Source organism: Oreochromis aureus, linkage group 20, assembly GCF_013358895.1.
Source record: "Oreochromis aureus strain Israel breed Guangdong linkage group 20, ZZ_aureus, whole genome shotgun sequence".
NCBI classification, from domain to species: Eukaryota; Metazoa; Chordata; class Actinopteri; order Cichliformes; family Cichlidae; genus Oreochromis; species Oreochromis aureus.
In genome coordinates this window covers 35,359,720-35,431,808 of record NC_052961.1, presented here as the reverse complement: position 1 = coordinate 35,431,808, position 72,089 = coordinate 35,359,720, and the positions used below count along the sequence as shown (strand labels likewise).

The following is a 72,089-nucleotide window of genomic DNA, read 5'->3' as shown; positions in this document are numbered from 1 at the left end:
TAATGTGATCCGTGCAGCTAATGGAAATAACGTTTGTGGGGAGAGAAACATGAAGCAAATAACAGAAGTGATATACTCATAAATGCACAAAACTCTTAGAGATTTTTTTTATCTATTTTGAGATGTTACCTCATCCTAGACCACCATAAATGCTTTTTCCTCTTTACTTACAGTAGACCTAATTCCCCTACATCTGCTCTAACTCATGAAAATATCTTCAGCAGCCCGATTCTTCACTATTCTTCTGTCTGTGCTCATCTCTTGGTGTGGTGTCTGTTAAGAAACATGCCAGCCACTATACCGTAGTTAATAGTTCTCATAAGCTTTTTTATGCACTCATAATCAGAATCCAAACACTTTGTTATGTACCCCACCTTGTGTGGAGTCACTTGTAGTTCACACTTATTTTGATGGCACTTGACTGACTTGACTAGCTTTAATATTTGTTTGGGTAAAAGACAAATTTTATCCACTGTGAGTTTATTGTTTGTGAACATATTTTGTGTAAATGTCTTTAAATGCATTCATTATTTATTTCACAATGAGCACGTAACTATAATAAATACTAAGCCTTATTTCATCTTTGGTGCTCTGTTATGCTTTACATTGTTTGGCTGTAAAAGTGACTTCAGGTTTGACTACAGAGTATTTTCAAATCTCACAACATTTTATGTTCATATAAATCTAAACAGAACTTGACACAACCTCCAGTTTCAATGTAATCTTAAGCTGCTGGCTCATTTTACTTTGACATAACTACAGTCATCACCAAAAGCCCTGAAGGTCATCTCTGGCCTCTGTGGATAAATAAAGAGCTGCAAGTCTTACTGATAGATTTGTGATTAAACAAAGTGTGCTCTTTGAAGCCACGCTGAAGTTGTGACCAGGTGTTCTATCTGCACGGGAGTGTCAGGTGCTATAACTCTAAAGAGTGCCTCCTACAGATTCCAGGAACAACATCGGAGCTCTGTGCCCAGAAGAGTGCAGAACCCTCAACTACACATGCCATAATACTCCCACTACTATTTATGATAGTTGATGTTTGTGCTTCAGATTAGGAGCCATTTTGTTTCCTTGTCAATACTCATCTCCCCAGTATTTTGGTATGAGTCATCCTTGGTTTCATCTCTCTCCAGAGGCTCTTTCCTCGTACTGAGTGTAATCAGCGGTTTGCACCTTGTTGTCAGCATTCATTAAGCCTGTCTTCATTCTACAGGGTGGGCCATTTATATGGATACACCGTAATAACATGGGAATGGTTGGTGATATTAAAGTCCTGTTTGTGGCACATTAGTATATGTGAGGGGGCAAACTCCTCAAGATGGGTGGTGACCATGGTGGCCATTTAGAAGTCGGCCATCTTGGATACAACTTTTGTTTTTTCAATAGGAAGAGGGCCATGTGACACATCAAACCTATTGGTAATGTCACAAGAAAAACAATGGTGTGCTCGGTTTCAACGTAACTTTATTCTTTCATGAGTTATTTACAAGTTTCTCTTTGTTCACAGCCATTGACATGTCGAGGAGGTTAACATGTGAGGAGCGGATCGAAATTGTGTTGATATCTGGTGAATACAGTAACCGGGTCATTGCAGCAGATTTCAATGCAAGACACCCTACGAGACCACCCATCTCCCATGCTACAGTTAGCAAACTGCTTGCTAAGTTTCGTGAAACTGGTTCAGTGTTGGATTTGCCAAAATGTGGACGCAAGAAAACTGTCACTAATGAAGAAACATCAGTGGCTGTCCTAGCTTCATTCAGCAAGAGCCCACAGCGTAGCACTCACCGCATGTCACTGGAGAGTGGCATTAGTCGAACATCCCTTCGGCGGATAGTAGCTACTCACAAATGGCACCCTTACAAACTCCAGCTACTGCAGCATCTCAACGAGGATGACCCAGATCAGCGCACAGAATTTGCAGAATGGGCAAAACAAAAATTGGAACAGGACCCTCAGTTCACGCAGAAGATTTTGTTCAGTGATGAGGCAAACTTTTATGTGAATGGTGAAGTTAACAAACAAAACCACCGCTATTGGTCTGACACTAACCCACATTGGATGGATCCTCCAAGACTGTTGGAACAACAAAAGTGATGGTTTGGTGTGGTATATGGGGTACAACGATAGTGGGTCCATTCTTCATCAATGGAAACCTCAAGGCCACTGGATATTTGAAATTGCTACATGATGATGTGTTTCCCTCTTTATGCACTGAAGCTGGCACGTTCCCTGAGTTTTTCCAGCAAGATGGTGCACCACCACATTATGGGTGCCAGGTCCCAGCATTCCAAGATGAACAGTTTCCTGGAAAGTGGATTGGTCGTCGTCGGCCAGTTGAATGGCCCAAGGTCTCCCGATCTGACCCCTTAGACTTTTATCTTTGGGGTCATCTGAAGGCAATTGTCTATGGTGTGAAGATACGAGATGTGCAGCACCTCAAACTACGGATACTGGATGCCTGTGCTGGCATTTCTCCTGCGGTGTTGCTATCAGTGTGTGAAGAGTGGGAGAAGAGGGTTGCATTGACAATCCAACACAATGGGCAGCACATTGAACACATTTTATAAGTGGTCAGAAACTTGCAAATAACTCATGAAAGAATAAAGTTACGTTGAAACCAAGCACACCATTGTTTTTCTTGTGACATTACCAATAAGTTTGATGTGTCACATGGCCCTCTTCCTATTGAAAAAACAAAGTTGTATCCAAGATGGCCGACTTCTAAATGGCCACCATGGTCACCACCATCTTGAGAGTTTGCCCCCTCACATATACTAATGTGCCACAAACAGGACTTTAATATCACCAACCATTCCCATTTTATTACGGTGTATCCATATAAATGGCCCACCCTGTAGACTGACAATGATGTGCCTGCCTCCATCAGACTGTCGACAGGTTATTTTTTTTCTCAAACAAGGAACAATTTTTGTAATACTGCACATTTCAGGGCTTCACTTTAATTCAGTTTGATTCAATTCAAATTCTTAATATCTCTAATGCACACCAACATGGAACTTTAGAGTAAAGACACTACAATACTGGGAAAACCAGGGAGGGGCAGCCATCTGCTGGGGATGAGAGCAGAAATAGGACAAATTAAACACTATGGGACCCCATCAGCCTAAGCCTGTTGTAGCTTAGCCAATAGATGGGTCACTTGATCCAGCCTCGACTGTAAGGTTTATCAAGAAGGAAAGCCTTAAGCTTAATCTTGTGTAATACTGGGATATTAATCATATAAGCTATTTGTATCTTTTTTTAAATTTAAGTTTAAATAATGCAATATATTATAATTTAGTTCAGTTAGCTACTGCTTTTACTGTCTTGGAGCAACTGTGACCACATCATTTCCTCAGGGATTAATAAAGTATTGTGATGATTCTGAAGCTAATAAGCCAGTCTCCACACTTTGTCGGATGCCAGAGATTCTTGAAAGAGTAGTTGTCAAACAGCTAACAGATCATCTGCAGAGGAATGGCTTATTTGAAGACCTCCAAAAGTTGAATCTGTTCATCTGGACGTAGGAGGATTGCCAGGATTTATACATCGGGGAAACCAAACAACCTCTAGCGAAGCGGATGGCACAACACAGAAGAGCCACCTCATCAGGCCAGGACTCTGCAGTTTATTTACACCTACAGGCCAGTGGACACTCTTTCAACGATGAGGATGTACACATCCTGGACAGGGAGGAACGCTGGTTTGAGCGCGGAGTCAAGGAGGCCATTTACGTGAAGAGGGAAAGACCATCTCTGAATCGAGGAGGGGGCCTAAGGGCACATCTGTCACCATCTTACAACGCTGTGATTGCAGCCATTCCCCAACTCTCTGTGAATGGGACTCATGGACATTGATCAGTGTTCTTTGATCAGTGGGTTTTGGTCAGTGATTGTTGATCAATGGTCATGGGAATTTGCATAATTATGATTAAGGAACTGACCTCACAGCCCATTGTTCCTTCAGTGGGCTGGTTTCAGTCATTATGCAAATGTACTGTTTATAAGGTTTGGGGAAACCTGCAGTCAGCTGAGACTGAAGAAGTCACTTGGATGAGTGACGAAACGTTTCTCCCACCAAACGCTACGTCCAGATGAACAGAATCAACCTTTGGAGATTTACTTTCCTGGATGATTGAGAATGCATCAAGAGGCTTATTTGAAGAGTTTCAGTCAGGTTTCAGAGCTCATCACAGCACAGAAACAGCTTTAGTGAAGGTTACAAATGATCTTCTTATGGCCTCTGACAGTGGACTCATCTCTGTGCTTGTGTTACGGTTCGATCAAAATGGAAAACCTTCCATAACAGGAAGAGCAGTGGGCGGGTCGGAGGGTGGGGGGTTGTGTTGTGCTGTGCCAAGGTAGGTATCCCCAACAGAATTGTTTCCCCTGCGTTGGGAGTTGACTCCGCCTCTATTACAGCCAAATATAGTGAAGTTTTAGTTTTGTGAAAAAGTGAAAAATGAATGTTGTTACATTGCCGTTCAATTTGTGGGTTACAAACAGAAAATGATACATTTATTCTTCTCATGCGTTATTGGACGGGATTATTTCAACAAATCGACAACATTTTGCTCGTTAATTATTTGTATCCTCCTGTAACTTTACTATATAAAGGGCTAAAACATCCAAAGTTTCAGGAGTCATTATAAGTCATTATAAGAAGTGTTTGTGAACTAAAAATCAAGAATGTCGGATACTGTTTGGAGAGCCCAGTGCGTGCTCCTGACACAGGGGAACCACATTCTGTTGGGGATACCTACCTTGGCACGACACCGGAAACAAGTCAAACAAACGTCACAATACAAGCATGCTATAAAACTGTAAGAATAAAACACTTAACATTATTTAAAGATTAAAAATAATAAAACACAACAACACATGCAAAACAAGCAAACTCCTAAAAACCATACCTTCACCGAATCACACTTGGCCTGCTAGACCTTAATGCAGCATTTAATACTGCTGACCACAGTGTTTTATTATCACATCTGTGTAACATGCTTTAATTCGTTCATGCAAATACTCCCCATTTACATGATACAAACGTTAATTATGGAGTTCCACAGGGTTCAGTGCTAGCCTCCAGCAACACTGTGAATGCAGAAACCAAATTGAGGAAGTCTGTCCATCCCCCTTTATACACTTACGCCCTCTTATGTTGTCCCCCTTATAAGACACAACATAAGGAATCCTTTCCCCATATAAGGAGTTGTTTAAAGAGAGAAAGTAGTGGTGGTGAATGTGCGTATGACAGGTGTGTGTGTGTGCTGTGTTTAGCTGGTTAATCATATGTGGTATGGGACAACAAACTTACAGAATTCAACTGCTGCATAACACTTCTAGCATGTTTCCATCAATCTCTAAAATTAGAAACATCCTGTCTGTGATGTGAGTGATGCTAAAAACTAGTTCATGCATTTATTACTTCCAGGCTGGACGACTGTAATTCATTATTATCAGGATGTCCTAAAAACTCCCTGAAAAGCCTTCAGTTAATCCAAAATGAAGCAGGGACTGTCAGTACTGACAGGGACTAGAGAGAGATATTTCTCTGATATTGGTTTCTGTTCATTGGCTTCCTGTTAAATTTAAAATCCTTTCTTCAAATGTAAGGTCTTGAATAATCAGGCTCCATCTTATCTTGAAGACATCATACTAGCATATCACTCATTTCACTGTCAGACCACAGGCTTACTTGTTGTTCATAGGAGATTTAAATAGATTGGTTGGGAGAGCCTTTGGCTTTCAGGTCCCTCCTCCAGCTCCCAGTTTAAGAGACGGACATCCTCTGTACTTTCAAAATTAGGCTTCAAACTTTCCTTTTTGAGAAAGTGTATAGGTGACCCTTAATCGACCCTGAATTAATTATGATTAATCTCTGGGTCTCTTCTACAGTTTGTCTTTTATCCCGTCTTCCTCCCATCATCCCCAACAAGTCCCGACAGAAGGCTGCACTTCTAGAACCTCCTTTCTGGATTCCCACCCTTTGTTACTACTACCCGAGCGTTGAATTACCCATGTTAGTGAAACCAGCTCGTCACGTAGAAACTCTGATCCTGTTAGTGTTGGCCAAATGAAGCTTTCTGTAGCACTGAAAGGTTCATTACTTGAAGCTTTTTAACACTGTGCTCTTTGGTGATATCTAGTGACCAAAATATGAAGTGCAGTTTGACTCTGCAACTTGAAATGAACGGCTTCGTTATGGTTATTCACTCTGCAGAGCTGAACTGACAGCTTCTGTTTAATGTCATGTGACAGTTCTGTGTGATATCGGGCTACACTTGTGGTGCTTTGAACATGTTTTTCTTTTGTAAAAATGTTATATCTATTTGCTTTATACGTAATTTACATGAATAAACTTTCCTTGTTTAAACATGGTCTGGTCTCTCTTTATTTGTGACTTCTTGATTAAAAGTTGTAATATATTCATATTCCAGGTATTCCTCATAAAATATGTTTGTAACATGAGGCCATTTACATTTTTATTTATTTTTTCATTCATTTAAAAAAAATGCAGTTTTTGTATCACTACCCCACTCTTCCACAAGTGGGGTCAAAAATGACCCCAAGCAGTTCCTGTGGAATCTTCTATGAAACTTTCATTCTTAGCAACTCTGACTGTCCCACTTACACTTCTGATGGATCAAGAATTAATTTTTACACAGTAACATACATGATTTATAGTCAGGGCTGCACATAAGTGGTCCGCAGGTGCGCATTCGCTGTCAAAATAAAAGTATGACCAGAAATTCAGAGAATACTCGCTTCTTTTGCAGTGGAGGAACACCAAAGTAATTGCTTATGGAGCTTGGTTCTACGACATCTATAAGAGTTCTGAACAAATGTCTGTCCTCCTCCAGAACATCTTTTGTACGCAAACGCACGTTCCAACTTCTTATCTGGTACGCGTCTTTTATTTTGACAGCAAATGCGCACCTGCTGACCATTTATGTGCAGCTCTGTTTATAGTTTCCTGTGCATTTCAAACATTGTCCTTTCTGATGTTTTTTTTAAATACCTAAAGTAACATGGCTGCTATGAGACCAGCCAGGATCCCTGTGGACCTTGCCCTACAAATGATCCAGGACGGATGGGATGACAAGCCCTTTGGAGGCATAGACTCAAAATCTGACATCTCAGACATAGAGGACCCAAACTTTTGTCCCCCCACTGAACAAGGCCAGTCAGTTACAGAGGAGTCCTCTGATGAGTCCTCTGAAGAGGAGATGGATATTGAGTCTAACAGAATGAGTCCCTCTTACTGCTTTAGCCACAATATTCTGAATTAGTCGGCCAGGGCCTGCACCTGGGTTTAGTACTGTCTTCCCAATAGATGCATGGAAGCTGTTCATGTCTGATAATATAATGGAAGAGGTGCTGACATGCACAAAGATGGAGGCATGAAGAGTAGCCACAGACAGGGGAAAAGAGTGGAAAAATGTAATCAAACATAAGCTCCTGGCCTTCATTTGATTGGCCATTCTTGCAGGAAGGTAGAAGAACTGGGATGTACCAGTCGGTGTGTTTTTTGGGAGTCCTCTGCATAACCCATTGTACCAGGCCACTATGTTAATTCAAAGATTTGAAGATATTCGCCATTTCTTGCACTTTGATGACAAGAGGACCAGAGCCTACCGACTGAAAACAAACCACATGGCAGCTTTCCGCCACATATGGGGCCTGTTCCTGGTCAACTGCAGGCAGAAATTCATCCAGTGATTGTGTTACAGTGGATGAACAACTTGTGCGTTTCAGAGGGAAGGCCCAGCTTCTGCAGTATATATATATACACACAAAATCAAAGTACAAATCCTGCAAACAGTTCAGTCCCTTAGAAACCATTGAATCAGGTATTGAAACAGTGATAAACCGAATGAAGCTTCAGACGTCACTGATCACGTGACTCTAGCCAGACAAACAAAGCCTCAACACAGCACTTCCAAAGCACCGTGTTAAAGCTTCAGCTTCAAATGGACCACCACTAGATCCTGTTTTTCTCAGTGCCTGCAACCTACTTGTTCTCTGCTCTTCCTAGAAGTTCTGGTGTTTTCCCTAAAAGAGAATTATCCCAGAGAGAATCTGTGGAGGAAATATCTGACCTGGTCCTGCACCAACTGGGCCATCACCAACTGAAGGTGCTTTAGTTTACGATGAATAAACTCATGTTTGAGTCAGCCTACACATTGTTGCCAGGGGTTGTTTGATTGTTAGAGCTTTCTCTCTCTTATTTTAGGGTCTTTACAATATAAAGGGCCTTGAGGTAACTGCTGTTATGATTTGGCACTATGTGAATACAACTGACTTGAGTATTTATTTCATTTATGTATTACAGCACATCTGGTTTGAGCACACAGCTATTCCTTTATGTTGGTAAATGGACAGGTTTATTTTCCTCATCTATCTGAGCACTCAAAGTGCTTTATACAACTAATTCACCCCTCTTCTACATAAGTGCTTACTACCACTAACACATAATGAGAGAGCAACTCCAGGATTAGTATCCTGCCCAAAGATATTTGGTAAGCCTGGAACAGCCAGGAATCGAACCAACAATCTTCTGACTTACTCCTGAGCTACAGCCACCCCATGTTGGATAGCTTTTGTCTTGGACTAAGATCACCATAGAAAAGTTTCATTTTGGAGGAAATTTGCTGATTGGACTATTTATTCAGGAAATTTGGCATAAATGTAGCTGTTGTGTTGCTCAGTGAACAAAGATGAATGCACTTATTTGCTGATGGTGTGCTCTCAGCTCTAACCCTGTATTTGATACAAGTGATTCAGTTTGGCACTGCCTTCTTAGAAACATGTTTCAGTGCCTGTGTGAGAAAAGGCTACAGAATAGATAATTAAATAGAATTTTTACTGTGTTCTATTATAGAATAAATAAATAGTTAAAAAGATCTGAATAGGTGGGTTTAAACCTCTGAGTGGATTCACTGTAGTAGAAGTAACACTGAAGATGATGTTAAAGTTTGTTCAAATGAGTTACCATGGAGCAGGGACATGAACATGTTTTTCTTTTTTAAAAATGTTGACAGCATATTTATTGTCTCTAATAATAAATAAACCTTAGTTATGCAACATTTAGCTAGAAAATGTATCATGGTATGTGGTGGAGTGGCTATAGTTTTTAATTCAGTGCTCACAATCTATTAAATATTATTAAAATCAGAGAACTGTATTGTTATTACAGCAGGTGCTAGCAAGTAAGCTTCTTTTTAAGATAGGAGGGTGTTTTTGACCTTTTGACTTCATAACACAGTAACAGCTGTTCACAGTCGGCCTGATAAGACACGGAGGGAGCGCATTCTCCTTGTAACCTGCGTCACTGACAGATAACGATATTTGGTCCCATCTCTTCCCAGGCCGCCTGTTTGATTTGATTCTCATGGTCATGAGGGAGCTGTTTTTGTGAGTGGAAGACGATTTATGTTTGTGACATTTTACACAGTGGACACGTGTGTGGCCAACAGACATCTCACACATCTGAAGCAGTAAGAAGTGGTCACATAAACAGTTGCTGTGCTATACTTGAAGAGCACAAGAAAAGTTTTTTTTTCAGTGTTTCATTGAGCAAAATATTTTTTAAAGGGTTTCAGATTTTGCTCTCTCTCTCTCTAGCTATATTTATTTAATCAAAATATTTATTGTTGTATTATGTTTTTGTCTAAACTTCTTAAAATCACACCATAATAAAGAATCACTGAAAAACCAAACTCAAATTAAATCTTTAGAAACAAACAGACATGGGGTCTGGTTTAGCTCACTGCGATGAGCCATGTGGCTGAGAGCGACTGACCCGCGACCTCTCTCTCTTTCCCTCTGCTCTCTTGCCAGCTCTTGTTATTTTACTCTTTAAGTTATCTATTGTCTTCTGAAGTACTTTCATGTGCTGCAGCGTTAAAGTGATTAATGGCAATAAAATGTGTGTAATAAGGCTTATTTCAACTGAAATCACCACATCAATCAAAGGCCAAAAAAACTGAAATGAGAAAAATTAACATGGAAATTTCAAACCCAAGTCTGCTGTGTGAAATGTAGATAAACACCACTATATTACAGCATCATACACATTTTTGTAAATATTTTATCATATCTGTTCATGTGACATCACTGAAGCTATGACATTGTGTCCAATTTGCCATTTTCCCTCTCCAGTGTCATGTGACTCGTTATATTATATTTCCTTTTTTATTAGAAAAGGGATAATACATATTAATGAAGATTTTAACAAATGTAAATATGCCAGATTATAGCCTTAGCCCAGCGCATCGCCGGAGCACCACTTCCTGCCATAAAGGACATCTACAGGAAGCGGTGTCTGAAAAGGGCTGGGAAAATCATCAGAGACCCCAGTCACCCATCACATGGACTCTTCACCCTCCTGCCCTCTGGGAGGCGCTACAGGAGCCTCCGGACTAAGACCACCAGGTACCGGAACAGCTTCTTCCCCACAGCTGTCAGACTCCTGAACTCTGCCTCCTGACATCTGACCCACGTTAAACTCATGGACTGAACATACACACACCCACAACCACTAGCACTTTATCACTATCACAATTATCCACATATCTCACTTATCCTAACTGCACTACTGTATAGTTCTGTGTAGATAATCATTCTGTACATACGATAATTTTTAATCCTACAACTGTTTATAACTTGCATAGTTCACATTTCTGTATAACTGTATATCTCATATTTCTGTATAGTTTTTCATATTTATATCTTGTTCATAGCCTGTACATAGCTTGTACTTACTACAGCCTGTACATACTTATAGTTATAGAATAATCATAGCATACTTCACACCGTGTACATGATAACATACCATAATAGACCCATTTCTGTAATATACTTACATATCTATATTATTGCTAATATATATTGTAATATATCTATATCACGACTAAAGCACTTCTGGATGGATGCAAACTGCATTTCGTTGCCCTGTACCTGTGCATGTGCAATGACAATAAAGTTGAATTCTATTCTATTCTATTCTATTCTTAGGCTAATTTCCACCTGTAGACCCTCTGGCAGGTTGATCTTACACACAAGTTAATAGCAACATACAGAGACACTATTTATAGACCATATATATGGAGACAAGGACAAAAACAGTGCTCACATCATATTAGAACAAACAATGACAAAAAGAATGGACAACAGTGGACAATATAGAAAACAATAACGCGTTAGCATAACAAGATCTCAGGTGTTAATGGGGAGCAGGTGTGTTAAATTTGGTGTTAAATTCAGTGTTATTGCTCTCACAGTCTCTCATACTAACATGGCACATCATGGTAAAGATTTCTCTGAGGATCTGAAAAAAACTGTCCAATTTGTTGTTGTTACATAAAGATGGCCTAGGCTAAAAGAAGATTCCCAACACCCTGAAACTGAGCTGCAGCACGGTGGCCAACACCATAAAGCAGTTTAACAGGACAGATCCACTCAGGACAGGCCTCGACCAGAGAAGCTGAGTGCATGTGCTCAGCGTCATATCCAGAGGTTGTCTTTTGAAAATACATGTATGAGTGCTGCCAGCATTGCTACAGAGGTTGAAGGGTAGGGTTTCAGCCTGTCAGTGCTCAGACCATATACCCCACACTGCATCACATGGCTGTCGTCCCAGAAGGAAGCCTCTTCTAAAGATGATGAACAATAAAGCCTGCAAACAGTTTGCTGAAGACAAGCAGACTAAAGACATGAAGACATGGATCACTGGAACTTTTTTGGTTCAATATTTACATTTTGATTTCCATATATGACTTTCAATTTAAATCAGATTTGTTACATCTGTTTTTGTTTTTGTTTTTGTTTTGTTTTTTATTATTGCTAAAAAATGTATTGTGCAATTTTATTTCATTTTTTTCTGGGGTGTTACAGCTCTGGTCACATTTTAAATAAGTGTGTGAGTATGTCTCCACAGTGTTCTGTACCTTAAAGAGCAGGGGTGTAATTTCCAGGGGGGTTAGGGGGTAATGACCCCCCCCCCCCCCCAATAATCAGACCCAACCAATATAACTCCCCCAATAAAATTATGAATTATCTTCCATAAATAGGCTGTTGATTTTCTTTACTTATTTCAGTTATTACCAGCAAAATAGTTGCATGTTTAATCATCTGGGAATTTATTCAGATTTATTTATTTATTTAGACAGAGATCTTGACCCCCCCAATGTTCAGCAAAAAGTTACGCCGATGTTTAAGAGTCTCTACAGGTCCTCCTTCTGATTGGGGAGCTGTTTTGGGCTGTTTTTGTTGGTGTTGTAAGTAGTCTTGTCAACCCCTTCTGAAGAAAAAGGTATTAATTTTCTGTACATTTTCTCTTGCTAATTCAATTCGGTGGGTGTAGTTAGTGATGGTGTGATGAAGCCCCATGAATGTGTCAAATCTTTCCGGTTAAATACTTCATTAAAAGGCAGATCACACAAAGATCAGCTCTTTTGGAAGTACTGACATCTGCTGGTCATTCGATGTACAGCAGCCACATGTGGGCTACATACCAGTGGATACGTAAACGTAATGATGTCAGTAGCAGATTACCCACATGAGGTCCTGGATAATATAACTATACATACACACACCCCTAACTACCATTCTTCTGCAAGACTGATATAAGACTTGTGTTATTATTTGGCAATAGCATGTCCAAATGCTCCTTAACTCCTGATACTTTTTGGTGGCTCCATAATGTGATTACAATCTGGTCGTTATAATCCTCAGAATCACCTCAGATCCACTTCACATAATCCCCCCCAAAATGTCTGCATCTTTTCAACAGTACAACAAAAACATCACATAAAGAAGCAGCTACGTCATTTCAGAAAAACGGGGCCTCGTTGATCTTTGGTCACATGATATTCTGAAGAACGATGCGGGCCTGGACACGGGCTTCATTTGGACTCGACACAGACCTCAGGTGATCAGTGTCAGAGGTAACATCACCAGGCATAGTGCCTGTCTTTTGGTTTTTGTTTCACGCAGGGCTTAGGTAGCACTTCTTTGGAGTAGCTTTTTTTTAAATTTATTTATTTTTTAACCTTTGTTCACCCTGCACTTTATGATTTCAGTTTTGGTGTTAATGGTAGTAATAAACCTCACCTTTAACAGTATTTTGGCTACTGGGACCTGGGGAGGGACACCCTTTCTAACCATTGTGTTGCCCTCCTGTGCCCTAGACCGGGACATATCATGGGGGAAAGAAATCATACTGACGCATTAGAAGTCTCACAAACTCTCAAAAAACTGTATGTATCAAATATGATACAGTCAGTGTTAAGGGTTAAGCATTTTACATTGAGTCAAGCTAGTGATTTCTCAGATGGTAATCTGAAAGCGCTGTCTGAGCCTGCACCTGGGTCTGGTCCTGTTTTCTTGAACCAGTCATGGTCCGAGCCTCTCTGTCATAGTTTTTATTACTAGAAATTTTTTCCGGACAAGTGAAAAATACCAACACTTTTGTCCTACAGGATTAATAATAATGTTTAGTAATGTTTTGCCAACCAGAGTAGTGAGTTAGTTATGACTGCAGCCACAAGATGGCAGTAATGTAAAGGATGGAAACAGACGAGGAGTTTTATGACAGCACTGACTGAGAAGAAAGGAGAGAGAGCACTTTACTTTAAATGTTTGAATTTATCTCTATTATTAGATTTGACAAGACAAGCACTGCTTTCACTGTTTGTCCTAACAGAAGGCTACTGGATAACGGTATGTTTCTATTAGTTTTCATAATGAACAGTCACTGACATTGACATTAAGCATCACCCTTCATTTCCGTCAGTGGATGTTGTATATAAACCACAGGAATCATTATGATGGGTAATCTAGTTAATTCAGATGTCAGTTCAGATCCAAGAGAACATATCTGGGCTTCATGTTTCAATTAAATTCCTAAATCCTTGTTTTACATTACATTTCTCTGACTCCTTTGTCCTGTAATGAAACCAGATGCATCAGGTTCAGTTCAGTTTTAACTAAGGGAAGATGCTGGTCACACACTGATGGGATACAGTCAGGTTATCCTAATACCAGGTCTCATTTGTTTATGATTACCATTGTCTTATTATAAAACTGAATGTGTGTTTCATACACTTGACTTGGATAACAGCCTCACATTTTGCACTCATTTTTTTCAGCTCAACACAGTACAGCAGGAGGATTTTCAATAAAGGATCATTTCCCTACGAACCAGTGTGATATGGACACTGTGAGGTATACATACACGATGTGAGTGAAGTTGGCCCCCCCACCTTCTTCAAATCCAACAAAAGTGGTATCAAACGTTTGTGCTACGTTTGTGCTGCAAAATTTTTTGTTTGTGCTGCTATCATTTTAAAGATATTAATAAAAATTTCTACAGGCCATCAAAGGTCAACCAGCCCCCCCACATTAATGGAATCAAACAAAATTGGTGTCAATCAGTTGTGCTATGTTTGTGCTGGTTAGTGCTGCTAAAATTGTCATTTGTGCTGCTTCTGTTTTAAAGATATTAATGAAAATGTAAAGGTCAACCAGCCCCCCCACATTACCCAAATCCAACATAAGTGGTATCAAACGTTTGTGCTGGTTTGTGCTGCAAAATTTTTTGTTTGTGCCGCTATCATTTTAAAGATATTAACAAAAATTTCTAGAGGTCAACAGAGGTCAACCAGCCCCCCCACATTAATGGAATCAAACAAAATTGGTGTCAAACGTTTGTGCTGGTTTGTGCTGTAAAAATTTTCGTTTGTGCTGCTATCATTTTAAAAATTTTAATAAAATAACGTCTTGATGCGTGCTTAATCATCCAGGTAAGTAAATCCCAAAAGGTTGATTCTGTTCATCTGGACATTTTCAGTTGGAGAAACGTTTCGTCACTCATCCAAGTGACTTCTTCAGTCTCAGCTGACTGCAGGTTTCCAACCTTATAAACAGTACATTTGCATAGTGAAGGAAACTAGCACCACTGAATGAACAATGTGCTGGGGGGTTAGTTCCATGATTGTTAGTATGCAAATTCTTATGACCATTGATCAATGACAACTAATCAAAGCCTACTGATCAATGGCCATGAGTACCATTCACAGAAAGTGGGGAATGGCTACAATCACAGCATTGTAGGATGGCGAAAGATGTACCCTTGGGCCCCCCTTCTCGATTCAGAGATGGTCAGCATCCTGACAACCCGATGGACGAAGCTGTCTCTCAGTCTGCGTGTTCTGGCCCGGAGGCTCTTCAGTATCCTTCCTGATGGCAGCAAACTGAAGACGCTGCTGAAGGGATGAGTGGAGTCACCTGTAATGGAGAGGACCTTCCAGATGAGGCAGGTGCAGCTGCTCTCACTACCCGTTGTCATTTTTCCTGCAGAACCCAGTGCAGGAGTCATACCACACAGTGATGCAGCTGGTGAGGATACTCTCAACTGTGCCTCTGTAGAAGGTGCTCATAATGGGGGTTGAATCTCTTGTGCTTCTCAGTTTGCAGAGGAAGTAGAGTCGCTGTTGGTCTTCTCCACATTCAGGGACAGGTTGTTGTTGCTGTACCACTCTGCCAGATGGTTAACTTCACCCTTGTAGTAGATCTCATCGTGGGTCAGCAGAGTGAAGAGAAGGGGGCTCAACACACATCCTTGGGGAGCCCCCGTATTCAGTGTTCTTGGGCTGGAGGTGTTGCTGTCGAGCGTACTATCTGCTGTCTTCCTGTCAAGAAATCTGGCAGCCAGTTATACAGCAAGGTGCTGATCCCCAGCAGATCCAGTTTGTGAATGAGTTGCTGGGGAATGATGATGCTGAAGGCTGAACTGAAGTCTATGAACAGCACTCTGACATATGAGTCTCTAGTGTTCAGATGTGTGAGGGTTGAGTAAGGGGCAGTTGAAATTCCATCATCGGTTGAGCGTTTTGACCGGTATGCGAACTCAAATGGATCCAGGTTGGGGGAAAGCGATAATTTGATTTGACGCATGACTAACCGTTCAAAGCACTTCATAATGATGGAGGTGAGTTTGACAGGACGGTAGTCCTTAAAGCAGGAGGTAGATGACTTCTTGGGTTCAGTAATGATGGTGGAGGCTTTGAGGCATGTGGGAACGGCGGCCTGACCCTAGTGATGTGTTAAAGATGTCTGTGAAAACATTTGTGAGTTCCACAGCATAGTCCGTCAGTGCTCGTCCAAGGATGTCATCAGTACCTGGAGCTTTGCGTGTACTGATTTTGGCAAGGGATCTCCACACACTGTCTGGGGATTTGTTCCCCACGGTCTGCAGAGTGGGCTTGTAGTCTGTGATGGTTTGTATTCCTCCACTGCCTCCAAGTATCTCTGCTGTCGCTGAAGCTTTGCTGTAGCTGATGCCACGTGACAGGTTTGCCCTTGCTGTTCTTAGGCTCACCTAATTCCCGGCTCTGAAGGCTTGCATTTTTCAACCTTAGGAGCATTTAAACCTGACCTGTGAGCCATGGTTTCTGATTGGCCCGGACAGTGATAGTCCTGATGTCACGACCTGCAGGATTGGCAAGGTGCTGATCAGAATCTCTCCACTCCTAGCCCTCCTTCTCTTCTCTTTTTCCCTCTCTCCCCCCGCCTCTCTCCTTCTCTCCCCTGTTTTGCCGGAACTCATGGCGGCTTCACGCCCTCGGTCCACGCCTTCCTGGATTGGGAACACCTGGGCCTCATCAGACCAGCTGGTATATTAGAAGGAGGAGATCAGCTGTTCAACGCTGGATTGTTGTGAAGGCTCTAGTCAGTACACGTCTAGCTCAAGTTTCCTGCGCCTCCGTCTCAGAGACTTAACGAGTGTTTCTTTGTTCCTAGATTCCCCGGACCCGTCCCCGTGTTTCCCCGTGTGGAGTGTGGAAGGAGTGACTGGTCGCTAGCGGAGAAGAGAGAGGTTGAACTGAGCGCGTGCGTGATTTCCCCGTTTTCCCTGGAGCCCTGGACCCCTGCCCCTCACGTCTTGTATATAGCACTAACCCCGCACTGTCTGTACATACACTTGGTGAAGATCTGTAAATAAACCGTCTCTGTTTAAACGCTACTCAGGAGTCCTGCGAGTGGATCCTCCTAGCAACCCGTGACACCTGGTCTCTGTGACATCATCGATGCATTTTGGGATGTAGGCAATGACAGTTTCTGTATATTCCTGAAAGTCTGTGGTGTTGTCGTGTGTGGCAGCCTGTGGTGGAAAAGCAGTCTTGCAGTGCCTCTGAGGACCCTTCTGGCCACACCTGTACCTGCTTACGAACTGGTTTGGTGACTTTGACCAGGGGCCTGTGGGAACCCATGGCACACCTAGGTTTCTGCCTGTAGTACTGACCCTTATGCAAAATAGGTGGAATTAAGACACAGTTCCAAAAGCAAACACAACTGATCAGTGCTGAGAGCGGTCCTGTTGCTGAGGTTGGGGTGATCCTGTAATCTCTTATGAACTACCTCCAACGCTTCTATGACTGGGATGCAAGTGAAGACAGATGTAACATCTCTCTCTCACTGTACATGTACTGTTTATAAGATTAGGGAAACATAATCTGCACAAACAAAATAATTTGCAGGACAAATGTTTGACATCAATTTTGTTCGATTTGAAGAAGGTAGGGGGGCCAACTTCACTCACATGTGTTTATAAGATCTGGGAAACCTGCAGTCAGCTGAGACTGAAGAAGTCACTTGGATGAGTGACGAAACGTTTCTCCAACTGAAAATGTCCAGATGAACAGAATCAACCTTTTGGGATTTACTTACCTGGATGATTAAGCACGCATCAAGACGTTATTTTATTAAAATTTTTAAAATGATAGCAGCACAAACAAAAATTTTTGCAGTACAAACCAGCACAAACGTTTGACATCAATTTTGTTTGATTCTATTAATGTGGGGGGGCTGGTTGACCTCTGTTGACCTCTAGAAATTTTTGTTAATATCTTTAAAATGATAGCGGCACAAACAAAATTTTTGCAGCACAAACCAGCACAAACGTAGCACAAACGTTTGATACCACTTTTGTTGGATTTGAAGAAGGTGGGGGGGCCAACTTCACTCACATCAAAAATGTTACATGGGCCCATCCTACAGCAGGCTCACCACCGACAGGAGGAACGGTAGGGGTCCAGTGCATTGTATGCCGGGCTGCGGCTGGCAGTGGAGGCCCTGGCAGACCGATCCTTGGCTACCAAGACTAGCAAATGGGACATGGAATGTCACCTCTCTGGTGGGGAAGGAGCCTGAGTTAGTGCATGAGAGGCGGTGGGCTGGGGTGGGGGTCCTTGTATCCCCTCTGCTTGCTGCCTGTATGTTGGGGTTTCTCCCAGTTGACGAGAGGGTTTGTTCCCTTCGCCTTCGGGTTGGTGAACGGGTCCTGACTGTCATCTGCGCTTATGTGCCAAGGGGTGGTTCAAAATACCCAGCCTTTCTGGAGTCCCTGAGCAGGGTGCTTGAGGGTGCTCCCCGTGGGGACTCTGTTTTCCTACTGGGAGACTTCAGTGCTCATGTGGGCATTCCAAGGAAGACTGGGGACATTGAGCCGAATGGACCATGCTCAGCACCTCCATTGCCGAAGCCGCTGCACTGAGCTGCGGCCGCAAGGTGGTTGGTGCCAGTCGTGATGGTAACCCGCGAACAAAATGGTGGACACCAGAGGTGAAGGGAGCCACCAAGCTGAAGAGGGACGCATATCAGACTTAGGTAGCCTATGGGACTTCGGAGGCAGCTGATGGGTACCAACAGGCCAAGTGGAACACAGCTTGGGCATTGGCTGAAGCAAAAACACAGGTGTAGGAGGAGTTCAGAGAGACCATGGAAAAAAGATTTTCAAACTGCCTCGAAGAGATTCTGGCAAACCATCAGGCGACTCGGGAGGGGGTAGCGGGTGCTGTACCTGCACTGTGTCTAGTGCGGGTGGAGCGCTGCTGACTTCAAATGATAAAATTGTCGGTCGGTGGAAGGAATACTGTGAGGACCTCCTTAATCCCACTGGCACATCTTCTGTGGAGGAAGCAGAGTCTGGGAATGAGGGGGATGACTCGCCAATCTCCGGGGGTGAGGTCACTGAGACAGTTTAACAACTCCTTGGTGGCAGAGCCCCTGGTGTGGATGAGGTCTGCCCCAAGTTCCGGAAGGTTCTGGATGTTGCAGGACTGTCCTGGTTGACACGACTTTACAACGTTACGTGGAGATGAGGGGCAGTACCTCTGAACTGGCAGACTGGGCTGGTGGTCCCCATCTTTAAGAAATGGGACCAACTATGGGGGATCACACTCCACAGCCTTCCTGGGAAAATCTATGCCGGAAAGGAGAGTCCGTCCGTTAGTTGAACCTCGGATACAGGAGGAACAATGTGGTTTTCGTCCTGGTCGCGGAACACTGAACCAGCTCTTTATCCTCTCGTGGATGCTTGAGGGTGCATAGGAGTTTGCCCAACCAAGTCCACATGTGTTTTGTGGACTTGGAGAAGGCATTCAACCGTGTCCCTCAGGGGGGCCTGTGGGAAGTGCTCCGGGAGTATGGGGTGTTTGCCCCATTGCTACCAGCCATTCGATCCTTATAGAACTGTTGCAAGAGCTTGGTCCACATAGTCCTGCCCCACGTGGAGGAGTTTAAGTATCTCAGGATCGTGTTCACGAGTGGAAAAGGGAGCGGGAGATCGACAGACGGATTGGTGCTGCGGCTGCAGTGATGTCATGGTGAAGAGAGAGCTGAGTGTAAAAGCGAAGCTCTCAGTCTACATCCCTACCCTCCCCTATGGTCACGAGCTGTGGGTAGTGATTGAAACAACGAGATTGTGGATACAAGCGGCGGAAATGAGCTTCCTCAGAAGGGTGGCTGGCCTCTCCCTTAGAAATAGGATGAGAAGTTTGGCCAGCTGGGAGGGGTGCAGAGTAGAGCCGCTGCTCTTCCACATCAGGAAAGGATGCCTCCTGGCTGAGATGATCCTGGAGGAGGCCCCAGGGAAGACCCAAGACACGCTGGAGAGATTAATTTTCTTGGCTGGCCTGGGAACGCCTTGGTGTTCTTCTCCTGTTGTTGCTTAGTATGTATAAGTCAACCTCAGAATCCAGAATCAGCCAAGATGGTGCACCTGAGCAGCAGACAGGAGGACACAAATCCATGTCAACAAAGCCAGTTTTTCCTGCCATGGATTTCAACGCCTCGCCAAAGTTGGCTTTAACTTTCTCCTCCATTTTCAATCTCAAACTCCTCAGACAGTTCTCCATCAACTGTCAACTGTCAGTGAGCTGAGAATAGGTAAATTGCCCTAGTTCTTCTGGAATATTCTCCTTGTATCCTAGCAGCCTTACTGCAGCAGAATTTCAATTTCTCAAGCACCATCTGATTTGTTTTTTATTGGCTTCCATTTTGACTTTCCACATTGCTTCCACCATCAGCGCAGGTAGTGACTTTCTACTTACCACAGCTGAATCATCACTGGCAGAAGTGGCATTTATTCTGATCAGATCCATGTTTATAGGTTCAGCATAAACCTGTCCACTTACACTTACCATCCGACAGCCTCTGCACAGGATATTTTCTTTTCTTTTCAAATTCTTTCAATATTCTCTGCTTTGACATAGTTAGGCCATCGTCTGAAAGAAGCCCGATGTTCACCTTCAAAATTGCAACACTTCACTGGCTCTTTATAGTCTTACCCATCATGATCCTTGCCACATCTCCTGTACCCGAGTGTTCCTCCACATACAGCTGCTACATGTCCATACCTCTGACATCTTAATGGGTATTAGGAGTTGGTGGGGTTTCTCTGGTGTGGTGTCATGGGTTTGCTTCCTTTTTCAGCACAGGGAGGTGGGGCGGTGTGTCACGGGATGCTGCCACACCGGCGGTACATCAGACGTCATTTGATGGAGCATTATTTAGGAGCAGCGTGACAGACGTCTGGTGCCTGGAGTATTGTCGCCTCCCTGAGTGGTAACGTGTTTGTTAATCTCCGCGGTGTGCACTACAGCCAACCCATGTTTTGGATTTTGTCTGCTTACCTGTTGTCCTGTATCCTTAGCAAGATCCATCACCCTCTTGCCTGTCAGCTGCTGGTGAAGCCATATTTCCGGGATCACTACAGAGATTAGTCTCATCTTTACCTTCGCATCCCGGAGATTCTCGCCCGAGCCTGTACTGCCAGTGTGACAAGTGAGCTCTCCAACTCTCCCCATGTTTATTGCCGTTTTTTACCGATCGTTTGTTATCTTCCCATTAAAATTTTGTTTTCCTTTTTCTCGTAGATCCACCCTGCGTGCGCCGATTACCCCTTTCCCTCCAAGTGCGTGTCAGCCCCCTTCCCTGGTTTCCCTCCATTTATTTATCACTGTACACAATCTCTCACCCTGTGTGAATAATCCAGACATTGTAAATAAAGAGAACTTTCTGCCTTCCCTGCATTTCTGTGTTCTGCCATAGAGTCTGTTCGTTCAGCCTAACAACTGGGACGCTCTCATACTCTTTCACAGTGCATCTTCTGTATCCCAGCATTATTTTCCTTTGTAGAAAACCATCTTTAAAGGTGAGGAGTACTGGGGTAGACCCTTTACCATTCTCTCTTTTACCCATACACTTAAATGCTATCACAGTCCTCTCTTTCATGCCAGCTAACACTTCTTGCTCAGATAAGTGAAGTGACACATTATATGTTACTCCTTTAACCACTAACTGCAATTGTAGTTTTCACCCTTCGAAACTTGTGCCCCACAAATGGTTAATCTTTAATGCTTTAGCTTGCCTTGCAACTGACTTGCATATTATAGACAATGTCCCACTTCTTGTGCCACAGACATGCAACACATCACCCAGCTCCTTTTTCAGTTCCTTTGCCAGCTTCAAAGGATTGGCAGAAGAGAACTCGCCACCTTCTCTTACTTTAACAAACACTTTAAATCCCTCCTCCTTGTTTTGAGGTAGAGTCTCACTATCTGGAGAAGTATCTCCACACTCTTTCCTTTTGCTTTTACTTTTGCCTCTGCTCCACCCTCCGACATTCCACTCACCAGCTGAAGGCACGGGGCTGGCTCTGATAGTACACTCTAACACGATGATGGCAGCGGTTGTTTCTTGTTTTCGGTTTCTTAATACTTCCCGGACGATACCCGAGGCCAAGAGGTAGGCCACGAGTTTATGGTTTACCAGGCCTGTACAGGCCTTTGGCTGAAACCTGCACATGTCCTCTTGTCCTCCTGCACAGTTTATCAAATCCATTATCCATTATCCAAAATCATGTTCAATTTGTTATAGTTAATCAAACCGAAAAAACTTCACACCACACACTTCCAACACTTCCAGCATCTCTCCTCCCACCAGTTTCAATCAACAAAGATTTAAGGCAAACTGTGGGCTTAAATACAGATGGAAATCAGGGAGACGGGAAACACCAAGGTAACAAGACAGATCTGAAAGAGATCAAAGGCGATGAGACAGAGGAAGCTAAATGTCATGTACACATGACACATGAGAAAACCCAACAGAGACAGTCTTAACCATGAGAACAGCGGGGAGACAAGAAAACAACTTAAACTTAAGGAATAATATTAATAATAATAATAAAACTACTGAAAACTAAGAAAACCAGAGAATGATATTGTCAAAAGAGACAAAAACTAAAACTGATGAGAGGAAAGATGTTCAATGTTCTATCACAGACAGGATCAAAAGGCCTGTGAGGATCTGAAATGGGAGTGCTGGGCTGCACTGTACAGAACACTACCTACATAAACAAGAAGATCATTGTTTAGCGTATCCAGGAGAGTGTTACATTACAAACATTCGGAACCATTTTGTCTCCGACTTCTGTTTTATCTACTGTTTAATCATCTGTGACACAATGTTTTTCCATGTCACACAGCAAACAAAACAGATACTGGTCACAGCAACACGTTTGTGTTTTGCTGGACTAAAACCAGAAGAAGGAGAGTAAATCTAAACCAGTTAATTTTACTGCTTTTCTGTGGCTGATTTTATTTTTTTCTCTTGTCAGTAGTGTATGCAGGCAGCAGCTTCAGTAGCTGAAAAACATAGCCATTAGCAAAGTGCCAAAAATGGTACTTCAAACAGAGTCAGTGATTTCAGGTACATAAAAGGAAGACAAAGTGTGTGAAAGCAACAGCATGTCAGCATGAACTGTGGGATTTGTTTCAATGCAGTTTAAAAGACAGTAGGAAAAACAGTAGGTCCTCTGAGAAGCTATATTGTTAATCTGATATTGTGAATATACAGGTAGATTAATTAAACATAACAATCAAATTACACAAATCTGTGCAATCAAACACTGTGAACAATGGTCTGCTGCTTTTCCTTGGTCAGAGTGAAGTATTTGCACTGGGTCCAACTCCTGCGAACAAAAGCCTTCTGTATCCATCTTGGATTGATTAGCAAATAGTACTCCTTACCATCATCTGATCTGAATTGGAATAGAACAGAATGAGCTCATACATCACTACGGTGGTTGACCATCAGCCAAAACCTTGGCTGATGGTCAACATGTGATAGGTGAGTGCAATTAAGGGCAAACTCCAAAGCCAATCAAAGGTGAGAAAAGGAAACAAGGTGAATCTGGTGAAGTGAGAGAGTGTGAGGAAGAAAGGGTATGAAAAAACAAGAATCTTTGCAACAGCTGTTGCACCTGTTTCACACCTAGGCTCATGTGATTAGGCACATGATCAATACTGGGTCAACGACCCTCTGGAGAAACACTCCCAATAGGACATAAAATCAGGGACTCTCCACCAGTTGTTCTTAGAACTGAAGAAGCTTCTTGGATGAAAAGTCTTCAAGAAATCTAAAGAAGTCCAGCTGCTTTTCTTTTCAAGCTCCTTGGACAGATGAATGAATCCAGCAGGTTGTGAGGAAAAAGATTGTTGCATAGTCAGGGGAAAGTGCCAGATTGAGCCACCAGGGGTCTCCATCTTGTATTCACCTTCTGAAACTGACTTAGCTCTCTAAGATTATCAAAACTTTAACACTTTGCTTGGAGGATCAGTTGTATTTCTTGAATTAAAGGCTCTTCCTAGAGCATCATATCTTACAGCTTCATGTTGTAAGTGAACAAATTCCAAACTTCTTTACATTCAACACTTCCTGCTATAAAGAAGCATGAAAAGACAAGCTCACACAATGTGCAGCAGTAAGCACTGATCAACATCTGAATCAGAATCTGATGATAGTTTGTGAGTTGTTGGTACACTTTTAAATCATTTTCTTTGTAAAAAGCATAGACTTTTAGTGTGTGTGTGTGTGTGTGTGTGTGTGTGTTTTGTCTTATATATTTTATAGGGTTATGATTGGTGTGATGATTGGCAAAATCCTTTGTTCAGGCTACTAAATCATATTTTCCTTCAGCTTGGATAACTTTCTTTCATAATGTACACAGTGACCATGTTTATAACTTGTCTGGTACCCCAAATCCATAATGGACAAGGCAGCCTGAGACAAAGTCAAATGAATGTACTGAGCTATAGTTTCAAAATACTACTGTAAAAGAAACATGTTGCAGGCTAATATTTAGGTTTTTTTAAAGGTACTCTTCCCATGACTCTGCGGTGGTGCAGGGGTTAGCACCAGTGATGGGAATAACGGCGTTACAAGTAACGGCATTACTAACGGCATTACGTTTTTCAGTAACGAGTAATCTAACTAATTACTATTCCTATCGTTACAACGCCGTTACCGTTACTATTAAGAAAATGCGGTGCGGTCGCATTACTATTTTTCAACAAACAGACGGTTGAAGCTCTCTTCAGCTTACCGCACATTATATCAGTTGCGAGGAAGTAGCTGTCTACGTAAGTAATCTGGGCGCTACAGCGTTTAACAGCTGCGTGCGCTCCCGCGGGCGACAATCACTTTCTGGCAAATGATCACTTTTTGGCACAACACCTGGAGCTAAGTGGGCAAAACGATCACATGAGTGCTGCTGTTTGACTGAGGAAGAATAAAGTAGTAGTGGTAAGCCAATCACATGACCACTTTAAGATGATAAAGCAACAAGGTCATATATACCAGTTTTTAAATTGTGCTAATAGGCCAGGTAAAACCAGAGTTATGATAAACAATATATACGCAGCGTTTTTCCTGAATAGTTTGGTTACGTTTACTGTCTATGGACAGCGCTAGCAAGCACTCTCTGCTTATGACCAAAAAATAAAAAAACAAAACAAAAAACTGCCCGTTCGTGTTGGTGGAAAAATGCACCATGTCGAGCAATCAAAAAATGATATGGCAACATAACATTTGGTTGTTTAGGAAGAGGGGTAAGTTTTAGGAGTGACGGTGAGAGAAAGAGAGAGAGAGAAAGACAGCAGAAAAAGAGAGCGATGGAGTTTTGAGATGTGAGAGATTTGTGACGTTTAGCATGTTTGGAGTGTGTAGTTAATGTGTTGTCTTGTGTAGTTAGTGTGTAGTGTTGTGGATAGTTTTGTGTTGTGTGTCAGAACAATGAGGCGACTGATGTTGTGGCAGACCACTAGAGGGCTCCACTCACACCCAGTGTTGAGGGAGTGTGTTGATGTGTTTTGTGGCGCGATGTGTTCAGTTGATGTGAGAAGAGGAATAAAGCAGGAGTGAGAACTAATAGCTCCATGTCGTCTGTTTACCTCCACCTTGGTGACCCCAGACTCAAACATGCTGCAGGTCGAGGATGATGCCGGCTCCGCTCTGGATGCATCAGCGGCCGCCAGTCCTCCACCTCCTGCTGCAGCTGCATTTGCTGTGGCGCTGAAGCTACCGGACTTTTGGCTCCACGATCCCCCCGTCGTGGTTCGTGCACGTGGAGGCTCAGTTAGCCCTTCGCAGCATCTCGGCTGATGCCACGAAGTATCACCATGTGGTGGCCTTGCTCGACCCGCTAGCCACCCGTCGCACGATGACCCTCCTCCGAGAACCACCCACCCAAGGGAAATATGCCGCCCTTAAGGGGCTGCTTCTTCGGCGCTATGCCCTCTCTGACGCGGAGCGAGCCGAAAAGCTTCTCTCCCTCTCAGGCCTGGGTGGTGGCACGGCTCTGGAGCTCATGGAAAACATGTTGTCCTTACTCGGACCGGATGACGGAGGATTCCTCTTCGCCCACCTCTTCCTCCGACAGCTGCCGGCTGCCGTGAGAGCCGGCCTTGCCAACTCTCCGTTTCTGGCCACGAGGGATTACCGCTCCCTGGCAGAGGAAGCGGATCGGATTTTTCTCAGTACCCACACTTTTGACGTGCATGCCCTGGCTACGGACCCGGCGGCGGCATCTGCACCTGCCTCCCCCGGAGTGTCGGATCCTTCACTGACGGCGGGGATCGCTACGTGACGGCACTGCGGGAAGAGCCTCTGCTTCTACCATCAGCGTTTTGGTGCCAGGGCGCGTCGCTGTCTGCCACCTTGCTCTTTCCCAGCCCAGGGAAATGGACCCACCAGCGCACCGTAGCGGCCGCGGACGCTGGTGACACAGAAAGGCTGCTCTTCATAAAGGACTCGCACTCCGGGAGGTGTTTTCTGATGGACAGAAGAGCCTCCTTCCTCCCGCCACCGCCGACAGGCTGGCAGCAGGCTGCAGACCACAGCTGGTTGCAGCTAATGGTTCTCCCATCACATCATTCGGAGAAAGGTTGGTGACTGTTTGTTTCAATGGCCGGGATTTCCAGTGGAACTTTGTTGTTGCCGCTAGCTCAGTGCCTATCTTAGGCAATGATTTTCTGTGTTCCCATGGACTACTAGTCGATGTTGCTAACAGACGTTTAATTGAGGCTCGCTTGTTTTCTTCGCTACCCTGTTTTACTCGGGCCACCGAGCCCCTGATTCGGGCTAATGTAGTGACCTCCAGGGATGCTTTTCAGTGTTTGCTTTTGGAGTTTCCATCACTGTCTGTCCCTGATTTCTCTAACACAGTAACGAAACACGGGGTTGAGCATTATATTCCCACAGTTGGGCCCCTGGTGTTGCCGGTCCTGGATTTCCTCGGGCACCCCATTTCCGCTGACGGTGTGGTCCCATTGCCAGACAGGGTCCAGGCCGTTTCGGCTTTTCCGCATCCCACATCGGTTAAAGCCTTGCAGGAGTTCTTGGGGATTATCAGTTTTTACAACCACTTTCTCCCCAGAGCAGCCCACCTGCTGCAGCCGCTCTACACTGCCTTGAAAGGTCAAACAGCCAAAGATCCTGTTGACTGGCTCCCAGAGCGCATCCAGGCGTTTTCCACTGCCAAGTCTGCGCTGGCTAATGCCACCCTGCTGGCCCACCCATTTCCATCGGCGGATATCGCGTTGACCACCTACGCATCCAACGTAGAAGTGGGTGCCGTGTTTGAACAGTGGGTTTCCGCTGTCTGGTAGTCGTACGCTCCGGGACGCCGAACGCAAGTACAGTGTTTTCGACAGGGAGTTGCTGGCCCTGCACCTCACGACACACAACTTTCGTTTTTTCCTTGAGGGCCGCAACTTTACCGCGTACGTTGACTACAAACCTTTGACCTTTGCCATGTCCAAGGTCTCTGACCCATGGAGCGCATGCCAGCAGCGCCAGTTGGCAGCCATTTCAGAGTTTACGACAGACATTCAGCATGTGGCCGGTAAGTCCAATCACGTCGCTGACTGTCTGTACCGCGTTTTGGTTTCCCCCGTGTATGTTGGTGTAGACTACGCTGCCATGGCCGCTGAGCAACGTGCTGACCCTTCAGTCAGCAAAAACGGGCCTCGTGCTGGAGGACACGCCCATGTGGGCCGGCGGTCCACGCCTGGTTTGCGACGTTTCCACCGGCCGCCCACGCCCGGTGGTCCCCCGTTCATGGCGTCGTCGTGTTTTCGATTTGGTACATGCCCTCTCTCATCCGGGCATCCAGGCCTCAGTCAAGGTGGTCAGCGCCAGGTTCATTTGGCCGGGCCTTCGCAAATCGGTGAAAGACTGGGCAGCGGCTTGTATCCCATGCCAACAGTTGAAGATCCACAGGCACAAACAGGAACCCCTCGAACCTTTCCGGGTCCCCAGTAGGCGTTTCGATCACGTGCATGTGGATCTGGTTGGTCCCTTGCTGCAGTCACAGGGTTGCATGCACCTTTTAACTGTGGTGGACCACATGACTAGGTGGCCAGAGGCAGTGCCCCTGGTGTCCACAACAGCGGAGGCAGTGGCCAGGGCATTTTTGTCTATGTGGGTTTCGCGTTTCGGTCCTCCTGCTGACATTACCTCAGACAGGGGCCCCCAGTTCGTTTCGGAGCTTTGGTCTGCCATGGCTGGCGGCCTGGGGGTCAAGGTCCACCGCACCACAGCATACCACCCGCAAGCTAATGGGATGTGCGAACGGTTTCACCAGTCACTCAAGGCTGCGCTCCGGGCTTCCTTAACAGTTGGTAACTGGGTTGACAGTCTTCCGTGGGTTTTGCTGGGATTGCGCAGCGCGGTTAAGGAAAACCTCGGGGTTTCCTCGGTTGAACTGGTCCTCGGCCAGCTCCTCCGGGTCCCTGGGGAATTCTTACCTGAGAACCCCCCCACCCCCGTGTTTCGATACCTCTGTGCTGCCTCTTCGCCACCTAAGAGACTCATTTTCTGTTCCTGGCCCTGTGCACCACTGCCTGCCTGACACATTTGTCCCGAGTTCGTTGGACTCTTCTTGTTTTGTTTTCGTCAGGCACGATGCCCATAGGACTCCATTGCGCCCACCGTATGACAGGCCGTGTGTGGCGGACCACTAGAGGGCTCCACTCACACCCAGTGTTGAGGAAGTGTGTTGATGTGATTATTTTTTGGGAGTGGCACAAATAATTTGTGTGGCATCTTATTGAATGCAGAACAGCTGATTGTTATGTAAATAGTTTGAAATGGTTATTAAAAAAATGGTAAAAGATAAATGGCTGCAAATAACTTTGTTGTTTGCAAAACTTGTCCATATGATTTTAAAATTGACAATTTATATTTGCATTTAAAGTTATGAAATATGATTCAATAAACATGTTTGTGGTTGTTACAGTAAAAAATATAACTTCTTCTACTCGGATTTTATGTTTTTTGTCTGATTTTAGATCAATTGTGTTAATACAGTATGTCAAAATGAAAATATAACTGTAAATTCAGACACGTGAGGTTGTGCTGAAAAGGATGATACCAAACAAGGCAAAGTAAATAGTTTTTAAAGGTGAAATGCAGAGGTCAAATCAAAAGTAGTCAAAAGTGGCCAATTATAACCTGGACCCCAGAGGGTTAAACGTTTTTTTAAAAGTAATGCAATAGTTACTTTTCAAGTAATTAATTACTTTTAGAGTCTTGTAACTCAGTTACTAACTCTGTTACTTTTTTGAAGAAGTAACTAGTAACTATAATAATTACTTTTTCAAAGTAACTTGCCCAACACTGGTTAGCAGTGCTGCCTCACACCAAGAAGTTCCTGAGTCTGACTCCACCATGTGGCTGGGGCAAACGGCCAGCTAGGGTCAACAGGGACAGCCTATTCAGCTGGGGAGTCTTAAAAGACGTGGACATTTGAGTGTGATGGGCTGTGAATCTGTGGTGAACAAAACAACTCGAGGGAGATTATTATCATTCTTTTGTTATTATCATCTTTTTACCTGATGTAGTTTCTGAGAAGTAGATATCAGGCCCTTGTAGAGCAAAATTTAGTATTGTGGTCTACACAACCCAAAATGTGACCTAGGAAGTTAAAGCTCTGTGTGTTCCATGTCTTCTTCCCAGATATTGACAGGGATTTTTAGAATAACCTGAGGATGTTCAATAATGATAATAATAATAATAACAACAACTATTATTATTATTACTTTGAATTGTGTTCCTTCTTTTATCTTTAATAAAATGATCAGCGTTGCTGCTTTACCAGGTGTAACAATTAAATTTAACATCCAGGCATCCATGAAAACAGAATTTATTAAATTTAACGGAGTTAGAAGTTAGCAGGAAGTTAGCTCACTAGCTTCCATCTAAACATGATATAGCATGTTCTGACTGAGAGATTTCTGAAACATTCAAACGTACAGCTCTGCTATCACTTCCAACATAAATGAAGACAGAAAACTAAACAGCAGTGACGTTTGTAGGGTTACTGAAGTTGGGCTAGCTGGTATGTAATGATGTGCTACGTGATCGCTAGCGACAGCTATGTTAGCATAACATAAACACAGTGAAGCTGGAGGATAAACGCTAACTTTTTTCTACTCGATAAAAGTTAACGTGAGGGTTCCCGATGGTTAGGGACAAATGCAATCGCATGGCAGGATGCTGTAAATGGACCAAACTTCAGTCAGGAGAACAACTGAGATAATCCATCCACAATACGAGGTCAGTCATTAATATACTGCAACAACATGGGAATAGAGCAGCTGTGAGAGAATTCAACATTAATGAATCAATGGTACAGAAGTGGAGGAAGCAAGAAGAATGAGATGAGTAAAGTTTGACTTATCTGACTCTTTTGTTTCGCTTAATGCGCCTTATAATCCAGTGCGCCTTATGTATGAAAACAGACACGTTCATCGACAGTGTGCGTTGTAATCCGGTTCATCTTATGGTCTGAAAAATACGGTAATACAGGATGAATCATTAAATATTAAAAATCTGCTTTTTTATCACTGGCAATCAATATCTCATGTAGGCTAAGCATGAGATATTGACACAAGCCATCCTGGCTTGTGTCAAAGGGTTTAGTTTGTTTAATACGTGCGTTGAAGGACATGTCCTGATCAAAAATGAGGTTCCTCACAGTGTTACTGGAGGCCAAGGTAATGCCATCCAGAGTAAGAATCTGCTTAGATACCATATTTCTAAGATTTTCAGGGCCGAGTACAATAACCTCAGTTTGATCTGAATTAAGAAGCAGAAAGTTAGCAGCCATCCAGGTCTTTATGTCTTTAAGACATTCCTGCAGTTTAACTAATTGGTGTGTGTTACCTGGCTTCATGGATAGACAGAGCTGCGTGTCATCTGCATAGCAGTGAAAATGTATGCTATGTCTTCTAATGATGCTGCCTAAGGGAAGCATGTATAATGTAAACAGAATTGGTCCTAGCACTGAACCCTGTGGAACACCATAATTGACCTCAGTGTGTGAAGAGGACTCTCCATTTACATGCACGTCATGTCACAAAGCTCATAACATTTCAAGCTGGTCTCTAGAACATAACAGTGAGCTCACTGTACTCAGATCTCCATCTCAATCATGGACCAGTAAATATCACACAGATGTCACATAAAGTGTGACCTTATATTTCTTACCACTGAGAAAAAGCTTACTAAACTCTAGACCATGAGAAAATAAAACACTTTAGATTGAAACCAATTGTTTTAAAAATCCTTCTACAAACAATGTGCTTGATATATTATCCACCATGTAAAACATTAGAACAGCTCTACTCTGTGTCAGCACTCATCATGTTTAGTACAGGCTGAGCAATGACATTGTTTGCTGTTAAGTGTAGCAGCACAAAGTCTTTCAGCTATTTAAACCATCACAGATGTGTAACATATAAACATACACAGCACATACCCAGGCACACCCACCCATCTCATAGTTGCAACAACTCCTCATTTACATAGCTTCCTGTATCGTACCAACAGATCTGCTCCAAAGAAAATGCAAATTATGCATCATAATACGTCTGCTACCCATCACCTTATTGGCACACTATCATCTATTGTGATTAGTTTAAAAGACAAAACGTCCAGTGTCAAAGTCAGAATGAAGACAGAAACAGTTCCATCTTTCACAGGGTGGAGAGCTTTTATAAAACCACAGTGCCAGTAATGCAACACAGAACACAAGACTTTAAACTGCCTGATGAACAGGATGTGGTGGCAGATGTGATAAGTGTGTGACAAATTTAGAGAGGAAAGGGTAAGCTTTGCATTATTTAATAGTATTAAATATTGCATCAGACACACACAGTTTGGAGAAAGTAGCACACTTAAAATAAACTAAATGTAGTTTTTAACTCCGTAAACAGATGTGTGTTTACTGAGTGACAGAAAAGAACATGCTCTAACATTAGTCAACAGAAACACTTGGCCAAAGAAACGAGAGGACGTAGAGTTTAAGGGACTATTATGTATTTACTATATTTATATTTTATGATCTGAACAATTACAATAGGTCAGTTCATGAACTTAATCTATGTGGCTACTCCCTTAAGTAACATCCCAAATAATGAGATAATGATAAAATGATAATACTAAAAACTAAATCTGCTGATTCACTGTTTTGTGCAGGATATATATCACCAGTATTTGCAGTAAGTGAAGAAATACTGATGTAATGAAGATGTTCTGAGTAACCATTAACTATGTGCTTGACTAAGTGTCTATATCCAGAATCCATACAGAATGAAGGCGACATGCCAAAACCATCTGTCCTCCAGCTGCCATTCAGGCTGGCTCCAAAGCAAGTCAGCTTTAATATATATATATAACTCATTGCTCTGGATACTGGGGTTAATAAAAAAAAAAATGCCTTGCTGTGATAGGTTCATGTTTCAGTTGTAGTGAATCAAATTCTATGGTACTTATCTGTGTATGTAGGAACCAGCTAACCTTCACCTGTGTTTAATTTTCACCAGTTTTAATGTAATTTTGCAAGACAGGTTTGTGCTGGGAACATACCAAAAATATGAATCCAGCTAAAATAATTACATTAAAAACAAAACTAAATAAATACTTAATTTGCACCCTTCTCTTTCATAGTGGCATCTCAGCTGTCACAGGGTGAGAGGCAGACACAGACAATCATTTAAGCTCACATTAATGTTAGAACCACCACGTACCCTAACATGCATATTTTTGGACTCTGGAACTAAACTGGAGTGAACTGGAGAGCACCACAAGGAGACTATGAGAACATGTACCACCTAGCCAGGATGTGCTAACCACGAATACCGTATGAAGCACATCACAATAATAATTAATACTTGAAAGCATCACATCATCTGTAAAACGTTCCTCTCTGTTAATCGTCTTAATGATCTGACTGAAGTGTGTTTGCAACATCCACATTTTTCAGACTGCAAAACAATCCAATAAATGATTAGAAGGAAATATAAACCGACCATATTCTTTTTTATTTATCATGAATGTAAAAGAGAATTTCATGTATAAAAATTACATTCTTTTAATTTTAGCATTAGAAACTTTGATGCAATCAATAAACTGGCCTGTAACTCATTTTCTCTTGACTTCCACCCTCACATATCAGATTAAAGAAGGCTTATTCTGGGCAAGGCAGAGAAACATGATGCTGATACCAGACCTAAAAGCTGCTACTGCTGGGCATATGTAAGTCATTTCTGATGAGGAGAACCAACACTTTTTGAACTTCCAGTTTCATACAGTCAGCTTGTGACTGCGCAGAATAAAAGCATGCCTCTGAAACTCTAACGTTTAATGCTAATGACAGGTTTTTTTGTGGCTTTTGCCACTGAGTAATTTACCATTGTGTTACAGATTTTTACGAGGTCTCACTCAGTAGATAAAATACATTTTTGCAAAGCTTTTTCAATTATTAATGGCTTAACAGCAGCACAAGTCACTTTGGTTTCATGCACAAAAAAGCCCTCAGCTTGCATGTTTAGGACAGACTCCTGATAGAAATCACTTTCAACTGCAGCCATTGCATCCTCTGCTTACGTCACCACCACTGGATTCTCGAGCCGTGGGGTTGTGTTCTCTGGACTGACAAATCCAGTGTGGGTTTGGTGGCTGCCAGGAGAACAGACTGTCTGACTGCACTGTGCCAACTGTCAAGTTTGGTAGAGGGGGACTTGTGGTGTGACAATGTTTTTCCGTATTGGCAGTGAATTTGCAGTGAAAGGAAATCCTGCCACAATGGTTGCTTACCACCACAACCTTGTTTCACAGTCACTTGCATTTACACCTGCTGTTAAGGAAGGAAGCCACTGCAGCGTTCTCCAAACTTGGAACATCATAAAAAGCTAACACGATCGTGTTGAAGACACGACCCGTTTCTTCAACCCGGCCACGGCGCAATGTGCCAGGTTACAAAAATCTAGAACTGCACAACCAACCACAAAGACACATGATGTGATGTCAAAATCAGCGTCTGACACAGCGAGCAAAATGGTCGCTGCTTACCAGCATACCAAGAACAATGGTAAATGGACCTTATACAGCTCTTCTCTACCATACCTGAGCAAGTAAGGCACCTTTCACTACTAGCCATTCATCTTGCCCAAAGATATTTAGCATACAGACTGAAGGAGCCAGGGATCGAACCACCAAATGGCCAGTTTGGCCAACAATTTGGGGATGGCCTCTTCGTGCTCCTGCATAACTCAGTCCACAAAGCTGTCCATAACAACATCAATGAGCAAGTTTAGTGTGGAAGAACTGACGGAGCTGCACAGTCCTGACCTCAATCCCGTAGAACACGATGGGGACGAGACTGCGAGCCAGGTCTTCTGTATAATGGTCAGAAATTCTCCTGAACATTGTGGAAAGCCTTTCCAGAAGAGTTGGAGTTGTTATATCTGCAAAGCTTGGGATAAAATCACATTAAACCCTGCAGATTAAGGACAGGATATCGTTCAAATTCATACACATGTGAAGGCAGACGAGCAAATGCTTTTGTCACCATAGTGTCTATTTTGAGAAATTAATTTTAGAATATATTGCTAATATCAAATCTCAAATTGCAGTTGATCTTTACATCAATGGAAAACAAGGGAGAGAAAATGCACTTTTTGCAGGACTCTCCAAACCAGCCAGAGTCCTTACAGGTTCACAGAAATGTGACCATGTTACGTCAGCACTGATTTCTCTTCATTGGCCTCCAATGCCACAAAGAACTGCCTTTCAAATCTTTGTGTAAGTTCCCAAAGCTCTGTGGTTTGAAGCCTGTACATCTAGTCCCACCTAGTCCTAGAATTAGATCCAAGTTTGTTTGAAGCTGCCTTTAGCTACCGTGATTCTGCACAAAATGAAATGTGCTGTGCAAGTAAAATTCCTGTTGCACTTTTCTGCTCATTCAGAGAAGTCAAATCATTTTTTACAACAAACAACATTCACCAGGCCCGTAAAGCTCGCCGACAGATTGTGCAGTATTGGATTACAACTCTGACAGGTCTGTACACGGACTTAAAATAAATGTTACCCAGTTCCAAGAAATACAATGCTTAACCAGTTATACAGTTGAAGAACAGGTTTGACTGCACGGCACACAACAGCATTGTGCTGTCTGCGTCACCGTACCGTGGTTTACACTGAAAGAGGAAATCCCAATCTGAGAGTGAAGTCCGTCAACCACACATTTCAACAGCTGCACTTCCTCATGCATGTGCACTTGCTGTTTCATTACTGTTTGACACATATGCTGTCAAGAAGAGCATTTTCTTGTTTAGCGGGGAAGAAATAAAATCAAACGTATGTCATAGACCCAATATTAGCAGTGGATAAATCAGGAAAAATGGACGAGATATCCCAGCAACCGCAGGTGGTGAGTTTGTTACTTTTATAACGTCTTTGTGTCTAAAGTTCAAGGACTGCAACACTTGTGTGGCTGTTTTCGGTTAACCTGCCATTTTCAAGCTAATTTTGCACAAGGCGTAATGTAGTCTGGTTCCAGCTGGGGGAAAAGACGGGCGATATATAAGGTTTAACTAAATAAATCAAATCTTGACCTTGACAACTTTCGCTGCATGCAATCATGAATTACATCACAATTAAACACCAGTCGCCTGCAAGGTTTTTGACTGAGTGTCTGTGACTTTTGAAGCCACAAAATATTTATATTTAACTTCAGTTATCAGCTTTTACACTACAACTTTTTACCTGCTTTATACCGTGAAGCTGCTCGATACAGTATTAATGTTATTTGTTTGACTTTACACTGCTTACATTACGCTATCATTGAGTAAAAACCACCTTTGATGACTTTGTGAACTTAGTGCTTTGTATTGTAACAACCTGCAGTATCACGACAGGTGTAGCCTGGAGAACTTTTTAAACCTTATTTCTGCCACTTCCTGTATAATGTTTATGTATTAATTGGTGGTTATTGTCTTTAATTGAAAAAACATACATGTCAAGGAGCTGATATATATTAAAGTACATGTACTCAGTGCATATATTTTACTACCTTGTTGTGGTAGAGATTTTCAACAGCTATACTTTACTAAAAAGGTTCAGGTCCCAGGGAAGAGGCAGGGCACACCTTGGACAGGTCACCAGCCTGTTGCAGGGCCAACACAGACTAACAATCGTGACAGCTATTTAATATCATCGGTTAAGCTACTATTAACCCACTAAGTGCATGTCTTTGGACTGTGAGAGGAATCCAGAGTACCCAGAGAGAACCCAGACAGGCAAATAGTGGATTTGTGCCCAGAAACTTCCTGCTGTGAGGCAAACAGGGCCACCATGCTGCACCAACATAGTTATAATTCAAAGTTCTAATCTCTTATGAAATATTTCTATAAAATATTGTGGACATAAGCAGATCTTCACTAATGATTGACTAATACTTATCAGCCTAGCTGTATAAAATCTGTGCAAATATTTTGTTACTTTTGCATTTATTTTTTTTAACTAAGCTCAATTTTTATCAGATTCTGCTGATCCAGATAAACAGACCTGACCAATCAAATCACTGCATTTGGCAACAAGTGCACTCTTAACTCAAATTACTGAAAAATACCCCAAACAATACCCCACACCAACATCCTGAAATATGTACAATAGTTGTGATACAGCTTCAGTTCCTGAGTCAAACCCTAAGATTCTCCCCACTGCTGCTTCTCGTGGGGACTGGATGGATCCAGAGTCTTACATGTTTACAAACCAGCTCATTACGGTTTGATGTCAACTTCATTTTTTTTCACAGTTTGTTTCTTGAGAACAAATTTTAACCCCTTCAGTGTATGTATATTGCAGCAGAGATCAGAGTCATTTGTCAATATTAAACATAATTTATGGTTGGATTTCTTTGCATATACTCAGAAAATTAGTGACGTGCTCAATACTTATTTTACCTGCTGTATTCATCAGTGCTGTGGAATCAATTATTGTAAATGTTATTGTTATTAAGAAATGATCAGACAAAGTTTTCAGGAACACTGTTCAGTTTTTGTCAGAATCCTGCTCCTCACATGCACGGTCTTCACGAGTCAGACCCATGTTATCTTAATAATCTTATAGCACTGCATCACCCCATGAGAGCTCGAAGCTCTCAGACGGCGGGCCTGTTGTGGCTCCTAGTGTACGTAACAGGAGAAAGGGAAGCAGAGCCTTCAGCCCCTTGTTCTATGGGGCCAGCTTCCAGTTTGGACCGGGCAGACAGACACCCTCTCTGCCTTTACCACTAGGCTTAAAACTGTCCTTTTTGAAAAAGTATACAATCAGGGCTGGATCAGTTATGTTCAAAGCTTCTATGTGTTAATTAAAGTCTTATGTTTAGTGGCATAATAAGGGTGTTAGCAGAGTTTGTTCTTACAGTGTTTTGTATACATATACTGGGAGGCCAAACAGTCTCAATTTTACATGCATGATGTTAAGAGTCAGGACATGGTTATTAAGAAAGACTGTAAAAAAATTCATAAAGAACTGTAATATTCCATCAACTGATGCACCATAAAAATACAGTTAAATAATGAGAATTTTCCATCATGGAAAAATACACAAAGTTTCTGTATTTACAAAATAAAATGTACTTAGATGTGTTAAAACAATGACATGATCCAATGATGTGGTCGAACATTGTTCTGCTACAATTACTCAGGCCTAAAATCGCAGAAAGGTCTTCTTTAGTGGGGCTCTATTATGTCATTCATGTTGTTTATTTCATAATGATTGTAATAATATGATACACCACCTATGAAACTAAAATCAAAATACTTTTATTAAACTAGTATCTACTGTTCACTACTGTTTATTGTGCCAACTGTATAATGGTTTTTATGTATAGTGTGACATAAACATAACTGATTTACCATTTTTAAAATATCCATAAAATGTAATTGTAATTACAATATACTGTTAATTTTAGATGTTATCAAGTACATTCTGATGGATTTGAATATAGAGCTTAAGAGTTAGAGTCATAATAGAACTTAATAAATGGTAAATGGCCTGTATTTGTATAGCGCTTTACTTAGTCCCTAAGGACCCCAAAGTGCTTTACACATCCAGTCATCCACCCATCCATTCACACACTGGTGATGGCAGCTACGTTGTAGCCACAGCTGCCCTGGGGCGCACTGACAGAGGCAAGGCTGCCGGACACTGGCACCTCTGACCCGGTGGTGCCAATAAAACACCAACTTAGCTTATAGTACCACAGTACTACTGTAATACAGCATCAACACTGTTCACTTTGCTATATTTATCCTTAAAAACATTTAAAAGTAAAAAAAAAATAATCGAATGCTGTAATAAGAGGACTTTATCTGTTTCCTCACATTAAACCGCACTGTGGTTGAATGACATCAACTAGAAAGCGTTTAGATTTGGTTTTACAGTGACAACCCTAACACAATTAGGACACTTGCTGTGCTGCTACTTTTAATTCTGTTAGCCAACTTATTGCTGTTGCTGCTGTACAGGTAGCTGAAAAACAGCCATTAGCTTTCCCACGAGCCCACTCTGCTCTTAATCTCATGAGAGGGATGAGTTGGTTCAACAGTTTAATAAAAGTTAGGTGACACCTTTGTTAAATTTATGTAATATGACGGGTCACAGCGATTTGGTGCCAAGCTGGAGTAAAGACATTGTGTTATGTTAGCATGCTATTCCTATTTAGCTTGAGTGTTTTACAGTTGCTTACAGATGTAACATGTACCTGCTGCACACTGTGAGCAGTCTTCGTCCTCCCTCAAAATAATTGTTGATGTTTTTGTAAGAACTTTATAATGTTCGAGTGTCCGCAGTGCTTATATCACTACTTAGTCTGGTCCATTTGTCAATCTTCACCTGGTACAAACTATAAATGTTCAGTTTTCCTCCCCTGAATTTGCTCTTGTTCCTGTTATTGAACAAAAGTCTTCAGCTTCTCTTTCAAAAGGTTGAAAATCCCACAGTGTATCCTTGTAGAATAACGTGCAATGTGTGTCTGTGTGCTGATTTCAAAGATAAGTGCTGATAAAAACAGTACTGAGTGGCCGCCCTGCACAAATGTGAACTCTGATTGGTTGCAGGAATCTTTGTAATTTAACCCTTTCACTTCTTACTAATATTTTTATAGTACAAAAACTAAGTAATTAAAGTAAATAAAGTAATATAAACCAATACTGATTATATTTTGAATGAAGCAAGCCTGTAATTTCACAGGCTTTTCTTGTTCACAGTCATCAAATTTGTGGATATCTTAAGAATAATATAAATTATACATTTCTATTTTTTTCTATCATTTTTAGCAATTTTGGTCAAATAAAATACACTATCTGTGAAATTCCTGCACAATACTTGCAGATGTTATATTTTTATAAAAAAGCATTCCTATCATCATTTTTAAAGCAGAGATTGTGTCTGTTTCGCAAATGCAAACTAGGAGCCAGATCCACAGAAGAACTGAAAGCTGAAGGCTCTGCCTCTGAGAGCCACCAGCTCTCACGGGGTGATATGGTACTACAAGGTCATTAAGATAAGATGGGGCCTGATTATTTAAGACCTTGTATGTGAGGAGCAGGATTTTGAATTCAGGATTTAACAGGAAGCCAATGAAGGGAAGCCAATACAGGAGAAATATGCTCTCTCTTTCTAGTCCCTGTCAGGACTCTTGCTGCAGCATTTTGGATTAGCTGAAGGCTTTTCAGGGAGTTTTTAGGACATCCTGATAATAAAGAATTACAGTAGTCCAGCCTGGAAGTAATAAATGCATGAACTAGTTTTTCAGCGTCACTCTGAGACAGGATATTTCTAACTTTAGAGATGTTTGCTTGATGTGTGCATTGACACGTTGGGCTGATAGTTGAAAGCCTGCCATATTGGACACCCATGGACCCACATGTGCACCTTCACTCTGAGAGTAAAGTGTTCTATCAGGATAATATGGTACCATGAGAACTTAGACAAGATATGAAAGGACCTGATCATTCGAGACTGTAACGCTTTTAAATTGAACTTTAAACGTAAAACGCAGCTGTGACAAACAGCTGTGAAACTAACACTGGAGAAAGAGAGATATAGACATTTATGCTGGAGGTTGTGTACATATCAAACAAAATAGATTGTAAAGATAAAGGTAATCTCTTGTTAGCTTTACAGATGTTAGCAGGACTTGTTCTAGACTTTGAACAGACCTTTACTGCCTCCTAAATAAAGTAATAAAACAAAGAGGAGACCGTGTTTGGATTAACTGCACATATTTATACTGAAGGGGATCAGTGAGTCAGTTAATGTGACAATTTATATTAGAAGCTGTTTTTAAAAATCAAAATTCCAACTTGTATTTCGTTAGCTTTAGCTCTAGTTATTCATAATAAATACGCACTGATTGCCTTTCTGTATCACCCCCAGTCTGAACAGCCTTCCTGGACATTCTGCTGTAGAGCTTAATAAGGGATCATTTCGACTAATGGCAAAAGAAGAAAACACCTGTGTTTTACTGCTGCAACCTAATTTTTCAAATATTTTCCATCATGCTCCACTGATCCTACTGCGATGCATTCCTTTTCTACACATGTGGTTTATATTGCCGGGGAGTTTTCCCATAGGGCATCATCATGTCCTGTCATTTTGCTCTGTTATAAATAGTGGCTGTCTTTCCATGCAGGACCAATAATGTTCATGCAGTATGATGTTCCAGCTGAGTATGCACAGTTCAGTCGACCAACTAACTATAAAAGCTGTTGCAGAAAAACTAATCAACAACTGGGACTCAGTGGCAGTAGTGACAGTTTACTGTTAACACACACACACGTTATAACTAGAGATGGACCGATCCGATATTACGTATCGGTATCGGTCCGATACTGACCTAAATTACTGGATCGGATATCGGCGAAAAATAAAAAATGTAATCCGATCCATTAAGTATCAAAAAAAGCATCTCACAAAACTTGCAACACGGCGTAACTCGGCTCATAACCGTAGCACGTTGGAGCAGTGTGCTCATGTGTTAGAGCGGCTGTGTGTATTTGTAGCCTCGCTACCAAACCAGCATTTCATCTCCGAGGAAGTTATCCCAGAGAGAAGTAAAGCAAGTGTGTAAGTTCATCTCTGAATGTTTGTAAAGCATTCCCGCATTAAGCTTAACAACCGATATATGGAGCGACTGCCTCTCTCTCTCCCTCCCTCTCCTGCTGCTACTTCAATCGTGAAACTGCTTAACGATCAGCTGATCGGCTTTTCTGTCGCAAGTCCATCTCTCTTCTTTGTTTTTGGCCCACTTTGCACCAGAAAGAGGAAACCAGCGGCGGAACAACAGCAGCACGTTTAAGCTTGATAAGCTGTTGTTAGAATTTATTTAATATTACTTTGTAGACCAGGATCCTTTTCACGTAGCTGACGGCTGGTAACTGTGCAGGGGGCGGATCTAGCAAAGTGCAGCCAGGGGCCGATAGGGAATGAACAGGGAAAAGGGGCACAAAGACATACTTTTCTTTCTTATTCTCATTTAAAATATGTAGCTTTTAATAAATAATTATCTGAATCTTACACCCAAAGTTTTAATCTGATGTAAAATGTATAGAAGTCCATTACTATATATAGTAACTCTTAAGTCTATATACCCTAGTAAGCTATAGTACTTTTTCCTTTGGGAAGGTACCGTCTCTGAATTCTGCAATTCTGTTGAAGAAAGATTTTGAATCTATTTAATTATTCTTGAAAAATAATTTGTTTCTGTGCATTTTTTTCCACCCTGCATCAAATTAAAGTTGATTACATCGATTAAGCATCATGAGGTGGAGGGTGGGTGGTGGTTCCCTATTTTTTTTGCTGGGAGTTTGCAACCCTATTAGTTAGGTTGCTTAATATTTCTGCTAAGTACTCTTTAAAATACCAGAATAGGGAGGATGGAGTAGGTTTAAGTTTATTAGATTGATCAGTGTTGCTGAACTATGAAATATTTTGGGTGCAGTGTATTTTTTACACACAGGTATAACAGAATAGCTTTAGTGTTGTTGTTTATTTAAACTTGAGTATGAACTTATACAAAATGCAGCAAGATATAAAAAAAAACAGTTTTATTGATTAAAAAACACACTATATCGGATTCATATCGGTATCGGCAGATATCCAAATTTATGATATCTGTATCGGTATCGGACAAAAAAAAGGGGGATCGTGCCATCTCTAGTTATAACATAAAACAAGTGTTAAACATAAATACCAATTAAGGTGCTGTTTTTGGAAACTTGTTACAAAGAAAGACAAAACATGCCGATGCTGTACAAAGTGTATATTTTCACCTTAGTACCACAAGAATACCGAGTAATGTTCCAAATGGCAGCCAAAAATGGACAATCCATTCATCATCTTCTTCTCCAATCATTTTTTTAAACCTGGGTCTGGGTTACTGTGTACGGCAACCAGATAGCTATAATTCAGTCCGATTACTTTTATACAGCGCCAAATCACAACAAAGGTTGGCTCAAGGTGCTTTATACTGTAAGGTAAAGACTCTACAATAATACAGAGAAAACAGACCCCCTATGAGCAAGCACTTTGGCGACAGTGGGAAGGAAAAACTCCCTTTTAACAGGAAGAAACCTCCAGCAGAACCAGGCTCAGGGAGGGGCGGGGCCATCTGCTGTGATTGGTTGGGGTGAGAGAAGGAAGACAGGATAAAGACATGCTGTGGAAGAGAGACAGAGATTTATAATAAGTGTGATTAAGCAGAGAGGTCTATTAACACAGTGTAAGTTAAAAAGGTGACACCCAGTGCATCATGGGAATCCCCGGCAGCCTACGTCTATTGCAGCATAACTAAGGGAGGATTCAGGGTCACCTGGTCCAGCCCTAACTATATGCTTTAGCAAAAAGGAAAGTTTGAAGCCTAATCTTGAAAGTAGAGATAGTGTCTGTCTCCTGAATCCAAACTGGAAGCTGGTTCCACAGAAGAGGGGCCTGAAAACTGAAGGCTCTGCCTCCCATTCTACTTTTAAATACTCTAGGAACAACAAGTAGGCCTGCAGTGTGAGAGCGAAGTGCTCTAATAGGGTGATATGGTACTACAAGGTCATTAAGATAAGATGGGGCCTGATTATTTAAGACCTTGTATGTGAGGAGCAGGATTTTGAATTCTGGATTTAACAGGAAGCCAATGAAGGGAAGCCAAAACAGGAGAAATCTGCTCTCTCTTTCTAGTCCCTGTCAGGACTCTTGCTGCAGCGTTTTGGATTAACTGAAGCTTGTCTCTCAAAACAGCATCTGTTGTTTAAAACAGTCATCTACACACAGAAACAAACCAAACACATACACTCAGAGTTTCTGTGCTTGCAAAATAAAAAGTAAAAAGCAATGCTGAATGGCTGATTGCAGGTTGCAGCTTTCTCTAGAGTGAGGTAATTTATTTATAAATCTATCTAAATATCTTTGTTTTCAATAATAATAGTGTTGAAATATAAGAGTTGGAAGTTTTTTTCATTTTTTACACCCCTTAAAAGTCTTGTTTGAGTGTTGAGATTTGCTTTAAGATTTCAGGTTAAAATAAAGTCTTGGTAAGGAATGAGTTTGGCACTGAGCTGTTAAACATATACTTAACAATGGCAGCAAATATCTCACAAAGATTGCCAAACATAGATAGCTGTGTGCATGTGTGTCATCCTCTCCCTCTACAGTAGTCACTGTAACTAAAACATGAGAAATACATTCATTAGTTAGATGACCCTAAAGTAACAAGTCGTACACTTACGTATATACAGATGTCTGCAGAGGACTTACAGGAAGACAAAAGTTCATAGATAAGATATTCTGATTAGATACACGTTTGTGAAATGCCACAAACCTCATTCCTCAAGAGCGTACTGGAGATGTTTCAGCAACACACCACAAACGTATTACATGTTCACCTCTGTTGCTGCACTATTACAGGTCATCACTGACAGCTCCTGCATTAATGTGAATGTACTGAACATTTACAAACATGTCGTTTCCTCTTAATTGTCATTTGATTCTTTTTTATAGAATTTGGAGCAGCAACTGTCTCCAAACACAAGGAGGAGCTTTGGTTTCTCGTCTCTCCGAATCAAAAGTAAGACAGTGATGATACAAATTCATAGATGTGTTCATGTAATCAAGAATGTTCTGTTCAGCTCAGTAATAACTTTTTCATTGAGTCAGTTTGAATTGTGCCTCCAGAAAGGATCAACAGTGAAGACGGTGGATTTACACGGCGAAGGGGCCTCAGGTCTTTTTCATCGACGCGAGAGTCATCAAGAAAAGGTCAACAGCCTGTTGTGTTAGCCTGACTGCCATCATGCAGCTCTATGCAAACACAGGCACAGATATTCTCATAAATAAAGCCTTATATTTACAGCGTCACCTCACTAAAAGAAAACAGTGTTTTCTGAGCGTTTTCAAGTTGACAATTAAAGCAATCCATGTGTGATAATGTGCCAATTAACTGTAATAAATCAGTAATATCACCAATCTGTTGCCATCTGTTGTGTACATCAGAGTTAGTGCTACTGAGAGGCCCCACCCTGAGGGGCCCACAGTGAACAAACAGTTCAAATGTTTCACACATCCAAAAATGTCTGTGAGCCAAGGTACTTACATCACTAAACTGGGCAAAGTGTACAATTTAGAATTGTATAAACAAACAAAGATGAAGATTGTTCATTTAAACAGTCATCAGCATTCTAGCAAGAGCAGTGTAACTCACAAACAAGCACAGGTTTACACAGCTTTACCTTCTGGCAGTAGCAGTACGGCAGTTCAGTCACATGAAAGAATCTATCACACCTGCCCATCATACCTGTGTTAGTAAATCAGACTTAAATAAACCATGTGGCATACCACCTGCATATAGGAACAATCCCATTTCTCTAAAGAAGGAAACACCTTTACCTGGAGGTGAAGCAGTGACAATGTTGTAAAAGAGAAGCCTGCACTCTTAAGGCAAAACAAAGAAAGAAAGGTGACAGGAAAAACTCCAATAAGAGTGTTTTAAAAGTGACATTTGGGCTGGAACATTCAAACATTCACTCATGAGGGGAAAAACAGAATCAAAGCTGATGTTAAAAAAGATTAGATGAAAAAGAAATAAAAGGAGGAAGATCTATCAGCCTGAGATGAGAAACCAAGTCCAAAACAAACTGCAGCATCCATAGGATAGTGCCAAGACATTACATTGTAAATAATGAAACTGAGTCAGGGTTGATGATTGATTTTATGTTTTGTAATAAATAATAATCTCCAAACTCGTTTCCAATCCTAGAATCGGTTCCAGAGGACGATGGGGACTCACAGCTCTCAGGTGGTGAGAAACACATGATGAAGACAGGTATGTGTTAAAGTAGCATGAACGCTAATGTGGACTGCTACTAATGTAACACCTTTGTACTCAAACATGCAAAACACTTTCTACTACAAGTTCTAGCTAACGTTCACACTGTGATAGACACACTGGGGCAGCTCTGTGTTCAGTATCATTCCCATGGATAGCCAGGGCTCAAGACTCCAGCCTTATAGACAACAAGCTCTACCACCTGTCTCACCTGTGCTGGCTAATCATCATCAGCGGTTCATCACACATCACAATCTCCTCCTTCACTTGCTACCTGCAGATGCAGTGTGTGGCAATTTCTTTTTTTACACTTTGAACTGCTTCTACAATACAAAAGTTTATTCACACACAGTTAATAGGGAATTTTAGATGAAGCAAGGTAAACACGCAGGTGGGAACAAACACCAAAAATCTTTACCAAGAAAGCAAAAGGTGGGGAAAGAAGGAACATGGCAACGACCCAAATACTTCCAGGTCATCCGTGACGTGAAATATGGAGGAGGTCATGTAGTCATGTGACTAGATGAGATCATGTAGTCACATGATTCCCCTATGCTTAGTTGACTGAGCATGCATGACTGCTTCTGGAACTCGTCTTTGTTGTTGATGAAATTTAGCTAGGTATGACTGAGCCCAAACATACTGCTCACTGACAGAGACGAGCAGTATGTTTGGCACAAACAGGGTGCTCTTTAAAGGAACTCCTAATATTTTAACTTTGGGCCATTCATATGCTACAAATGCCCTCTCTTACTAAAAGATGCTGTTAACATCAAAGGAAATGAGTTCAGTGATTTAAAATTCCTAAATAGACAATTTATTTGGGAATTTAGATCTAAGAGGTGCAGAGTCAGTAATGTAAACTCATGGCACTCCAACACTGTCTTTAAACAGCCTGGACTATACAAAGTATATAAAAATGGCCTCGCGTGTTACTTTTGGTTGTAATTCTTGTGGATACAGACAATCCCCCAAAGTACTGCAGCTGTGCTGTCAGCATTTTCTCCAGATGTGTTCAGACACAGTTAGATAACTAACACAAATACTGCTGGTTCGAATCTAAGACTGAAACCAAAAAGCTTTCTGATACAGAATGAAAGTGAAAGTCATTTTCAAAAATGTGAAAACAATGTGAAAGGTCTTGTTTCATGAATCATCATAAAACAAGGTGGACCTATGTTCAACAACTCCACTCCCTCTCAGGAGGGCACTAGCAGGAAATGGCTGTGTGCCCAGGTGTAAATGAAAGAAATGTAGTTTTAATGCTGATTATTCACAAAGTTACAAAAAGTCCAAGACAAATGCAGGTCAACACTAGGGAACCGCAGGGTGGGAAAACACACAACCTCGAGGACGGGCATGACAAAGAGGAGGAGACAACAAGGAGGAGAGGGGAAACCTGGCAGAAAAAAATGTTAAATTGAGAAAATGTACCAGAAAGACAACAAGGTCACTTGATGTCTCCAGAGGATGTTTGCCACTTCTTGTCATCGCCTCTCCTTTTAACAACAGCAAACAAAAGTGTGAAAACTAGTGCTGGACTTCTGGGAGGAAAAAATGTTGTACCATTTTTGTTTGATATAGGTATCATATGCTGAACTGTCCTGTCTTGTCTTTGTTGTATCTTCGGTTTCATGACGTGCTAAATGTTCTGAGTAGGTAAACGATGTGGACTGCAGGAGGCTGGTTCAGTCCCCAGACTCTTTAATATAAAGCCGTGCTGCTGTGAGATAAAGTGTGCAGTTTAGCATTGTCTTGCTGAAATTTGCCAGCCCTTCCTTCTAACAGACAAACTGAATGGGAGCATAGGTTGCTCTGAAACATGTATTTACCTTTCAGTGGACAATTCTACAGTCACTGATGCACTAATACATACCCACACCAGAGATGCAGGTTTTTAAGTGAGCGCTGATAACGAGCCAGATGGTCTCTATCCTCTTTAATACAAACAGCAAAAAAAAGTCTGAATTTCGTCTGTAGCCAGAAGAGTTTTCCACTTCAGCTCAGCCCAGAGGAGACGGCGCATTCACACCGGGCTTCTTCTTCTTTGCGTGACAGGGCATTTGTAGAGAAGTAAACCATTGTAAACCAGTTCAAACTAATACGTGAAAGTTTACTGACTATCAATTTATTTTTACTTTTAACATCATGTCTTTTTGAATCTGACATGTAACTGAGTAAAACATGTCATAATGTTTCTCATTTGTTGATGTACATTATTTTCTGCTTGAACTCGTCCCAGGAGCCTGTAACATAATTTATCCGTATGCCTGCTGTAATATTAAAAATAACGAAGCATACTAAAGTTAATATTTACTGTTGCATCGTTCAAGTTATGCACTGTTACACACACTACACAATTCTTCAGACAAATACGATAGTTCATACACGACATGTTGACATGGAGATAAACGATTATAGTGAGAAGATAACATTCCCTGTGATTAAAACATTTATATTTTGTGTTTCACAGCATCTCAGTTTTTCCATTTAATTGTAGCTGACCTGATCACTAATTGCTGTAGGCGCCCTCACTAACAGACAGTATTTCTCAGGGTTGTCATCCAGTGTCATCATGTCTCTGACAGAAAACCAATTAAGGAGGCCCGACTGTGCTTTGTGAGTTTGAGTTGACACGCTCCTAAGAAGGAAAAAGGTCCGCTGTTTCAAGTCACCGCCTGCTTGTTGCATACAGCTGGAAGAGCTAACCGCTTCCGTCGAAAAACAACTAAATGAAGCAATCTTTGAGGGCTCGAGTGCTGCGTTCGTGAATATCGGGTTTGTTGCGACAACCTGTCTCCAACATCCGCTCATCAACTTTCTTCTACTTATTTTATGGTATTTTTGTTGGCTTTTTATTCTTGGCTCAGTAGTTTCTAGAAGCAAACCAGGTCCTCAAGAGTGGCACGATAAAACCGCGAAGAACCGAACGAAACACGCAACGCTTCGTTTGTCCCACAAACGTGAACGCAGCACGTGGCTCTAAACCTACAGCGGTGTCAAACCTACTTCAGCGTACACAGTAGTTGAGCGCGAGGTTAAGATGCTATGTATGTAGCATGCAGCGGGATGGCGATGGTAAAATACTGCCGTGCTGTTACTGAGTGTGCTGATAGGAATTCCCGACAGTAGAGCGGCAGCAATGAGTGAGACTGTGGAGAAGAGACGGAAAGGAGCCCAACTGACGAACCCCAAAAACAGATGGAGTGAGTACTGGATATAAGTCTTACCCGAGTCCGCCTAAGTTAGACACACTTACTGTTATTATTATGATTGTTGTTACTGAGCGGTGTAGTTTCTCGACAAACACTGTACCTGCCGAAACTTGCTGAAGTAACTTATCTCGAACAGGTTGCGCCCATATGTGTATCGGTGTTTTTCCACTTCATTGTAGGAAAACCTCTGCTGTTCATTTACAGCTGACATAAAGTGCAGCGTGGAGGTCACGACTTAAATACTTGACCTCGGTGATGTATTGACAGTCTGTGACATGAAACTTGAGCTTGTGATGGTGTGTTCATGGTCTGAGCCTCAAATTCTGTTTTGAGCTGTGTCAGGTGCACATATGATCATTTAGCTTGTGGACACCTTGAACTGTGATGGTCTGTAAGCTTTCCCTCACATCTATTTTAGTTCATCTACTGTGTGCCTGTTGTGGATGTTGCTTTAGATTGCCTTGTAGCCTCAGGAGGTGAAATGACAGTCAGTTTGAAAGACTGCTTTTAGCTGCATTTGCTGCTGGAAGAGCACCTTTTCACTGCAGGCTTAGGTGGAAAACACAGGGCGCTTATGAAGGAAAACAACCTATATAATGGATAAAACTTTCCATTAGGTAAACAGATAAATTGGCAGATTTGTAATATAAAGGCTGCAGGAATGAACAAGGAACATGGAAACAGGATATCAGGCAGCTTTAGTTAGTCTTGCTTTAATTACCTCCTTTGACTTGACAGCATCTTGTTATAACATGTTTAGGACTCTGTGGGCCTAAGGGAGGGCTGTTCTTTACACCCACATCACATCAGAGCTGAAAAGAAGTAGCTCAAAAACGCAGCAGCGTGTAGGGTCAAGAAAAACCTGCGTTGGGGTGAAAGAGTCAAACTAACACTTAAAACACAACCTGAGATGTGTTTTTGTCCCCGGGGCTCGTTCAGCACAGTTCTGCAAGTTACTGAGTAGGAAGGCACTGCCACTGGTGTTTACACAGGACAACAGATCGCAAACGCCAAAGTTGTGTACTGCAGACTCAGTAAACATTGTCAGAGACTTGGCCAAACTGAAGTGAAACCTGGACTGTGTCCTGCAGGCTGCTTATTTAATCTGCTCTGGCTGCAATTTGTCTGTGTGTGGAGTGTGGTCGCTCAACATGCACAAGCAGCAAAGACTGGAGTGACAACCACAAACGAGTTAGCTCAAAATGAAGAGCTGCGGTTCAAAGTGACCTTTGGTTGAATAGAGTCCAGCTCAGACGGATCGATTGAATCTAACCTAGAAACTGACTTTGGTTTGTTTTTGTTTGTTTCTGTTTTCCCACCAACCACACAGTCAGCGTATGCTTTAGCCTCCTGATATGAGCTGATATGTTTTCAAAATCATTTTTTAATTGCATTATACACATATTATATGTATATATATGTATGTATATATATATATATATATATATATATGTATATGTCCTTAAAGCTCAGATAAAGACTGCCCAGAGACTGAAAAAATAAAATTGTATATATATATATATATATGTATATGTATATGCAGAGCCTGGGAGCTTGCAGGTGCTGTACAGCTTCCTAGGACTGCACTCATCTGGACAGAGATTTGGGATGTTGTTCCTGGGATCTTCCCCGAGTGCTCCGATTACCATGGTGACCACTGTTACCATCACCCTCCGCATCTTCTCGAGCTCCTCTCACATCCTTTCTATTTCAAACTTCTTGTGTCCTTCCTGATGTTGCTGTCACTTGGTATAGAGATAGTGCTTCATACTGTAGTGAATATTTGTAGCCAGTCTTGTTGATGATCTCACTGAGGGGCTCCAGGCCTACGCAGACAGCAGAGGGGACAGGCGTCTCCTTTATAGCTCCCATAATTCATGGTGACTTGTGCAATTGGTTTAAAGTTGGTGTGTAATAATAAAAATATGTGTGTGTGAAAGAAAGGGAATCATAATGGATTTGTTTTCATTTGAAGTTACTTTTTTTTTGCTCAAGACAGAAACTAGTTACTTCCTGAAGTCTTGAGTTCAGCTGGCAACTTGAAGCACCTGCTCCCTGCTGAGAAACACCCCCGCCACTTTATGTGATTTAGCGGTTTTGACTCACAGAAATGGTTCAGGGCTTGAACATTCTGGTTGGCTGGGGGTTTTCAGTTGGTAGTTTACACAATCGCCTTGTGCATGTGAGCTTTTTCCAGATACTATTCCAATTGTTGGCTGTGGACGTGAGGTAGATAAACTTGGATAACTTTAAGTTTATGGGACAAAACACAGTTTTACTGTATGGTCAAACAGTGGTTTGAAGTACTGTGAGTGGTCAGTGTGATTAGAAAAGAGCCAAATTCACTCTCTGTTTATCTGAGCTCAGGGACCCTTCAGTGAACACCATCTATTTAGAGGAAGTGATACTTTCATGGTTTCATAGGTGAGCCAGTAGAAAGTCTGTCTGCCTTTCTATTTTTTGACCGGCTGGCAGGTTCACATCTCGATCACTCGTTGCCGTATGGCTGCTGTGCTGGTCTCCCAAAGCAAGTGACCCTGCTGCAGTCTGGGCTTCTCTTTTTGGCCTTTGTCTTTAGTCTGCCAGTTGTGCATGAAAACAGGGATGTATCTAGCCTGCTATGTTTGGGTGAGCAGTTTAAAAACACTAGATGGCCAGCTTAGGAGTGACAGAGACTGGTGTTTAGAGCCGCTGACTACCAACCCAGGGGAGCTAATTTAAGTCTTTGTTCAGATGCCGATGTCTCTGGCTTACTTTAACTGTCTCCATGTAATGATTATTTGTGTTTTAGACACAAAGATTTACTTATTTTAAAGGTAACTGCTTACTTGGTGATGGATATATTTAATATAGAAAGAAAACCCCACAGAAATAACACTGGTATAGTTGACTTTCACTTTTATTTGGCTGTGGATGTGAGATAGACAACCTGCCAAAGTTTGTAGGACAAAATGTTGTTTAAATATATATTTAAATGTATTTTGTTGTCCGAAGCACTTCTTTCCCTGCCTTTGATTGCCTCTTTAATACTTTTTGATTTTGAAGCGAATAAACTGATAAACCTGAGCTATGTCTTTGTTTGTCTTGGTGATAGAAACCAGCCTATCACAAAGTTCTTAAGTGATGTAAAGTTTAAATGGCATTTAACACATTGTTGTTAATGCTGTCTGTTTACCAAAAAAGCTTGTTCTCCATTGTTTTTGGTTCTGAGATGATGTGAAGCACAAGTTGGGGAAATTCCTTCCTCGGAGTGTAAAACAAACGGATGATTCAGCAGACTGTCAGTGCTGCAGTATAAACACGGGATTAATAAAGAAGACCTATGTAGCAAAAGCTTTGTTGCTAGGTAACAGAAACATGTTAGGGGCTGTTGTCTCAGTACATTGTAGCTGCTAATCATAAAGCTACGCTTGTTATTTACACAGGGCGACTTAAGGCGTGGGGCCTAAAGGGCTCATTTCCAGCTTATTAGTTTCTAACATTTCACTGTTGTAGGATACTGTAGTGCACTGTAGTATACTACAGTGCACTACAGTATCCTACAGTATACTGTAGGATACTGTAGTGCACTGCATTCTTATACTTTTATTAATACAAACCAAAAACCTGTAGCTGTCATTTTTTGTGTACGTGCACAGAACACAGGCAGAAGCTGACTCAGGTTTGTTGAGAATGCGTCTTCATCCATGTATTCTGTCGTGTTGTTTAGGTGAACAACCCAAGGGTAACATCATCACGGATGTTTCTGAGAAACATGGTAAGTACAAATCATCTTTCCTTTGGGTTCTCGAGTAATGGTTTCATAACTGAAAGTCAGTCTTAAAGAATGCTCAACTAAAACAACTGCCTTGCGAGTTTTATAGTCTACTCATAGGACATGTTAGTCACAGTTTCACATTTATTTCAGGCATAATGGTGTTAATGGACTTAAACCCGAACAGAAATCTGATAAGCTAGAGTGCTGGAAGAGGACAGGGATTTATGGGGCTTTAAACGAGCAGAGGAGGTATGGGGACGTGAGCACCGATGTATGATTTCAGTACTGAGCAGCTGCTGGTTTCTCCAGGTGCCATTCCATCAGTTGAAGATGACGGACGACAAGGGGCCCTCAAGAGGTTTAGTGCCATGTGGTCCTCCCTCCGCAAAGGCAAAAGAGACAGTGAGTATTATCCTGTTGAAAACTGATTTTTGAAGGTGCTGCTGGACGTTTGGACACGTCGTGATTAGATGTCAACACAATTTCCAAATGTGTGACCGTAGTTGTGGTTGACCTCACGTGCACCGCTGAGCTGATGTGAGCAGTGTTCTGTTGCAGATGCTACAGTCTTTTTTAGCCAACATTACATCTTGTTTCCTCTCTTGCATTTGTTGTGACAACACAGGAAGTACTGGTTAAATAACCCAGTGCATCAAGGGCAGAGATTATTATTGTGCAGTACAGTCTCCAGCGGACCTCAGGGAAGTGAAATGTTTTTATATTTATTATAATATTTAAATATAATTGAATAATTAATAATAAAATTATTATAATTTCAAAGCCATTATTAATTGTACATTCAAGGCTATTGTTTAAAAATGAGACATTTACAGGTTTTCAGCATCAGAGCAGCTGTTTTATGTTTGAGCCTGAACACTGTCATTACAGGCTGGTGGTTCAACCTCTGGCTCCCTCAGTCTGCAGCCAGAGTTTGGAAAGTTGTTTTCTGATGTGTGTACACCGTCGATAGTATCACTTAAGTGCTTGTATGAATGGGTGAGTGGAGCATGTTGTTTAAAGCGCTTAGACTGCTGAAGCAGAGTAGAAAAGTGCTACATAAGAACCAAAGAACCAGTTGTTTACCATTTCCCTTTTTTCCCAGTCCCCGGAGGCAAAGACATGAGTTGAAAAGGACAGGAACATGTTACCATGTTCTAACAGCATGGAGGACCACATCTATAGATAGATGGATCCAGATTAAGATTTCCTTATCTGGATGACTGAGCATGCATCAACACTACTGATTTAAGTTCATAAGCGAGTGCACACATTTTGGTCTTTTATCACTTAAATTTCTGCATCTAAAGAGTGAATGCATTTAAAGCACTGAACTTTTAATCTAGTAGCAGCTGACCTAATAAGTAGCTGTGTGTTTTAAGTCATATCAAGTGTATGAGCTAACTAAAACGATGACTGGGTTGTTATTAACATGGAAAAGTCATTAAGGTGACAATGTTAGTTAGCAGGACTTGACACTCCAAGCATTCAGTTCAGTTCCCCCATCAGGTCTTTCTGTGTGGAGTTTGCATGTTCTCCCCGTTTTTGCGTGGGCTATCCCCGGGTACTCCGGCTTCCTCCCACAGTCCAAAGACATGCAGTTAGTGGGGATAGGTTAATTGGAAACTCTAAATTGCCCATAGGTGTGAATGCCATCCTATCCCCGTCTCGTCCCTCCACTGGGCTTGTCACATCCCAGCCCAGCACGCACTCTGCACCGGAGTCTGTCGCTGGATGCCACCGCTGCTCCCCTTGTGGCATCCCCCTGTAAATAAACAATAGGGGCCAGAACCATCGTCCCAGAAGCTGGCCTGACTAAGAGCCATGGTGACTGTTGGGTCTGTGTTCCCACAAGCCCCGCTAGTTCTAGAGACTTATTCATCATGAAAGAAAACAAGACAGTCAGCGATCGATCGATCGAGCGATCGAGCGCAAGGGAGGCCTCATCTGTGTCCGCCACGAAAATGACCCAGACGATGTCCTCCTCTCGCTGCCTTTTATTGAGAGACAGTTCACACAGCAAAGCAACGCCCACATGGTTCTAAGACAAGGCTTTGTATGTATATGTGTGAACTTCTGTATGTAAGTAAGAGTGTGTGTGTGTGTGTGTGTGTGTGTGTGTGTGTGTGTGAGACCTCCTGCTGGGCAGGAAGCTTACATCAAAAAGACCTTCACAAGGATGTTGCCTGTAATAAAAACACTACAGCCCCCCACCCAGAACCTCGAGAACCTGGAGAGGGGACAGTGGAATTCCTTTCATCACAGAAAGGAATTCCACTGTCTGTGAATTCCATAATGACAACATTTAAGCATAAAAATGACAACATTTAACAATCCACTCTAACAGTGACCTTCTCCCAACACGGCTGTACCCGGTGCACAACAGTGGAGACGCTACCCACAAATGCAGGCAGAGATGCCCTGCTGTCGCCGTTCCCGCTGTCGGGACTGGGTCGCCACGTTATGCTGACCGATCCGTCTCCAAATGAGCCGTCACACCCCCATGATCAGGCAGCAGGTCCTTCTTTTTCATGCTGGCCTTCTGGGGCCTCTCTCCTCCCAGTGCTCAGCTAGCTTCCTTTTAATAGGTCCTTTAAACAGCTGATAGGCCACCTCTGGACACACCCATGCTTCAGCAGGTGATCAATACCAGCTAATTTGTCCCATGCCCAGCCAGTCCACAGTGGAACATCATAAAATCATGCAAATAAAAACTACATTCACAAGTAAACACTAAAATCAGAAGAAGTCCACTTATTCTGACAGTGGACTTCAGGAGACATCCCTCAACTCTGCCCCCCCCTCATCATATCAGACAGCCCTGTGTCGACTGTGAAGATCTTCAAGTTCCTGGGTACCACCATCTCCCAGGACCTGAAGTGGAGACCAACATCAACTCCATCCTCAAAAGACCCAGCAGAGGATGTACTTCCTGAGACAACTGGGAAGTACAGTCTTCCACAGGAGCTGCTGATCCAGTTCTACACTGCAGTCATTGAGTCTGTCCTGTGCTCCTCCATCACAGTCTGGTATGGTGCAGCCACTAAACAGGACAGGTGCAGACTGCAGCGGACTGTACGGGCAGCAGAAAGGATCATCGGCGCCCCCCTGCCCTCCATCCAGGATCTGTACCTCTCAAGAACCAGGAAACGGGCAGGAATCATCACAGACCCCTCACACCCTGGACACAGACTCTTTGACCTGCTGCCCTCTGGCAGACGGTACAGAAGCCTGCAGACCAGGACCACCCGACAGGAACAGTTTCTTTCCCCTCTCCCTTCTAAACAGCTGACCTGTCACACTGCTCCCACTGCCAGACTGCAGCTGCACCTTATGTACATTCTGTAGTATTCATTCCACCTCATTCATTTCTGTATTTTATGTATATACGTTTAGATTAGTTATTTATAGTTGGTTTACACAGCTTTGTGTATGTATGTGTATGCATGTGTAATGTATATATAGACACGTGTGTGTGTGTGTGATTTACATTGCTGTGCTTGAGAGCCTCCATCTACCGGAACCAAATTCCTTGTATGTGTCTGCACATATACTTGGCCAATAAACACGATTCTGATACAAATTTCCCCCCGCGACCCTGAAAAGGATAAGCTGAAGCGAATGGATGGATGGATGGACTAAAAGTAGTTGGAAAGTGAGGATGTGAATAAAATGTTATAGAAAGGAGCTTCTATTTTTCCCAATGTAAGTTTGATAAGATGGAAACAGTGACAGTGATTATATATGAATTAAATTAAATTTGATTGATATGGTGCCAGATCACAACAACAGTTGCCTCGAGGTGCTTAAGTCCCATTCAGCTACCAGCCAGTAGAATACAATACATTTACTGTCATTGTATGTGTCGCATACAACAGAATTACAATGTCTAAAAAATCTATACTGGTGGAGAGAGTTATTTTTGGTGGGCAGAGTTCGGTTTAGTGATGGCTGTTGGATAAAAATGGTTCCTTATGAACCTGGCAGTGCGTGAATTTTGGTAAGCTATACTGTTTCTCAGAGGGGAGCAGGGTGAACAGATTGTGACTGTGTGATGTCCTTCACAATGTCACAAGCCCTGTTGCTCCATCTGAATTGGTGGATTTCCTTCAAAGGAGGCAGGACGTGGCCAGTGATGCCCTGAGCAGCTTTTATCACCATCTGGAGAGCTGCTCTGTTTGCTGCTAAGCTATTCCTAAACCAGACAGTTATACAATACGTTAGGATGCCTTCAATTGACCGGTGGTAGAAAGACTCCAGGTGGACCTTCCTCAATGTTATGAGAAAATGTTTTGTGCCTCTTTTTTTTTTATAATAGCAGGAAAGTTGACTATCCATTTAAAGTCTTCACTGATGGTAACTCCCAGAAATTTGAAGCAAGGCACTCTCTCCTCACTCCCTATTTTCAGTAGAGCGCTCCCTCTCTGCCACTTCAAATCAATGATGGGAGCACCCCTCAGACTGTGCACCTCATGTCTGTAGCCAACCTCATTCCTATTTCAGTTGAGTACCATCACAGTTGTGTCGTCAGCAAACTTGATGATCATATTTTCAGGTTGTAGATGCAGACAGTCTTGAGTATACAGGGCGCAGAGGAGCATCCTGAGCACACAACTTTGCACAGCCCCTGTGCTGAGGGTCAGGGTCGTGAAGGTGTGGGGTACAAGTCTTACCGTCTGTGGACCATCACTGAGAAAATCCAGTATCCACTGACATAATTGACTGCTGAAGACAAGGTCCAGCATTTTAGTTATCAACTACTTCTGGTAGATAGAACAGTCACTTGAGACTTTTAGACCAGACTGACCAACTGTGCACAACCTAGATTAACTACAAGAAAGCTTATGACTCTGTCACAAACATAAATCCTGGAATGACTAGAACTATGCATGATCTAAGAGCTTTCATCAGGCATCAGACTGGGATGGGGCGAACAACACTAGAGGCCAACTTCAATAGCACAACTCTGCATGAAGTGCAGGATTTACTGAGGAGGAGCTGCTCTGTCCTCTGTACAGGCCTGAATCCCTCAGCCAGGTCACTGCCAATGGATACTGACTACAGAAACTTAAAGAAGTCCAGACGATTTTCTTTCCAAGCTCTGTAGACTGTAGTTCTAGACATTCCAGGTTCCATGTGTGATGCATCGAGTCATAGGTTGAATAGGTTTGTCAGTCTCAAAGGACTGCTCTGTCTAACAGTAGCTGGTGTTTCGCATTTCTCTCTCTCATATCTCTCATTAGAGTGTGTGTGCGTGCGTGTGTGTGTATCATATATGGTATCTTTAATGTTGTAACTTCTCCAATTTCTAACTGTTGTGCTCTATTCATATAAATAAGATCTATTGGGCAATGCATGATCAAGCACACTAAATGTGTTTGTGCTTTTTTTAAAATTTATTTTCACGTAGGAGTCAAAGAGCCTGAGCTTACAGAGCCATCTGGCATGGAGGCAGCAGAGAACACAACCAGGCAGCACCGCTATGCCAGTGGTCAGTACTTCTTTGAGTATCTGGTGGTGGTCAGCCTCAAGAAGGCCAAGGACAGCAATACCTACGAACCTCAGATTACCTACCAGTTTCCCAAGGTCAGTATGATCGTGAAGGCCAAATATGTTTGTGACGTGTGTGTGTGTGGTTGTGTGTGGGAGCTCTGGGTCCTGTGCAGTGTCTTAGCTGTTCCCAGGACTGCGCTCTGCTGGACAGAGATCTCCGATGTTGTTCCTGGGATCTGCTGGAGCCACTTGCCTAGCTTGGGAGTCACCGCACCAAGTGCTCTGATTACCACGGGGACCACCGTTACCACATCTTCTCCAGCTCTTCTCTGAGCCCTTGGTACTTCTGAAGCTTCTCGATGTTCCTGATGTTGCTGTCATTCGGTATTGCTACATCGATCACTGCGGTCATCTTCTCCTGCTTGTCCACCACCACTATGTCCGGTTGGTTAGCCACCACCATTTTGTCCGTCTGTATCTGGACGTCCCACAGGATCTTAGCTCGGTCATCCTTGAGCGCGTCTCCCATTTTGACCTCGGGACTTCCAGGTTATACTCGGCATAGATGTTCCTGTACACTATGCCGGCCACTTGGTTATGGTGTTCCATGTATGCCTTGCCTGCTAGCATCTTGCACCCTGCTGTTATGTGCTGGATTGTCTCTGGGGCATCTTTACACAGCCTGCACCTGGGGTCTTGCCTGGTGTGATAGACCCCAGCCTCTATGGATCTTGTGCTCAGAGCTTGTTCTTGTGCTGCCATGATTAGTGCCTCTGTGCTGTCTTTCAGTCCAGCTTTGTCCAGCCACTGGTAGGATTTCTGGATATCAGCCACCTCCTCTGTCTGCCGGTGGTACATACCGTGCAGGGGCCTGTCCTTCAAATTCAAATTCAAATTTTTATTTGTCACATACACAGTCATACACAGTACGATATGCAGTGAAATGCTTACACAACTGCTCGTGACCTAAGGAAAAAAGAAAAGGCTATGAATAAGATAGGAAATAAATATGAAAATTAAAAAGGGTAAATTTAACTAGGAAGGAATAAAATAAAATATATATATGAATTTGTTGAAAATAAAATAAAATAACTGTACAACACAAATTAGAATGAAGGGTAAATTTAGCTGGGAAGGAATAGATAAAATATATATGAATTAAAGTTTAAAATAAAATAACTGTACAGCAAAATACACAATACACAGTATAGAAATATATAAGAATGTATGAAGAAATATAAATATATATACAATAACAGCAGCATTTTACAAGTATTAAATGGAAATGGAGAAATATAATGTCCAGTGTTGTGCAAACCACATTGTAGGTGTCTTGTGCAGTGCAAATATGCTTAAAGTGATTAAGTGTAAACAAAGTCCAGACTGTCCAGTGTGTGTGTGTAAGAACCATATGTGTGGGTCCGTTCTATGTGGTGGTGTGATGATTGAGAGACCGTATCGCCTGCGGGAAGAAGCTCCTCCTCAGTCTCTCTGTGTTGGTCCTCAGGGAGCGGAATCGCTTTCCTGACCTCAACAGAGAGAACAGTCCGTTGTTGGGATGGCTGAGGTCCTTCACGATCTTCCTGGCCTTGGTCCAGCACCGCCTGCTGTAGATTGACTGCAGGTCAGGGAGCTCGGAGCGGATGGTGCGCTCAGCTGATCGCACAACCCTCTGTAGAGCTCGTCTGTCCTGCATGGTGCTGTTCCCGAACCAGGTTAAGATGTTTCCCGTCAGGATGCTCTCTATGGTGCACGTGTAAAAGTTCCTGAGCACCTTGGAGGGCAGTCGGAAGTCTCTCAAGCGTCTGAGGTGGTAGAGACGCTGTCGGGCCTTTTTCACTATGGTGTTGATGTGACAGGACCATGACAGGTCCTGCGTGATGTGAACTCCGAGGTATTTGAAGCTGTCCACTCTCTCCACTGGGCACTCGTTGATGACGGGGTCTGGTAGTTCCTCTCCTGCTTAGTACTGAAGTCCACTATCAACTCCTTTGTTTTACTGACGTTTAGAAGGAGGTTGTTCCTCTGGCACCAGGTCTCCAGATTCCTAACCTCCTTCAAGTAGGCCGTCTCGTTGTTATCAGAGATAGGCCCACCACGACGGTGTCGTCAGCAAACTTGATGATGGTGGTGGAGCTGGTAGTGGCCACACAGTCATATGTGTACAAAGAGTACAGCAGGGGCTCAGAACACACCCTGGGGGCTCCAGTGCTGAGAGTGGTGGAGGCTGAGACATGTCCGCCCATCCTTACTGCCTGTGGTCTGCCAGTTAGGAAGTTGGAGATCCACTGACACATAGATGAGCTGAGTCCCAGGTGCTCCAGTTTGGTGGTGAGTGTGGAGGGATTATGGTATTAAATGCAGAGCTGTAGTCGATGAAGAGCATTTTAACATAATTCCCCTTCTAGTGTCCAGGTGAGTGAGTGATGTGTGGAGGAGATGAGAGATGGCATCGTCTGTGGAACGATTTGGACGATAAGCGAACTGTAGTGGGTCCAGTGTGTCTGGTAGTGAAGAAATGATGAAGTCTCTGACCAGGCGTTCAAAGCACTTCATCACTACTGAGGTGAGGGCTACAGGGCGATAGTCATTGAGAGAAGCAGGGTGGGGTTTCTTCGGGACAGGAACAATGATGGACTCCTTGAAGCATGTGGGGATCACCGACTGAGATAAAGAGATGTTGAATATCTCAGTGAACACAGGTGCTAGCTGGTATGCGCAGTCCCTGAGGATACGACCTGGGATGCCGTCTGGTCCTGCTGCTTTCCTGGTGTTCACTCTCTTGAAGGCTCTCCTCACGTCATGCTCAGAGATGACGAGCACGTTTCCGGTGTTGGCAGTATCTTCCTGTCTGCAGCCGTTAGCGCCGCTAGCGCTAGCATCGTTGTAGTCCTTAGCTGCAGCCTCGAGCGAGCATAGAAAGTGTTCAGCTCGTCTGCCAGAGTCCGTCCGCGTTCGTCAAACCGGTTGTTGGTGCTTTATAGTCCGTTATTGTCCTTAATCCCGCCACAGGCTCCTAGAGTCACTCTGTTGGAGTTGTGACTCTAGTTTCCTCCCGTAGCGCTGCTTCGCCTCTTTCACCGCCTTCTTCCCACGTCATAAGACGCGGCTTTGTACGGGTCCATGTCCCCGTCGCGAGTCCCGTGTTGTAGGCAGCGGTGCGGGATCTCAGAGCGTCGCGGATGGTTTTATCCACCCACGGCTTCTGGTTGGGAAAGCGTTGTGATGGTCTTTGTCTCCACGGTATCATCCGCTAGTTTCCCGATGAATCCCACCACCGCTTCCGTAAACACGTTGGCGTCATCATCGGAGCTGTTCCTGAACATGTCCCAGTCTGCGTCGTCGAGTGCGTCCTGTAACGCGACCACCGATTGGTCCGTCCAGCGCGACCTTCCTCTGAACCGGAACTTCCTGTTTCAGCCTTTGTTTGTATTTTGGCATGAGGAAGATGGCGGCATGATCGGATTTGCCAAACGGAGGCGGATTGTGCCTTGTAGCCGTCCTTGACCGTAGTGTAGCAGTGGTCCAGTGTCCTTTCACCTCTGGTGGGGCAGGTGATATGTTGGTGAAAGTTGGGCGCTGCTGGCGTTTGAGGTTGGCACTATTGAAGTCACCCGTCACAATAAGCGCGGCGTCCCGGTGTTGTGTCTGATGCGGGTGAGAGCCTCATGCAACTCGCATAAGGCAGTGTCCGTGTCCGCTTGTGGTGGTATATAAAGCGGCACTTATAATGACCGATGTAAACTCTCGAGGTAGATAAAGGGACGACACATGATGGACAGTAGTTCCAGATTTGGTGTGCAGGAGCGTGTGAGAGGAACAACGTTCGCGCTGTTGCACCAATTGTTGTTCACCATTAAACACACGCCGCCTCCCCTTGACTTCCCCGAGTCCCGTGTCCTGTCCATGCGGTGAACCGAGAAGAACTCGGCCGGCTGGATGGCGTGGTCCGGCACCGCTGGGTTCAGCCATGTCTCGGTGAAGCAGAGGAGATTGCAGTCCCGAATGTCTCTCTGGAACTTTATCCTGGCCCTGAGGTCATCAAGCTTGTTCTCCAGTGACTGGACGTTGGCGAGCAGGATGCTAGGCAGAGGTGTGCGGTGTGCACGAGCTCTCAGCCTGTTCCTGACGCCGGCTCGTTTCCCTCGAGGCCGCCGCTTCGCGTCGCGTCCTTTGTTCTCCCTCAAGATCTCACTCGGCCAGCTCGGATCCGGAGTTAAAAACTTCGAATTGTGAGTACATTGTATACCAATAGAAACAAGAGTGTCACTGTTATACCTAATGTACCCAATGGTGATGAATTTGACGATGTAAGAACGCTGAAAACTAACTTAAAAAACAAAAACGAAGAAAAGGTGGTCGGAGCAGTCGTGACGGCAGCCGACCTCACCGGCGCCATCTTCAAAAAAAAAAAAAAAAAAAAAAAAAAAAAATGATTCCATGATGGTTCCTCGCCTTCCTTCTCTTTCTTGGGTTTCTGCTGCCTGAGGTATTGACTGAGCACGCTGTCACTTGGGGCCATCTTCGTGATGTATTCGTGGATGTTTGTTCATCCTGGACCATGGTGCTGACACTCAGCAGTCCTGGCCTCCTTCCTTCAGCTTAGCGTACAGCTTCAGGGTGCTGGACTTGAGGTGACTTCTATCTCCTCCTTTGGCCAGCTTATTATCCCAGCAGGGTACCTGATCACGGGCAGGGCGTAGGTGTGGATGGCCCGGATCTTGTTCTTACCGTTCAGCTGACTCCTCAGGACTTGCCTGACCCTCTGCAGGTACTTGTAACTGTCCTCTATGTCTTCAATATTTCCTTCTGGTTGTTTGATCCCCTTAGTTTGAACTACCTTGCCTCTCTTCTTTATTATCCGACTACACTTCTCCAATCCAAATGACATTCTGATGTCATTGCTGTATAGCCTGGTAGTGTGTATCAGTGAATCGATGTCTCGTTCACTCTTGGCATACAGCTTGATGTCATCCATGTACAGGAGGTGGCTGACAACTGCTCCGTTCCGTAGTCGGTATCCGTAGCCAGTCTTGTCAATGATCTGACTGAGGGGGTTCAGGCCTATGCAGAACAGCAGTGGGACAGAGCATCTCCTTGGTAGATCCCACACTTGATGGTGACTTGTACTATGGGCTTGAAGTTGGCCTCTAGTGTGTACGCCACATCCCCATTGAGTTCCTGATGAAGGCTCTTAGGGTCCTGTTGATCTTGTGTAGTTCTCGGCTTTCCAGGATCCAGGTGTGAGGCACAGAGTCATAGGCCTTCTTGTAATCAATCCAGGCAGTGCACAGGTCGGTCAGCCTAGTCTTGCGGTCTCGGCTGACTGCTCGGTCTACCAGCAGTCAGCCTCTGAACCTCACCAAGGCTGAAGACACTCATAAAGGGTTGGAGAGAAGGGATAGCACTGGCTCTAACATCACGTGAACCCACTGTCTAACTGAAAGCCCGGACAGTCCCCGATCCCCACAAAGGGGTCCCGTCCTATCCAACTACTGGCTAATAATCTGCCTCAGCAGAACATGGAAGTTAACATCAGGCATCGTAGCAGATAAGATGAACAGGTATATGGCATGGCAATACATGAGCAGGACCCAGAAGGAATTGGCACTAACACCAGAGGGCCAAAACTATCCACTGGTAGATAGAGCAGTCATTCAAGACTGTCAGACCCGACTGACCAACCTGTGCACAATGTGCATTGACTACAAGAAAGCCTCTGTCGCCATCCATTAACACCAAAGCAGCTGAAACGACCTGCTCTTCTACTTAATTGACCAAATCAATATCAGAGAGGTTCAGTTAACTTAATGATATACTCTGATTAAAAAGTATTCCTTTAATTTTGTATTGTACAATTGTACAGTTATAATCAGTTGTACATATGATGTACGTATCTATTTGGAAACTGTTGTATTTACTTGCAGAGAGATGGAATGGCGAGATCTCAGAAGGAGGAGGAGGAGAAGACTTTAAAGGCAATCACACTGTTTTGTTTCCCAGAAGGCATCAACTGGGCTCCTTTGACAGAGTACCACAGGTAATACATGTCAATCAGGTGGTCTTTAACCTTTGAGCAGTATTCAGGGTTCAGTTCTGTGTAAACCAACCTACAGCCCCTGTTTTCAGTTGTTGTTGTCCATTTTCAGTGAGACCTTCTCCTTTGTTCTGACTGAGATCGATGGCAGCAGAAGAAATGGATACTGCAGGAGATTATTGGTCAGTGTTCAGAAGCTGTCCTTTGCAAAGTGTCCTCATTTGGAAACTGCTGTTTGATGTTTGTTTCACTCTGCGATCCACAGCCAGGAGGGCGAGGAGCGCGACCACCTGAAGCTTACTGCATCATTAGTACACTGGCTTGTTTTGGGCTCTTCTCCAAGGTGAGTTCAGCACAACAGCTCTTGAAGGAAAATTGGATGAATTTTAGGAAACTTGTTGCAGAGGTTGTGCATAGTCAGATCACTTTGGTAGCAGTTAATAGTACTTGGTTTAGTTGGCACCAAGCCCCTATAAGCAAGTTCAACACACCCAGGGCATCTTCCTCTTATCTTGATTCACTTGCCCAAACATCGGCAGTCAGAATACACGGTCACAAGAAGCTTTTATCAACTCATTATGGATTTTCCCTGCATATTCACATGAAAAGGGTGGTGTTGGGGTTAGGGTTAAGGGCCTTGAGGTGGCTGTTGTTGTGATTTGGTGCTATATAAATTAAATTGGTCAAATTCAGTTCAATTCAATCACAGTTATGTGTACTTTCAGTAAAGCAACTGCTTTTATGAAGCAAGATAAAACTATACTGTTGGAAATACATGAGGAACTTAAACACATAATACAGTCTGAAAGCAACATGAATGAATCCACGAGAACTCTATGTGCTTTGGTTAAAAAGACCGATGCTGTTTTAGTAAATGTTAGCGTATTTGAAGCCAAGAAAGAGAGCTGACTAATCAGTATCACAACTCTGTCATTATCATATGTGAGAATGTTTACAGAACAATAAAACTGTTGTACAATAGTTTGTAACCAGCAGGAAAAAAATCAGTAAAGTTTCAGAATTTATATTTTTTACAGATCGCCTGGGAAACAAGAAAATATTAGAGACTATTAAAAGACTTTAGACCCTCTTACTATCATACTATGTACTATATATTATTACTACAGTACTGTCTTATAGGATTGCTGATACTAATTTCCAGAGAAATTATTGGTCAATAGTCAGTGACTTCATACCTGTTGATCTCTAATCTGGAACATAATCTGCTCCGCAATAGGTTATGGTTGCAGCATGAGTTACCATGGCGATATACCCAGTAGTGAGGAAGAAGAGAAACGTGTTTGGTACAGAAAAACACAGAATGAACCCTGAATTTGAAGATGAAATCCTGCTTCGTAATTATGACATTCCAGGGTGTCATAAAAGGGTGTCAATTGCATTCAGGGACCAGTTGATCAAATCCATAGTTCTTCTTTAGGTTTTAGAGAACAAGAGCGAGAATGAGAGGCTCTCTCAGGGTTAGAGTCAGACGAGACCAGACAAGGACACAGAAGCAGCAAGCAGAGAAGATAAGGGAAAGGAGAGGGTGAAAGATGCGTCCGCTTCCTCCGAGAGGCAGAGCAGTATGTCATGTGTTCAAGTGTGAAGGTAGATAATAAATGATTAACTAATTGTGTTACTGACTGTGAGGATTTGAGACAGCTCGTCCATCAAACAGAATAAAATGAAATTATATATTTAAGCCAATAACAACATAAGTAAAGTAAAATAATCTTGCTTTGGCACAAGTCATACTTTGAGTTCGTGACTGTTCTCTCCCATGTGTGCAGATATTCGACGAGGTGGAGAAGCGCCGGCAGATCTCCATGGCCATGATCTATCCATTCATGCAGAAACTTAGAGAAGCTCCATTCCCAGCACCAGGGAACACAGTGGAGATTAAGAGCTTCATTCCTGAGTCGGGCACTGAGGTCAGAGCAAGCGCCTCTTTGATGTCTATTAAGAAAAGACTGTCATTTAGCTCGTCTTCTAACTCCATTAGTTTTCAAAGTTTAGACTCAGAATAGCTCTTTTTGTTCAAAGCACAGTACAGTGATCCTTTAAAATGTGTGTAGCTCAGGTTGTCATGTCTGTGAGTTTATTATCTGTGTTTTCTGGTTCACTTCAGTTCTCCGTCTGTATAAATCAGGGCTGAGAACCTTTTTCATGTGAAGGGCCATTTAAATTTTTATATAGTTCTCAGAGGGCCATACTGTTACAGACACATACTTAGGGATACAAAAAAGAAAGACCAAAAACGTCTGCAACTACTGAGGTTTCAGCTTCTTGGCTATTCACTCACCAGAAAACTCACACGTGTAATATTCTCCCGGTCACGCTGTGGTCGTGTGAAAGCTGCTCGTTACAAAGAGCGTTAACTTTGACTTGAAAGCGCATTTTTCTTTTATCCTGGAATATGCGGCATTCTGCATCCACCTTCCCTTTCCTGCCATGATTCATCCTTTGTTACCTGTGTCAGTCACGTAATGACGTACATCACGTGCTGTATTCACTGACCCTGAGTTTGACTTGGACATACGTAGCTGTGTGTTTGATCTCAGAAAACTAATGACTGACAATATTTTTTTTGCAGATTTCTTCTTTACCCATGCTATAAGTGCATACATTTATAAAAATGTATATAAATTTATTGCTTTGCAGTCCGCGGGGCGTGTACGGCCCGGAGGCCGGACGTTTCCCACCTCTGATATAAATGGTTTTGAAAAAAAGAAGTAAGCCTATGTGTTGACGTTGGACTGTTTGTTTTCATGCCCTGTTTGACCTGAAATCTCAGCTTTGAGGTATATTTAGTGCAATGCTGTTGGAACTGTTGGAACTGCCTGCAAACATGTAAACTGTTCAGGACTGAATTCAGTAACTTCAACAGGTGCTACTTGTTAAACTTGTGACAAAGACAACAAATGTGACTAATGTAACATTAATTGTTACTAAAATTGGCAAAAGTTCAGACCTCACAAACATTTTCGTGATTTCAGAAATATATTTTTTTTCTTAAAATTAAGTGGCTTTTTTTTTTTTGCATTAAAATGACATGATAAGACAAATGCTAAACATATAATGTCAGCGCCTTAAAATAATTTGACACTGTTAATTACATACCTAGCATTTGTAGCATCATTGGTGCTGAGAAAAAACCTTCCTTTTTTCTTTTTGTAGCCAAAATGTGAATGTTGAGGTCAAGAAATGGCAGCAGTTCACAGCTGAGTTGATTGTAATGAGTGATCTGAATGATTTTAATGTAGCCACGTCATGTAAGCCCCCTGTGCACTGAAAATAACAAGTGTCAGTGTGGCAGTAAGCATTTAGAGACAAAGCAGCAGTAAACGATGTATGGAAGCAAACTGCAGACAGCCTAAAATGATGCATGCTGGTAGGAATGCCCTCTGCAGTGATCAAGGAGATTTTACAGTCGTCGAGTAGATGTCTCAATTTCAAGAGGGAAACGGCACACATGGAAGAGCTGAAAAGCCCACTAACCATACACCTCTATTCGTAAAATAATATATATGTTAAGAAGTTAAAGGTATTTCAACTACATTAGGCAGGTCACACGGAGCAGTAACCCAGGGACTATAAGAGATCCCTCAGGCTGGCATGTTTCTGAGGACTTGTCTGAACATGTTTTACATTGCCCAGCCTCTGTCTCAGAGCAGAAACCTGACACCCGTCATAGACCATGTTTCAACAGCTCACAGTCATCTCAGGTATTCACTGATGGTGGTCATTGTTTGTGACCAGGCCTCAGGGTGGGGGACACCATGGTTCTCTGGCTTTGTAAAGACATTTTTATGGGCAGTTTTCTAAACACGCTGATTTTCAAAGTGGAAGAAGAATAAATATAAAGAAATGGTGATATAGAAAGAGTTGGAAAGCAGAGCCCTGTCAGTTGAGTGATGACATGCTGGCACCACTGTTGACATATTTGTGACAGTGGTGACTTTCCACCAGATCATCAGTCTGACCCGGCCGCTGGATTCCTGGCTGGAACACGTCAACTTTGCCACGCTCTTTGACTGCCTGACGGACCAGCAAGTGCTGCTGGTGTTTGCAGCGGCTGTCTTGGAGAGACGGATCGTTTTCATCGCAGATGAACTTGGGTATATCACATCGTCTATACACTCACACACGTACTTTAATCATACCAAGTATACTTTCATGTCATTTACTGCACAGCGTAGCTGTAGTTTGATTACACAACACGAAACACTGCCAACTGCTCAGTTTAGTGTCTCTGGTACATCTATGCAATGTATGCATTTTCAGCATTGCTGTAACATCTCCTCCATGACATCTCAGTTCTTGTCGCATCGGGTACATAATTTCAAATGATAATACATGTTTATTGTTTGAAAAGAAAACTCAAATAAATACATGAAGCAGCGTGTATTTGTGTCTACACCTTTCAGTCTGCTGCTTAACATAATAAGGGTGAAAAACATTGAGTGAGGCGCAGCTACATGTACTTAAACCATAGAAGAAGAAGAGAAAAATCTTTTTTTAATCACAAACATGTGCTGCCATCAGGATACCACGTCTGATGTCGACTCTCTCTGTCTGCAGCACATTGTCTCAGGTCATTCATGCAGTAGCAGCCCTCCTCTACCCTTTCACCTGGCAGCATACCTTCATCTCCATTGTTCCAGAAATCCTCATCGATGTAGTGATGGCACCTACCCCCTATTTACTGGGAGTCCAGAAGCGCCTGCTGGATCAAGTCACTGACCAGACTGATGTGAGTTAACATGGAGACCATAAAAACAACCAAAAAGACGGTGTTAATATTGGCACTCTGTCCTTACTCTGGTGCTTTTTTTGTGTGTAACACAGCTGCTGGTGGTGGATTTGTCTGAGGATAAAAAGGACCCATTCATTGTTTCAGTAAGAGATGTCAAATTATGAAAAACCGAAAATGTTAACATCCTTAGGTCAAGATTTGTAGCTAACAAAAGCATTTCTGTCACAATTGCAGATTGGTGATGAAGGCTCTATCCTGCCTTCAAAGCTCCAGGCTGAAATATTAGAGGCTCTAAGTAAAAGACAAAATGCATCAGGTGGGTGAACAGCAGCACATGAACACATGTAGCACAGTGTTTCTTCACAATGATTCTTAAATGCTTTCTGTCCTCTCCTTCAGTGGGGGAGGAGCTAAACCGAGTGGTTTCTGAAGCCTTCCTGCAATTCTTCGTGAAAACAGTCGGCCATTATGCCTCATATGTAAAGTACGGACGCGCTGGAGAGCGTGGGGTGTTTGATAAGAGAAGCTTCTACAAGGCAATCGAGCCCAAGGTCACTCGACACTTTGTCAAGAAGTTCATTCAGACGCAGATGTTTGACTTGTTTATCCAGGAGGTGGAGCAGCAGCAGCCTGGACCACAGCAAGGTTAGCACTCAACTACAGCTCATAAACAAAGGAAGTAATCCCAATCCCAGGGACTCACACTCTGTACTTTTCACTGTGCATGTTTTGTAAAATATATGAGCTGTGATTATAAAGTTTCAGTCTATAGTCTTTAATGCCCACTCATTCGTGTAGTTCTTTCAGTGTGCGATACATGAACGATGTGCTCTCAGTATTTCTTTTGGAATACCATCCTGGGAGCACCATGTGAACATCAATATCTATCATTTGGTCAAAGGCTGTGCATAGGGTGTCATCACGAGACTTTTCTAGTGGAACATCTAATCCCTTAGGCTCCACTACACACTCCTCTCTCACCAGTCTCCTGCATCACTATAAAAGGGTAGAGAGTCATTAGTCCCATCATAATCACCTGTCCCTCTGTCATCCTGGCACCACCCCTCCACTGCAGCAGGCCAGAGACCACACCCCTGCCACAGCTACCTTTGACCCCACTGACTACATGGGCCTGGCTAGCCACAGGATTTTCCAGGGTGCTAAGCCGGGTCAAGTCACTAATCCTGGCCTCCAGAGCTGCAAATAGGCTACAACTTTTTGTTATTAGTAAAGGAGGCTGAGGAGTAGTTAAACATCTGACACAATGAGCATAAAAGTGAGGGAGGGACACGTCTGCAAACACGCAGTGTGTGTTTGCAGATGTTTGTTGAGCTTTTTGTGAAACTTTGCTTTGAAAAACCCTGACTCTTTTCATGCTTGTTTCTCTTGAGTAGCACTAGCTTGATGCTGAACTACCACAAATGTAACTTATGGACACCTGAACTGTTCTGCCCAGTTTAACCCTGGAGTATAAATCATACAATGATAACAAGGAAGTGATACAATACCCAAGTGGGAGCACCACCACCAGAATCTGGTCAACAATTCAAGAGCAAATGACAGGAACAGAGGGAAAGGCCTGTGACAATGTGATTGTGCTGCACTGAACCAATCATTTGGTTGGAATAGAATAAGAGCCACATGAGGTTGGGTGCAACACCTACAACCATGTACACTAGTATGTTAGGAGTCTGAGCAAGATAAAGGAGGAAATGATGACATGATAGAGCGTCTCATTGGTAGATCCCACACTTGATGGTGACTTGCGCTATGGGCTTGAAGTTAGCCTCTAGTGTTGTACACCACATCTCTATTGGGTCCCTGACATGTAGAGATATAATCTGTGCGTGTGTACAGTATAGCTCTCTGATCATTAGGCTTCGTTACTCTCTTTCTGGTTAAGCATATAATACATTTAAACTTCGTTGCTCTTCAACTTTCCACCATTTCAAATAAAGTCTAAGTCTGATGCCCAAATATTGCGCCATGAATACAAAGTCAAGTCATTATTTAAGATTAGTCAAGCAAGTCCTCACATTTGTGACTTATGTTAAGTCATGCACTTGACTTCTTTGGTAATATTGCTGCAGCAAAAGTCCAACCTGATTTGCATTTCCTTTGTCCTGTAGGAGTGTTTCACAAAAAGATCCTTGAATATCAAGAGAAGAAGAAAAAGGAGAAGACAAAGAAACACTAGCTGTCTGCATGGAAACATGGCTGTATAAAGGGGTATATAGATGTGAATATTGCACTGTGTTTTCTGTGTTATGTAGTTTGGAGTATATTAATTATGTTCTCATGTGTGAATTACTGTATGGCTGTGTGACTGCTCCTCACAATGTGAAACACTGGCAGAATGCGGGACTTGAATTCTCTGTGGTGGTTTTTAGCCTCTCTGATAATCAGGAACTTATTGCAAATAAAAACTAGCTTTTTAACCCTGGAGAACCCATGGGGTCAAATTTGACCCCATGGGTTCCCTAGAAAACCAATGGGGTTGGATCTGACCCTATTGGTTCTCCAGGGTTAAGTTCATGAACCTGCAGTTTGTTTTTTAAGGCTACTGATAGAAGATGTATATTTGGGATTGGAGCAGCAGTTTGTATCCAACACTGTGGCTGTCTCTGCATAATGTTCAGAGTAGACATGTACTCCCAACACACGTACAGAAAAAAAGAGTACATATGTCTTTATGCATGGTGTATATACATCTGTTTTTAGGGATGTGCTGTTGGTGGGGACTGCTCTACCTGTTTGTAGTCAGATCCATTTGACCCGATCTTTCATTTCATTTTTACAGAGACACTCAGAAACCATCAGCCAGTGTTGTACAGAATAAATTATCAAATGATTAATAATTAGCTGCTTTGTGATTTTACATCTGTTTAGTAACGGCCTCTTCACAAAACACACAATGTCACTGTGAAGTGGATCTTTGATTTTTGTCAGTTTGGAGAAATTCCTTCCAATTCTTGTTGAGGTATTACATTTATTAAATTAAAGTTTTCAGATTCACACAGACTCTCACTTTATTGTGCAGACTCACGCGGGGCAGTGGGTACTCTGTATCCAAAAGTGGGGAAATCGATTTCCGAGCAGTAGCAGGTATTTTATTCCAGCTGTGTTTGGAGTGCAGTGAGTCCCGTTAATGGCTACTGTTCGTATCCATGGATGCTTCTATGTAGACTGTTTGCTGACATTTTTAACTGTGCAGTGAAGCATCCATCCATTTTGTGATTTTTACATTTTTTGTTCAACATTTATTTTTCCACCTCAGTCTGTCCTCTCTCTCCATCGTCCTTGTTTCATCTTTGCACTGCCACAAACACACACAGCACTTATAGTGCTAAACCTAGCTTAGCATTATAACTGCGATGTTCACTTAGACTACATGCCAGCTCTCACCTCGTACCGCTCTCCTTCCTGCTCGCTCTCTGTCTTTGTAAAAGGTGGAACATCATTGACAGAGTTTAGAAC

The 72,089-nt window shown here is 42.7% G+C and overlaps 2 protein-coding genes across 4 annotated transcripts in view; both read left to right on the top strand.

Annotated features, from left to right (window-relative positions):
- LOC116315126 (insulin-like growth factor I) overlaps nucleotides 1-683 on the top strand; it is a 7,611-nt gene extending 6,928 nt beyond the window's left edge. The window contains exon 4 of the mRNA XM_031733303.2: nucleotides 1-683. This exon is cut by the window's left edge and continues 654 nt beyond it. The gene's annotated coding sequence lies outside the window, so the exon portion shown is untranslated.
- A 34,533-nt stretch (nucleotides 684-35,216) lies between these two features.
- LOC116315129 (DENN domain-containing protein 2D) lies at nucleotides 35,217-71,627 on the top strand. 3 transcript variants are annotated; one of them, XM_031733309.2, is made up of 17 exons: nucleotides 35,217-35,403; nucleotides 44,034-44,100; nucleotides 44,208-44,291; nucleotides 45,289-45,354; nucleotides 52,282-52,329; nucleotides 52,639-52,731; nucleotides 57,737-57,912; nucleotides 63,747-63,859; nucleotides 63,969-64,038; nucleotides 64,122-64,199; nucleotides 65,647-65,787; nucleotides 67,826-67,974; nucleotides 68,438-68,609; nucleotides 68,705-68,755; nucleotides 68,847-68,928; nucleotides 69,012-69,257; nucleotides 70,742-71,627. In XM_031733309.2, exons 1-17 carry the CDS (start codon nucleotides 35,377-35,379, stop codon nucleotides 70,807-70,809), a joined length of 1,731 nt encoding a protein of 576 aa, XP_031589169.1. In that variant the 5' UTR covers nucleotides 35,217-35,376; the 3' UTR covers nucleotides 70,810-71,627. The 3 variants fall into 3 exon arrangements, with proteins under 3 accessions (XP_031589169.1, XP_031589168.1, XP_031589170.1); XM_031733308.2 differs by having other exon boundaries at nucleotides 35,218-35,406; XM_031733310.2 differs by lacking the exons at nucleotides 35,217-35,403; nucleotides 44,034-44,100; nucleotides 44,208-44,291; nucleotides 45,289-45,354 and adding an exon at nucleotides 48,037-48,563.
- Nucleotides 71,628-72,089: the final 462 nt, after the last annotated feature.

Excerpts from the sequence above, each read along its gene's own strand:
- LOC116315129 (XM_031733308.2), top strand. The coding sequence starts at position 35,377 with ATGGACGAGATATCCCAGCAACCGCAGGTG. Across the intron at positions 64,039-64,121 it reads GATACTGCAGGAGATTATTG|CCAGGAGGGCGAGGAGCGCG; the intron begins GTCAGTGTTCAG and ends TGCGATCCACAG. Across the intron at positions 67,975-68,437 it reads TTCATCGCAGATGAACTTGG|CACATTGTCTCAGGTCATTC; the intron begins GTATATCACATC and ends CTCTGTCTGCAG.